The 70,869-nt window shown below is 44.4% G+C and overlaps 2 protein-coding genes across 3 annotated transcripts; one reads left to right on the plus strand and one right to left on the minus strand.

Annotated features, from left to right (window-relative positions):
• Positions 1-1,503: 1,503 nt before the first annotated feature.
• CMTR1 (cap methyltransferase 1) lies at positions 1,504-25,953 on the plus strand. Its single transcript, XM_066316017.1, is given in 27 exon segments — positions 1,504-1,661; positions 4,954-5,096; positions 5,836-5,926; positions 5,929-5,993; positions 6,412-6,504; positions 7,241-7,312; positions 8,545-8,636; positions 8,739-8,810; positions 8,994-9,141; positions 9,143-9,194; positions 11,564-11,682; positions 11,942-12,029; positions 13,258-13,390; positions 14,346-14,525; positions 14,941-14,997; positions 15,938-15,994; positions 16,632-16,701; positions 16,866-16,997; positions 17,494-17,616; positions 18,327-18,418; positions 19,037-19,105; positions 20,429-20,473; positions 21,040-21,119; positions 21,122-21,148; positions 21,681-21,764; positions 21,767-21,788; positions 23,488-25,953. Coding segments are annotated over 27 exon segments (2,469 nt in total). The 5' UTR covers positions 1,504-1,531; the 3' UTR covers positions 23,621-25,953.
• A 670-nt stretch (positions 25,954-26,623) lies between these two features.
• Positions 26,624-39,305, minus strand: CCDC167 (coiled-coil domain containing 167). 2 transcript variants are annotated; one of them, XR_010743271.1, is made up of 5 exons: positions 39,254-39,305; positions 31,822-31,916; positions 29,307-29,359; positions 27,040-27,225; positions 26,624-26,672 (listed from the first exon to the last, which is right to left on the minus strand). XR_010743271.1 is itself a non-coding variant. In XM_066316016.1 (4 exons), exons 1-4 carry the CDS (start codon positions 39,290-39,292, stop codon positions 27,122-27,124), a joined length of 291 nt encoding a protein of 96 aa, XP_066172113.1. In that variant the 5' UTR covers positions 39,293-39,305; the 3' UTR covers positions 26,624-27,121. The 2 variants fall into 2 exon arrangements, 1 of the variants encoding a protein (XP_066172113.1); XM_066316016.1 differs by having other exon boundaries at positions 26,624-27,225.
• Between the last annotated feature and the right edge of the window lie 31,564 nt (positions 39,306-70,869).

The raw sequence follows: 70,869 nt of genomic DNA on the forward strand, positions 1-70,869 counted from the left end.
TGTTAGATTGGACAGCTGGAGGGATTCCTCTACAGAAAGGATGATTAGACGTTGGGAATGGACAGCCAGGGATATGGTGGAGTCACCATCCCTGGAGGTGTTCAAGGAAAGACTGGACGTGGCGTTCAGTGCCACTGTCTAGTTCCCATTGGTGGTGGTGTTCAGCTGGACTCGGGTTGGACTCGATGACCTCAGAGGTCTTTCCAACCTTAGTGATTCTGTGAGAGGCCGGTAGTGCAGTGCGAGGAGGCTGTGGGGATGTGGAGAGGCTTTCCTCGCAGCTGCGGGGCTCCTTAGGGAGTGAGTGTCCCTAATTCTGTGTGGTTTGAAATTTGTCAGGAAGGCAGTGCACTGAGGGACCCTTAGTAGCGTTTGGAGGGTGGGGGGTCTTGGAAGGGAGGTGGCGGGGGGTGAGCTGAGAGAGCATTTGGCTCTCTCAGAAGAAATATAAAATGGCTGGTTTGTTAGACATAAACAAGGGAAAAAAACCAAACCCTCAATTGAGGCAAGAGCAGATAAAAGTGAGTTGTCTCTAATAGAACTTCTGGTGAAGGGAGAAGATTTCTCAGCCATAGCACAGTGACGTTGTGGGATCATTTTGTACTCAGAGTTCTGGGGATAAAGAAAGGATTTGGCCTTAAGCTGTCTTGTATGTGTTTGTGGAAATAAGTTTGGTAACTAAAGGTTTGAATTGTGACCTGGGGCATCTTTTGTAGTCCAATAATCCTATCTAGAATAATAAACACTAATCAAGTTCTGTTTAATTTTTTTTTTTTCAGTAGCAGGAGGTTGTAGCTGGTGTGCTAAGTTTTTTTACCTTCAAATTTTTACCTGCTTTCCCTTTACTTGGTTCTTGTCTTCTGCAAGCCTTCCGAGCTGTTTTCTGTTAACTCCATCTTAGGCCTTAGACCTTTCTCTGGGTTTATGCAAAATTTATCAGCCACATCCAGGATGCTGAGTATCTTGCTAGTGATTCCTGGTGAAAAACAAACCCACACACACAACTTGAGCACACATATTTATAACGTCTGATATAAAAGTCATGCAGGACAAGCTCCTTTATTAATAAGATTGTAGAGGTGAGGTCAGAGTTGTTTGGAGTCTTGTGAGAAATTGGTTGTCCACTTTGCATATTCTCCATTAGATTGATCTGACATTTTTTCAGTGTGTTTGGATAAAATTAGTCTTTGATTCAGCAGTAATAATGAACTGCCATATATTTAAGTTATCTAAGTGTCTGTGTCTGGGCTGACTTCATCTGCTTGCATTTTGGGATAAGTAGGTTGTAGAAGTGATTTGAAATTCATCAGTTATAGGGGAATTTCCATATCGGTTTCCTATTTGATTAGTTAGACTAGGTGTTTAAAAAGGCACAAAAGAAGCTAGGACTTTTACCTAAAGACATTTAAGTTCAGAAGCCTGATACTGAACAGCATAACACGATCTATACAACCATGCTGCTGTCCATTACAGAAAGTTAACGTGCTTAATGTTTGCCAAGTGTGATCTTCTTTTAGCATTTCAGGAAAACATGAAGAGAAGGACAGAACCCGAATTTAGCAGCCCCCAAAATAAGCAGAAGAAGAGGATTGAAGACTTGGGATTAACCCTCAGTTCTACTTCAGATGATGAAAATCAATTTAGCAATCATACTACTCAAGGTAATGTTGGAGATCTGGAATGTGCTGCTGCAGAGGATGTAAATAATAACCAGGAATTGAACCTACATCTAAGTCCTAATTGATAGCCTGAATTTCAAGGATGTACTCTCTCTTTAGGAAAAAAAGCTACATCATTTCTTTTCACAACCTTGGATTGGTGTAAATTCATTTTGGTGTAAATTCATTTAGGTTGTTTTAAAATTTTATGTTAACCTTTTCATCTGAGAATTGTATGAATTCAGATGTAGAAAACTCTGTTTGAGGTAGATGACATGTGCATGATCCAAAGCTCTAAACATTTTTGTCATGTTGATCTTTTCAGTCTCAGCAGTTATTTCTGGTTTGGAAACTCTCAGTACTGAGGCGTTGTGGGTGTTACACCACAAAAAAGCATCATAATCATAATTTTGTTTAAAAAGGAAGAAAGAAATCAGTAGTCTTATCACATTTCTGCAGATGGGAGAAATTGAGATGAATGCAAAGGGGGCCGGTTGGTTGGGGCTTCTACTTTGTAGGACCATCTCTTATGCCTGGCTCAGTGTGATTTTTCCAGGGGAGAGCAGTGTTGTGAGAGTTCACAGGTGTTTCTTTTCAGAAGGAAGATGTATTTCAGAGTTAACTAATTGTCTGTTTTTTCCTTGGAGCGTGCTTTCTCACCCGGAGTTGGGATATACCACAGATGAGCATGTGACCTACACAGTTGGTATCACTGTTGTGGGACACGTTAAACTCTCCCAGGGTGGTGCTTCAGGTTGCCTCACTGTCATACCTGCCATGTCAGAGTAGTCTTAGGATTTCTCATGGTCATGAAGTGTTCAAGTGTCTGAACGCATAAAGACTTCCCTTGTGAAAATGGGAGGGGGTGAGTGTGGAAGATGAGTGGGTTTGTTTGGGAGCAGCCGTAGTTGCAAGGTATAGTATGTGTACCTGTATGACAAGGCCCAAGGTGAGTGAAGAGGCCAGAGGTGCAGAATGTGAGAGCTGGGGTAGGGAATGCTCTGTGCACTCAGGGCTGAGCTAAAAAAAATTCAAACCAATGTTTTTTTCATTTCCCCCCTCCTTCTGATTATTGAGTTCATACATGAGTCAAAATAGGCTGTAGGCCTAAATGTTTAAGACCAAGTTTGATACTGTTCAAGAATTAATATTTGGATAGAGTTAATTGTTTAGTAGCCTATTACACTCATGTTTTCTAATGAAAGAAAGGAGGTTGAGGAAAGAAGTGATTTGAGAATTTAATCTCAGCTGAGCATGGCTTAGCAAATCTAAAACAAGAAGAGTTGTAAGGGGACTCCACTTAAACTTATGCAGTGGGTAATTGTGTTTAAGGCACTTTATGAGTCTCTAGAAAATAAGACACAGGCTCAAAAAGCAGGTACAAAGTTAGCTGAAGATGCGTATCAAAGAAGCAGAAAGCAGTAACTGATCCTAAAGCAAAAATCCTTGTGAATGTGTTCTCATCTAAAGCACTGTGAAAGAAACAGAATACATCTTGTGTGATAGTGATCTTGAAATCAAGATGGTTATAGAACGTTGAAACACAGGTTGATCATAGCCTTACTTGTCGGAGCTGGAAGCCTCAAATGTTGATATTGTAAAACTCTAGTGTATATTGTGGGGACACAAGTCCTGAATCTTAAAAACTGATTGCTCAGCAACAAGCACTGAGGACACATTGAAAGGATTTTAACTACAGTTGTGTATTTTACTGTGGTGTTTTTCATTTTTACTTCACTTTCTTGTAATGGCCTTTTTTTGCTGATTTTTCAGTTGTTTCCTGTTACTTCACTGATGCTCAGTTTTCCAGAACAGGAAAATACAGATATCTGTGAGTTGAGAGAGAAATAGTCTGTTTTTTCTTAAATTAGACAAATGTAAGAAAAGTTCAATTCTTCTTTTTAAATATTATAATATCTTTTGGGGCTTTTTAACACTTCTGTGGAGCTAAATTATTCTTTCTTAAGAGATTAACAGAATAGATCAACTCTGCTAACAATCTTCTGGTTTATGTCAGGGCAGCTTTTGTAGTTCCACTTCCCCTAGTTGTACAAAGCAGCACAAAATGATTTTTAGCACTTGGCAAACAAGGGAACTCAAGAGGCAGAGGGCCAACACAGCATGGCAGTGCTTGCTGTGGATTGCTGCTGCTGCTGTAGTCCCTATGAATTAGCTGTAGTAAGAAACTTGTGCCACTGCTTCATCCTCATGGTGATATTACCCCAGGAAAATCAGAAGGACTTGTTGGATTGTGGGGCCTCCTTTGGCACCCAGCTGGTACAGAGCAGGCTGAGACAAAGGAGACTACCATGATTCCTGCCCAGATCCCAGGTACATCCTGCAAGTAGGTTTGGGCATCTCTCAGCTGGGGAGCAGCAGTGAGGACTATACAGCTCATACAAGTTCTTACCAACTAGATCCCAAGGTGGAAGTGGGCACAGATAGAGCTTCATTATTTGGTGCCCGTGAAGGTTCTGGTGCATCAGTTTCTGGTAAGAAAGGTTTATTTTGAGCGCCTGCTGTGTGTGTTGATACTTACTACCTTGACTGAACCACTGACTTGATTAAATTCTTCCTCAAACCTCTCTCAAGGTACTTCAGAAAAGATCGGTGTCCTCTGACCTTATCTTTCACTTGAGTTTGTATGTATCAGTAAACTCTAGAGGTGAAAAACTCTCTCACTTGCTGTGGTGAACTTGGGGACCATTGCTATTTAACTGGACAGTGGGGGGTCAAACTGAAGTATAATAAATTTAACTTTCTCTTCTTCCTGCCATGTGGCCATTTGGTAGAGCCTTTGTACAGGCCCAAGCCTATATACTTCATGTGAGTTTTTGGCTAAGTTAGGAATGGATTTACATTTGTATATGGAGGAAAATTCAGTATGTTCATCAAGGTGTAATTGTGACTATTCTCGGGAGAGAATTCCTATGGACCTTCCAGTTCCTCAGGATCATCGCAAAGGTCGGGCACACCACAGTACTGTTGTGGTCATGCTGTGGCTGCTCTGCTGGTGTGATGGGGTTTGCCCAGCTCTTTGTGGGGCCTGGAATCCCTGGGGATCAGAGAGGCTGTGTGTGTCCCTGAGGCAACAGGGAAGATAACCAAGTGTTGGTTGCACAGGGTGTGTTATATTACACCTGCACGCTTCCCGTAACACATTTGAGATACTGAAGTGTCCTCTCTGTGTGTGTTCGGAGGATTTAATGAGTTTCGCTGTATTCTAATGTGACTACTGAGATGTCTTTCTTCCATTTTATTTTATTTTCATTCTCACTTTCTTGTTTGTTTTCAGAGTCTTCCAGTAGTACCAGTGGGTCTGACAGTGAGAGTGATGAAAAAAGACCAGTCTTCAGCAATGAGTTCAAACAAGACTCTCTTGTGGAGGGTACTTCATCTCGCTACTCCATGTATAACAGTGTCTCCCAAAAGCTTATGGTAGGTCAAAATAGGTTTGGACCCAACTATTAAGAACTGATGAGAGTGAAGTGAAAAGACCAGTTTGTTATAAAAAATACTTTGATTCTGATCCTGTTTGTAGCAGGGTTCTCTGTCTTTTATTTCTTTACTGTCTTGTACATACATGAAATTTTCTGCATTCCTGCTTTTTGTTATTGTTCTCTTATTGCTAAAATTTATTGATAGAAAAGCCTGAAAAACTAGCAGATATGAATATAGTTCTTTTAACCTAAGAGATGTGTATATGTTTAAGGAGCAGTGTCTCACATCCTCCTCTAAGTTTTATGTGAAGTTTTAACTGATACTTGAAATGCATGTTCACAGCAAAGAATATCATCACAACACAAATTTTTTCCTATACCAACATCTTTTTTTATGAATCATCCATGCTTACTGAAGCCTGTGATGAATGGCTCCAGGCTCCTCACCACTTTTCTCTCTGAGCAGGCTGTTCTTGCATTACTGAACCTTGTGTAATTTGCTGTCATCTCAAACATTCTTCAGATTTAGGTTTTTTGTGCCCTGCCTCAGTGAAGTGAACTCACTCGAAAGTCCTGCAATCTACAATTGAGATTAAAAATGCTCAGTGCCTTCAAGTCACTTCAGAGTGATGTGCCATTTTCCCACTGCTCTCTGTACTTCCCCACTACAGACCTTAGCAGTAGTACATAAACTCAAGTGCGCTTGCCTCAGAGTGCTCCCTTTGCTCCCTTTATAGGCCAAGATGGGCTTCCGGGAAGGAGAAGGTCTGGGAAAGTATGGCCAAGGCAGGAAGGATATTGTTGAGGCCTCCAATCAGAAGGGAAGGAGAGGTTTGGTCTGACCCTCAAAGGATTTGATGGGGAGCTCAATATTGATTGGCAGGATGAGCCAGAGGTAAGTACTTTCTGTTTTAAGTCCTTAAGTAAAACTTTCTGGTTTTCTCTTGCTGTATTCAGCAAAAACTGGGAGAAAGAATGTGTAAAGCAAGTGTGGTTTTTCTTGGCAGCTGCCTCTTTTCCAGTGTCTCTAAACTGTACTTTGAGTACTAGACTTCTGTTTTGCCTTGATTATCAGACTCTCATAAAGGGGGAATGTGGTGAGGTTTCTTTGTGATGGAGGTGTTTGGGGTTGTTTTTAATTTTAAAAATAAATAATTCATGTTTTTAGTCCAGGAGGAAAAACTCAACAGTTCGCCCTAAAGTCAGGATAACCCCTTATGCTAGCGTGGTGAGGCAAACTTTTGGGCAGCAACTAGTTTTTGTATTTTTCTAGTAAAAACATCTTTGGCTTTTTCCACGACTTGTGTTTGCAGCCTAGTGCCTATGAGAAGGTGGACTGGTGCCCTGAGTGTACCACGGAGATCCCAGATGCCCAGGAGCTCAAGGAGTGGATGACTGTGGGGAAGGTAATTTTTTATATCTTGGTACTTAACCAGCCTAAGACAAAGCAGGAGTACTCAGCCTGGGACAGTTGCCATGTCAAATAGCTGTAGAATAGCATAGACTGTGAACAACCTCTTGAGGTTGCTAGTTTAGCTTTTTGCTTAAAGCAGATCCAGCTAGATCTGATCAGGTTGCTCAAGGCCTTGTTTGATGGAGTTTTGAGTATTTTCAAGGATGGAAACTTTACAGCCTGTTTGGGCATCTGGTCAGTGTTTGACAACCCAGCTGACAAAAGAAAATTACATCTGGCTAATTGACATTCTTTTATGTGGCTTTGTCTGTTATTCTTGTCATGTCACTGTCCATCTCTAGGAGCCTAGGTCAGTCTTTTCTGTCTCCTGTTAGGGACTTCTCCCATTGTTAGGTACAGCAATAGGATCTCTCTCTCTCTGCATTCTGAACAAACTGTTCTCAGCTTTTTCTCATACACCAGGTGCTTTTTCACCCTCTCAATTTGGTGGCCCTTTTGCTGCTTTTGTTCCAGTATGTCTGTTTCTGTACTTGGGAGTGCTAAACTGGATACCGTATTTCATATGTGGTCTCAAGATGCCTAATGGGAGAAAATTCTTCAGACTAATTGCCGTGCTTTTGTTGATATAGCCTAGTGATTGCAGCCTTCATCCATTTTTGGTACATGCTGCATCTGAAATGACAATATCATGCTTGCTAATTGCTCTCTGTGCTCTTGTCCTGTTGCAGAGGAAGTTGGTGATTGAAGATGAAACAGAGTTCTGTAATGAAGAGCTCTTACGTAATGTCCTGCAGTGCAAGGTGAGCCCCCTTCCTAGAGAGGAACTGAAATTTTGGGGAAGCAAGTGAAATAAATAAAGAGGATTGAGTTGTTAGGTAATTGACAAGAGCTCAGAATGTCCTCTTGTCACCTCAATGTTGCTGGGATGACCTAGCATTCTGGTTTTTACTATCTGTTCAGCTGTCTGTCTTGAAGCTCAGCCTTCTAGGAGGTTTTATAGTTTAACTCCAGCTGGCAACTAAGTCTCCCTGCAGCTGCTCACCCACTCCCCATTCAGCAGGATTTGGGGGAGCACAGGAAGGGTAAAAGTGAAGAAGTTGTAGGTTGAGATAAAGGCAATTTAATAAGTAAAACAAAAATCACTCAATGGAAGGAAAGCAAAACAAAGAATTAATGCATTATTTGCCATGGGCAAGCAGGTGTTCAGCTATCTATCCCCTGGAGAGCAGGAGTCCATCACGTGCAAAGTTACTTGAGAAGACAAAAACCATAGCTCTGAATGCCCTTGGCTTCTCCCTTCTTCCCCCAGCATTTTATACTGAGCATGATGGAGTTATGGTATGGAATATCTGTTTGGACAGTTGGGGTCACCTGTCCCAGCTATGTCCCCTCCAAACCCCACCAGAGTGTGTTCCCAGCCTACTTGCTGGCAGGGTCATATGAGAAGCAGAAAAGGTCTTAATGCTGTTTCAACGCTGCTCAGAAGTAATAAAAACATCTCTATGTTATTAACACTGTTTCCATCACAAATCCAAAATGTATCTCAATACCAGCTACTATGAAACAAATTAACTCTACCCTAGGAAAACCGAATGGAGATGATGGAAAGCAGTCACACGCCCTTAGTCCGACTGAAAGCTGGAGGCTTGAATCAGCTAAGGAATTAAGCTCCCTTTTTCTTATCTGTTCAGTCTTCCCTGCTAGATTTTATCATGCCCTTGTAGACTGCAGTCGAGTGTGTGTGTGTATATATGTGGAAGAAATACTTTAGACTGGGACTGCTTTTGAGGTGGCTAACCAGATTACCAGGCTCTGGAGCTGTCAGTACAGAATTTGTCAGGTGTTTATTAAGAGCTGAGGTGGCCTAGAAGAAGAACAAATATCATTATGAGACAGAAAAACATTTTCTATTGTGAACCAAATCCTGCATGGAGTTTTGCTGTCTAGGAGAGAGAAGCAAGAAGACAGGAAATGCTGATGCCCTCCAGCTCTGTGCCAGGTCCAGCTGAGCTTTGTTTCTGTTTGTGCAGAGTGTATTGATGAGCTGGATGGAGAAGAAATGCGCCGAGCCCGAACAAGGTCTAACCCCTATGAGATGATCCGTGGAGCTTTCTTTCTGAACAGGTGTGTAGAATGTTTGATAGTGTTGTCCCTTTCCATGTATGTCCATTTCAGCTGTGGGAGCCAAGGATGAAACCTAACAAGGCCCTGTTTATGTGTTCACAGGGCTGCAATGAAGATGGCAAATATGGATCACGTCTTTGACTACATGTTTACAAACCTAAGGACTACCAAGGGTGAGTGCCTCTAACTTTCTAACAGCAGTGCTTTCTCAGAGAATTGGAAGTGGGAAGAAAGGAGAATCCTTAGGATACTAGCTGGGGAAACAGTCGTGTGAAAGATTCCTCTGAGCAGAGTGGTTTAGGGTGTATGTGGTTTGTCTGTTACAGGTCAGTAGAATCTCCTTAATTTCCTTTTGCCGGTGCCTTTGATAAAGGAGTAGGATGCAGAGCTGCTCTACTTTGCTGATGTGTGTGCTGGTCCTGGAGGCTTCTCTGAATATGTCTTGTGGAGGCGGAAGTGGCATGCAAAAGGATTTGGCTGACCTTGAAAAGGACCAAATGATTTTAAAACTGGAGGACTTCTATTCTGCTTCCAGTGAGCTCTTTGAACCTTATTATGGTATGTAGTACAGCCATCATGAGTTACCTGATGTTGTTGCTTATGCTGCAGCCTCTGTATTAGTGACAGGGCTGGTATGGATACCAGCGGGGGGATCTAGGAGAAGCCTAGGGAAACATTTTGCAAGGTAAAAGGGGGCTGTCATTGGAGAAGGGGGCTGAGATCAGTGAGCTTGCATACAGGTCATTTTTCTGACAAGTATTTTCATTTTTTTCAAGTCATTTGCATTTATTACCAGTCTGGCCTGGGAATATGTTTCATTGTAGCAGTTGATATTTGAGTACCTTGCTTAAGTGAACATTATAGAGTGCCTAAAGATTGCTTGGCAATGTTTTTCTTACATCACTGATCTCAGCCTGAACAAGGTGAATGAGATGATTTATCATAGAATTGTGTGGATTGGAAGGAACCTTAGAAATCATCTCGTGCCAAACCCCTGCTGTGAACAGGGACACCTCCATGAGACCAGATGCTCAAAGCCCCATCCAAGCTGGCCATGAACAGAGACTGGGCATCCACAACTTGTCTGGGCAATGTGTCCCAAGTGACTCATTACTCTGAGTAAAGAATTTCTTGTTAATGGTCTATTTTAAACATACCCTCTTTCAGTTTAAAGCTATTATGCATTAGTCTCGTCATTATACTCCCTTCCCATCTTTCCTGTAGCCCACTTTAGGTACTGAAGTGTGCCTAGACTCCCTAGAAATCTTTTCTTCTGTAGGCTAAACAGCCTCAGTATTCTCAGTCTATCCACATGGGAGAGGTGCTCCAGCCTCCGATGTGCCCAAAGATCTATTAGCAGAGCTAGAGATAGAACCTCATTTGCCTGACTGTCAGCAATGTTTTATATCAGACCTTCCTAGCTGTGCTCTGACAATTGATTGTGGGCTCTTAGTAAAGATAAATAAAACAGATTTGGGCTAGAGGCTGTGTCTGAATTGCTGTGACCAAATCAGCTGCTTAATCCAAGGAGGTTTGTTATGTTAACATGTTTACCTTGCTTTGAGACAGACTTAAAACATGTGTACACAGGCAATTGCTGCATCTCATCTCATGCACTGTAACATGTTAATCTTGATGATGTGGTTTGAGCCCTCTATCTGCCTTGCCTTTAGGACTAGGAGGGGAAATTCAAAGATTGCTAGTATTCAGGCTTCCTTATTTCAAACTATATAAAAGAAACTGGAAGGTGAATGTCTTGCAGAGCAGAAGATTGACTTGTTCCATTGTTGTGCCTAGTGTGGTTTGTTTTTTTTTTTCTTTCCACAACTGACTGGTTGGCTCCCCCTCTTGACACCTGATAGAGCTTTAAGAGAGTGGTTAGTAGCACGTAGGATTAGATCTTAGTTAAAATGAAGTTTCATGGCAAGGGCCAGATAAACACCTTGTTCTAAATGGTTGTAGTGTTTGGAGTCTTCACATTCGTGGCAAACTGGTATTACAGAGAGGAGGAGATACCTGAGAAATTAATAGCCCAATGATTTTGATTAATCTTCTTGTTCCCTTTCTGTTATGCTATTAAGGTCTAGTGAGGTGTGTACAGACTCTGTTCCATTGATGGGAAGGAAGTAGCCTGCCATGATATTTCTGTTGTGAAGAATGGTAACAAATCCCATTGTCACTTCACTTACTGACAGGATGGTTGTGAGGAGTTTAGTTATTGAAACTGTGTCATGCATCCTGGTCTCTTCTGCTTGCTAGTCCTCCAGTTGAGGTAATAGAATCCATAGTTGTAGAAGATCAACAGGGACTAATACCAATAGAAGTTCAGGCTTCCTTAAGGCACAGCTGGTGAGCTCTAGAATACACCTTAAGTCAGCTGTCTAAAACCCCATATGGGGGACAATGTAAGTGCTCTTTTAAAAGAGCCATAGGGGAAAACTGTATGAGTATTTGTGCACAAACCCTACTCTCTCTTTCCCTACTCCCTTTATAACCTGTTCACAGGCTTTTTGGGGTGTTGTTTTTTTTAAAGCTCAGATTACACTGTGTTTGAAAATAGACCTGTTATGATTTTTGGAATGATTTGACTTCATAGTAGAAGGTTACAAATGCACAATATAAAGAATTTTGCCTTGTCTGTAATACATGTTTTGAACAGGTGAGCTGGGCAGTGAGGTTGAATCTTAGTATTCAGTAGGTTCAGCTGTGTGCCATTCCTGCTTGGATGAGAATATTATGTTGTTATATAGTCTTCATTTATCTTTTGCTGAGGCTAATGTACAACTCCTCATTTGAGCATGTTCACCTGTCAAGGTTTTTGTAATTTCTGACTTAAATGTTGATTGAATACAATAGATCATCTGCACATACTGATCTTTTGTTTGTACTTGCAAATGTGTTATCGATTGTCTCCTTTTTTTCCATAGGAGAGGGTGGGATTGATGGAGACGGAGACATCACTCGATCAGAGAACATTACTGCTTTCCAGAATTTTGTTTTGGACAATACTGATCACAAGGGAGTGCATTTCTTAATGGCTGATGGGGTAGGTTGATTTATTTTTCTTCCTGCACTAAAAAAACCCTGATAAAACAAACACCTTGGTCTACATACAGTAGGGTGTTTGATATGTGTCTGTAGCTGTAATGTGAAATTCTACAAGCCTTGCCATTAGAATTCCTGGTGTTTATTCTTTTACCTTAAAGAAACAGAAATGATCATTATTCCATGATTTAATTCCTCAGAATCCTTTGCTTGAGTAACAGATTTGTGGAGATACTAATCAGATGCTATGCACTTTGCAGGGTTTCTCAGTGGAGGGTCAGGAGAATCTGCAAGAAATCCTAAGCAAACAGCTCATGCTTTGCCAGTTCCTTACAGCACTGTCCATTGGTCCGAACAGGTTTGTTTTGTCCATTAATATTCCTCCTCTCTCTAAGGTGTGGGTGGCACTGGGGAATGTTGCTGTACAAATTTATTAGTGCCTTGAAGTTTGCTCTGCTGTGAGTTGCACAGAATTGAATGTGTACACATAAGTACTGAGATGGTTGTCACAAAGGTAAGCAATTTGGTCAGAGAAATAAGCTGTTCTGTGCCTATGTTGCTTTTAATTAAAAGCATGAGCTAAAATGCATTAATTTAATTATTTAATTTGTTGGGTTATATAGTTGTCTTGGGGTATGGTCATGCAGTGTGATAACTGGACAGTCTGTCTGAGTTTTATAGCACTAGCTGGACCAACTTCCTCAATATCCCAGCTGATTGGAACAGACTGGCCTTTATCACTAGGTCTTCCTTTCCTCTAGCTTCTGAAGGCTTTTCTCCTTTAAATCTGCCATCGATATGATAAGAACAAATGATGCCTTACTCTGTCTTAGCTGCATCTCATTTTTGCTAAATGGTGGACCTTACAGTGTCTGATTCTGATGGCTCCTGTCTTCCACTGAGTTCAGTTAGCCTTTGGCACTGATACAGAAGACAATTGGTAAAAAAATTATAATTTTTATCTTGTGCCCCATGTTTAGAAGAACTTGAGGCAATGATCTACTAAGGAGTAGTCTCAAATGTGATATGATAAAAGGAGGCAGCCCTTCTTTATATCTTTACTACATGGGTAGATGGCAGTTTTATAAAAATGCCTACTTTTTGGTTGGGGAAACTGGGAATCTTGTTTGAAGGAGAGGGGCAACACAAATCTTTTCTCTCTAGATAGCAAGTTTTTCTGTTTAGGTAACATCTATCAGTCTTCTCCTAGTCTGAGGTTCCTTGTTGCATATACCAAGGCTCCTCTTCCCTGGAGGCTTTGGGGATAGCATGCTGCTGGGCTGTAGGGCACAGTCTGGGCCTGGAAGGGAAGGATGGGGGAGGTAAAAGATTTGCTTGTGAGACAGCCTACATACAGGTTAGATTCTTCCCAAGGAAATGCTTTTTTCTCCTTACTGCAGAGACATAGGGAAGATGTTTGATGAAGCCTTGCTGGCCCACTTCATAACTGTGTTCTGGATGCTATTTAATTGCACAAAACACTGTTACAAGTTCTGCAGAAGGATTGAGGTGCTCAGTATCTCCTTGTTTCCTTATAATGTGCTAGCATTGGCGTACTTCTTTTTTTCTTTTCCAGGAGGACATTTTGTCTGCAAAACCTTTGACCTGTTTACTCCATTCAGTGTGGGTCTTGTTTATCTGCTGTATTGCTGCTTTGAGAGAGTTTGCATCTTTAAACCTGTGACAAGTCGCCCTGCTAACTCGGAGAGGTGAGATGCTTGAAGATGAGGGTCTACAGACAACAATCCTCTAAATACAGTGATAGATGAATTTGGGTAAACCTAGTAAAAGCTTTGTAACCTGCCTCAATTAGCAGCTGTCTTGAAGGAGGGAAACATTTTAGATGCTTGGCAAATTATGGACAAGGTGAAGATGGTATTTGCCAAATTGCCCTTATGGGGAGGAAGCTGTGGAACTGAATATGTAACAAATCTTGTTTTGCATGGAACAACTATGGTTTCAGTGAAGCCAGAGGATATATGAGAGGTAGGACATGAGCTGGCACTGTGTGATCACAGCCCAGGAAGCCAGTTGTATCCTGGGCTGCATCCAAAGCAGTGTGGCCAGCAGGATGAGGGAGGGGACTGTGCCCTGCTACTGTGCTCTGGTGAGAGCCCACCTGCAGTACTACATCCAGCTCTGGGGTCCCCAGCACAGGAAGGACATGAACCTGTTAGATTAAGTCCAGGGGAGGAACACCAACATGATTTCAACGATGGAGCACATTTCCTGTGAGGAGAGGCTGAGAACTGGGATTGTTCAGCCTGGAAAAGAGAAGGCTTAGGGGTGACCTAATTTGGGCCTTCCAATACTTGAAGGTACTGGATGATCTTTAGGATCCCCTCCAACCCAATGATTCTATGGTTCTGTGATATTATCTATGTTTTCAGTGTACCTGTCAAGTTTAGCAGAATTGATTTACTACTTGAGGGAGACGGGGATGGGGGGGGTGGTGCGGGTTACATAGGGTTACATTTTCCTGTCTTTCCAGAGCTTAGAAAATGTACGATGACTTAGTGATAAGTGAGTTTGCATCTTCTTAAGGATATCCAGGAGGAAAGAGTTCCTGGGATTTGGGAAACTGTCCTTATAACGGGAATGTGGCAGAAAAGTTGGCTCTTTGAAAGAACTGAGTCCACCTGATCTGTCTGCCTCGCTGTGCAGGTACGTGGTGTGCAAAGGCCTGAAGTCGGGGATTGAGGATGTGCGGGCTTACCTCTTCACAGTGAACATCAGACTCAACCAGCTGCGCAACTCTGACGTGGATGTGAACCTTGTCGTCCCACTGAATGTGCTCAAAGACAACCAGGATTTCTACAATTACATTGTCCAGTCCAATGAGAAGTGAGTTGTTATAATTATGCTTGATGAGGGCTGCTGGCTGTAGGCAGATTAATTTAGCATGGCTTTCAGGTGTAAGTTTCCTGCTCTTGTGGAAGTACAGTGTTGATGCTGCCACACTGCTCTGCTTTTGTTCCCTTAGAGGCTGAGCAGAGCAGGGGGACTATGCAGACAGAAATGCTGTATTACTGTAAGTGACTGTTAGGCCTCTGAGTACTGTGTAGAAAAGAGAGTGCTACCTAATTTGTTCCAGTGGTCTTCCTGTCAGTTTGAATCATGTTGGCTAAGATGCCTCATTGCTCTGTGAATCAGACTGGCTTCCCCCTGTTGTCCCAGCACACTTTCTTGTTTTGAACAGTAGAACAATGTTGGTGGTGATTAATTTGCTCCCTGACTAAAACCTTTTCTTCTCTTTTAGCCACTGCAAAGTTCAGATAAAGGCACTAGCCAAAATTCGTGCCTTTGTTCAAGACACGTGAGTATATTCCTTTGGCTTTTGGTGAAGACTGAATTAACCTATTATTAGTGAATTGTTTTGCCCTTGTTTAATATGCCCTTGTCAAGTTGTTGATTTGGCCTTTGGAGCCAGGAAAGTGAAAGTGCTTTTAGGTAGCTCAGTTTGTGTCTACCTGAGTTGTTTGCAGAGATGTGTGGGTGGCTGGAGGAGTCCTGAAAATTGATAGTTTGTTATCACCCTTGTTGAGAAGGGTTTCATGCATTGCATGATTACCCGTTACCATAAGTTAGCTTGCTTCTTAGCAGGAATATAAGCAAAAAGTGACTTACAGCTGGTATATTCAATTCAGCAGTAACCATCCAAGTTGTGTGTGGTTCATAGTTGTTCATTTTTCCTGGGGCAATTCAAGACGTCTGTTTTACAGAGCTAGAATTACCTAAAGTTTGATGTTAATTTCTTGCATAAAACTAAAACCATTGCCATGTTTCCCTGCCATGGCTTCTCTGTTCAAGTGTTATTCAGACATAATATTTGGTAGAAAGTTGAGTGAACATGGTAGTTAGAAATTGTCTCAGAGCTGATTCTACCTTGACACTGTTTTTTGTATGACCTTCAGCAGGTCTTCACTGTTATTTTTAAGTAAGGCTGTGTACCAGCTCTTGGAGATTATCCTAAGTTTGTACAAGTACAAAACTGATTGAGAATATTTATACCAGTGGTACTTTCATGGAACAAAGTGATGGCTGATAGTAGTGCAGACCGTGAAACAAAGTTAAACAGGAACTGGAGGGTGGGGAGGGAAGGCAGCATCCTCTTTCACACAACCCTTTGTGGAGCAGTTCATGTTTGTTGTTCCCAAGCCAGATGCTAAAAGTTGCAAATTTTATAAGGCTGGCATATATAATGCCGTAAGATCAAGGAGGTTTCACCATCTTAACAGTCTGATGTCTTTCTTTAGAACTCTGGTTGAGCCACGGCAGGCTGAAATCCGAAAGGAGTGTCTCCAGCTGTGGGGGTAAGTAAAGGTGTCAAGCAGGCAGATTGTGAAGGTGTCTTTGCTGTAGTGAAACAAGAGTGGAGTTGCAGTAAAGGTAGGACTTTCTAGACAGAGGTTTAATATCTTGTCTGTAGGAAAGTCAGAAAGTGTTTCAAGCTGTTATATAATCCAACAGGATGTCCCTGATTTATTGTGTATGGCTTAACTGAGCAGGCTTCTTTGCAGTTGAGAATATTTCATTGTACACAGAGTGAACTCAGCACCTAGATCCCAAGTAGCAGAGCTCTCTGAAACATCTTATTTTATGAGTCTGCAGTTTCTGTGTCCTGAGCTTTTGACTAGTGAGGCCATAGATATGGCAGTTAGTTTCACAGACTGATGGTGTCTTTGGTGAAAGACATCAAAACATGCATCACACCAAAGGTTTAGACTAAATCTTTCTGGAGTTGCCAGTTGGTTTCTGTGAGACATGGTACGCCTACATTAAAATTGCAAAACATGTGAGACATTTTATTTGCCACATCTCTTTTTCATCTCGAATCCCAAGGGCAGGAGTTTCAGAGGCAGGATGTTCTGTCATATATTGACAGCAGAAACATTCCTTTAAATGTGTCAAAGAGTAACATTCAGTATCAATTGTTTGGATTTGTTTCCAGATTCCTGATCAGGCTCGTGTTGCTCCTTCATCTTCAGATCCCAAGTCCAAGTTCTTTGAGCTGATTCAGGTGAGACCTTGCCTAGAGTCCTTGCATACAAATATAATTTTTTTTCATATTGGAATTAAGAGATGAAGAAGCTAGTCCTGGATTATTATTTCATGTAGAAGTTGTGTTTACCTGCCTGTTGATGTACTGTGTCTGTCTTGCTTTTTCCATGCTTTGCTCTTTAGGGCACAGACATTGATACCTTCAGTTACAAACCCACTCCTCTGAATTCCAGCACACTGGAGAAAATTCGCCAGGTGTTAGATTACCGGTGTATGGTGTCTGGAAGTGAGCAGAAGTTCCTCTTGGCGTTAGGGGTAAGTGCTAAGAACAGTCTGGGAGTTTAGCTTATTCATTTTAATGCTACTATTCTGCCTTGCAGTTTCATCCCATTCTTTCCCGTCTCTAAAGGCCTAAAAGAATCCTCATCAGCAGTACCTGAGACTGCTAGTTATTTATGTTTCTTTCTCCTGATGTCACTGCTTTTCACACTAATTAACCTTGTTTCTGTAATCTCAGCCTACACAGAGACCTGCACTCCTGCTAGTGCCTGTAATTATCTTCAGTGTCCTTCTAAAAGAGTTCTATTTCTGGCTCGCTCTTCGGGTGTGAAAAGTCACTGGTAGATTAGAATTGGTGTTTTTGTTCCTTTGCTGTAGAGGTTAAGGTTCTTTCTTAAAACTTACAACAAAGAAACTGCCTGTGACAGCCTAGGACAAAAAGATTCTCTGAGGGTTGCTCTGCAGTTAGAGGTCTCTTCTCCACCCCTGCCCTCAGGAAGCCTTGGCTGAATCTGACTGTCTCTATATACAGAAATCACAGATCTACACCTGGGGTGGTCGCCAGTCAGACCGCTGGACAAAGCTGGATTTGAAAACTGAGCTGCCACGAGATACTCTTCTCTCTGTGGAGATTGTTCATGAGCTGAAAGGAGAGGTAGGAGCCTACTCTCTCTTACCTCATTCTGCAAACACAAAGAGCAGTTTCACCTAATCTCTGTAAGATACCACAGAATAAATGTTCCGTCTGTGCTGAGTCCAAGGGTTTTTTATTTTTTTGCATATGATCTTTAGAGTAACTATTTTGGATTAAGTTTCTTTCTGTCCAATGCTAGAAATATGAGCTTTCAACATTGTTTTGAGAACACTCTGGTCCTGATGTATTGCTGTTCTAAGTGGAGCTGCACATGACATTGCCACCATGACTTCATGTGCCTGTGGCTCTGTGGGTACATAACTGCTCAGTAGTGACTGCAGGCTATGGGAAGAAGACCCTTGTGGTATATTTGCAGTGTAAGGTGAAAAATCCCAGCTGCTTGGGAGTTTCCCTGTCCTCTGGCACCTCAGACAAGGGTACTGCAGTGTGCTGGGCTTTGTGATACCTGATAAGGCGCAGATAGCAGGTGATGGCAGCCATGGTCCTGCCCTCTCTCCTTCCCCTAGGACAGAACTGGGTATTTGAGATACATCAATTCTTGGAGGATGCCATGTTCTCTGTATAATGGGCAGCATGGTGCTGCCCTCTGTGTTTCTAATATCTGGAAAGGTGCTTTCTTGCTGGAAGACATGTCCTGTCAAAAAACAAGCTATAAAACAAAGCTAAATATCAACAGTCTGAATAATATATCTCTGTATTCTCCTCCTTAGGGGAAAGCCCAGCGAAAAATCAGTGCCATTCACATCCTTGATGTCTTGGTGCTGAATGGCAATGATGTTCGAACGCAGCATTTCAACCAGAGGTATGTAGGGTCTGGAGAAGCTTTTTCTTGTACATATGTAGGAGTGACTGGGAAACAGTGTCTAGACAAAAAGCAGAATGCTGAGCACAGGGAGACAAGTGCATTCAGCTGAAACACTACCATAAAGATGAACTGTGAATGAAGCTGCTCTGAACTGAAGTACATAAAGGCTTTTCCAACTGTATCTTCTCTATGTATGAGGGCAGCTCTATCTTCTTTCTTAGTGTAGGGTGAGCCAGGCACAGCTGGGGTAAACTGACCGTTCTGGGAATATAAATGAACTGAGAGAGAAGGAACAAGCCCCTCAGTTTCCTTCCTCAGGGACATAATGTCTCTACTAGTCCTGCTAGCCTGATAAATGTATCAGTGTTCAACAGCATGTGGACTTATACAGTAAGCTATAGACACTCATTCCTAATGGATAATAGGCAGTATCACTGGGCACTGAATTGGGAGAGTGAGGTGGAAAGAAGTCTTGCTAGACCCATTTGGCTAGCAGTGGAGGCAGTCTGCATGTCCTGAGTTGTCTAATCACTTTGTTGAAACTGCTGTCTACCTGCTGTGCCAACGGCCTTGTTAAATTGCTTTCTCTTGGGTTCTCTTTCTATGTTCATTCAGAATTCGGCTGGCAGAGAAGTTTGTCAAAGCTGTTTCCAAACCCAGCCGGCCAGATATGAACCCCATCCGGTGAGTGATGCCTCCTTCCCTCAGCCTCGCTTGCCTTGGTGTCAGTGTGTTGCAGGACCTGAAGGGAAGTTAAGTTTCAGGCTGATATTCATCATTCTGTTATGTTCTTTGGAAAGAAACTAAAAGCTTTTGATATATTTAAGGTAAATATTGTTAATGGAGTAGCTGTGCCCTCCTTTCACATGTCAAACGTGAAGAATTCTGTCCTTGTCTGCCGTGAAGGGTCAGCAGCAGTACAGTGATGCTGACTGTTAGTAAATGCAGGACTGACCAGCATCTATGAGGACAAGGCTTTAGTTACAACCCCCAGGAAAGTTCCTGACAAAGGGCTTCAGCTTTGGTTGTCTCCTGACCTTCCATTTCATTAATTCTACTGCAGTGTAGCATAAGAGCACCACTGTGAAGGTATCAGATACGAATTATGGACAAAACAGCTTCTCATTCTCAAGCTGAAGTGCAGCAATATCATGAAAAAAATCTGGAGGAAATGAAAGAGCTCTTTTCCTTGATGGCTTAATGCAAGGTAACAAGTGTCTAATGTCTGTCTAATGACAAACACAGTTGTAATAATTTGGAGGAGCCCAAAATGCTGATGAAGGCTGAAGGTAAAGTGAGAAGGAGAGCTGGGGGAATGGATTGTAGAGGGGTCATTTGCTGCTTTTGTGGAAAGGTGTTAAAGTGTTCCTGCTGTGCTCTTTAGAGCCTGATGCTTGTAGCTGTATGTGGGAAATGTTGGGATGTCCAATCAGAGGCAGTGCTTTTTTAATTTACTGATGGGTTTTCTGTGTCTCAAAACAACAGAACAAGTTTGATGTAATGACAGAATGAGGACTCAAAATAATCTTTGCTGATTTTAAAAAAAGCTCTTTTACCTCAGGGTAACTAACAAGTCTGTTGCATCTGAGGATAATAATGGTGAAAATCAGGTTGTTTAATTTTACTGTGAGGCCAGCATGCAGAGGCCAGAACCTGTCTGGGACTGACCTTGGTCAATTTATCTGATGGGTAAACAAAAGCACTTGACTTTCATTGTTTTTACTTTTCTGTATAGTCAACCTGAGATAAAATGCACAGCTTCCTTAGCAGCAAGGATATTTACCTGCTGCTTACAGCAATCCAGCCATGAGCATGCAGGTGTCAGGTTTTCTCAAGCCAGGAAAAACTAGGCACTGAAACATAAGATAGAGGAGAAGGGTGAACCTCGTTGTGCCTGACTACTTCATGCTGTGTAAAATCAACCATTTGGCTGCTCCCTGTAGCTGGCCAGGGGAAAAAAGCACACTTTAAACTTTTTTAAAATATTTTTTTGTCTTTTCTTCCCAGAGTGAAGGAAGTATACAGATTGGAAATGGACAAGATTTTTGTGAGGTAAGTGATTGGTGCAAATAAAACATTGAGGCCCACTAAGGTTATCACTGGTGCACAGGAATGGGAGAGATGATCTCATCTGTGCTAGTGGAGTCATGGAGAAATCTGTTAGAGCTCATGGTGGCTGTTGTTCCTGAGATGCTGCTCACTCAGAGCATCCTTCTGCTGCATTCTAATGCTGTAGATGTGGCCAATGCACTTCATAACAGTTGGAGTAGCAACAGTGCTTGAGTTTGGGCAGAACTATCACTGGCTTCTCAGTGGCTTGAAAGGTCAAGAATTCACACTTGGAATAGGAACCCCATTTGGGTTAATTATGGTAACTCATCACAGATTTTTCACCACAGCACTCAATTTGCAGCCTGATCTAGACAGATCTGACTGGTTTCTCTTGTCCTGTATGGGAAGACAAAAAAAACCAACCCAATTCTTCAGGATTTGATCCTGTCCCGTGCAGTGCTGTCAGTTCTCACTGTGACACTGTGGAGAAGAGGTGCAGGGTATGGTATATGTACAAGCACAGTAAAGGAAGAAACACTCTATCGCTGTCTTCTCTCAACATTTAGGTTAGAGATGAAAGTCATCAAGAGTTCAGGGGGAATGCCCCTGTCCTACACCGGCCGAGATGACCGGCATTTTGTGCCCACAGACTCTACATCGTACGGACTATGAACGGTAGGAAGGAGAGTCCCCACTCCCTCTCAACTCTTCTTTGTCTCTCCAAGTAAAAAGTATTGACCAGGCTTGCTCATCTTGTAACTTGGTAAAAAAATCAATGGCAATATTCCAATGGCTAGAGATGTAATGAGGGTAGCTTGGATTCAGGTGAGGTTTGGGTATTTATATAGGTCTTTGTGTTGTGGGTTGATTAGCCATTGTGTGGGTAATTCCATTTATTACATAACTGATTACCTTCTTTTTAATGAGATAATAATTTTTCATCAAGATGTTTTCCAGAGTAATAGGACATGGAAATACCCTGTTTCAAATGTCAACTTCTAAATACAGGGAGAAGGGATTTTTCTCAGTGAATAGCGAACAGCTTGCAGGGGAAGCAGGTTGTTGTGGGGGAAGGAAGAAAAAAAGTAATAGAAGGATCACAATTATTCTTATAGATTCCTCCTCACTACTTGCACTGTATGTGCATTTCTTCTGATATTCCCCGCCCCCCTTTTATTTCTACCTGATCCCTGTAAACCTTTGCTAGATCCCTGGACAATGGCATACAGCAAAAACTTCAAGAAGAAATTCTTCTTCAACAAAATGACCAATGTAGCGACATACAACCCCCTTCTGAAGCCATTGCACCCTTTCAGTGAGTATGAGCCAGAGCTGAGGCTATGGATGGGGTATCTTTGTGGTGGTGTGCCTGGGTGTTTAGAAGGGAGCTCAGCAGTGCTGTGTCCTTGCAGTCGTTTGAAGTGCAAGCGCAGCTGTTCACCAGCAGGGTGTGCTGCAGGAGCCGGCCCTTCTCAGGCTTTCAGGAAACTGCTGATGTGAAATCATGGATTTGCAATAATGGCTATGAATTACAAACCTCTCACAACTTTGTTCCGCTGTCTGCAGCAGACTACAAGTTACTGAACCTCCTGCACACGGGGAAGTAGAAACTGAGCCCAGCAACTCTAGTTTGTCGTGTCTCTGCATTTAACTTGTTTGGTTAGAAGTTGCTTATTTAAAAGCAAATCCCAGTTCATTTAGCCCAGGCTCTGGAATAACCTGTGGGAAGCTTGGAACTTTTCTTAAAGAGTGAGAGAGAAAAACAGTGGCTCCTTGGGAAAGGATGGAGGGGTTTGTCATTGGACAGTCATTAACATTGTGGCTGCTGAAAACCATCTCTATCTACTGAGTACTAGGCTGAGGGAATTACCCAAGTAGAGCAAATCCTGAGTCTGATGCCTCAGGGCTCCTGAGTAGAGATGTCCTGCACTACCACTGTTACCCAGGACTGTGCCTCTGAGTGAGAACTTCATATGAAATAGCACTCCTGATTTCTCACTTTTAACCTTGTTACCTGTCTTAGAGCAGTGTTTTCAGGAATCCTTAAGCCTTTCTTCGTGTGGTAAATGGCAGAACAGACTTAAAGGAGAGGCACATGATGCTTTTTACCTCAGTTTGTCAGGATGGGGTTAGTTCTGCCTATGTACTCCGAAATAGGCCAGCATGAACCTACAGGAATGGCTGAGGTGGTAGAGGAAGTGCTTGTGTGGGACTCCAGAAGGGATGTGTTGTGGTTAGTGAGCACTAATATGTCTATAATTAGCCACTGACATTTGCTCTTGCTGCTGTGCTAGTACTGCTTTGTTAGAACAGAAGCACTAAATAAGCTATGAATATTAAGTGTCAGTAATTGTACAAACTAAAGGCTGCTGTGTTGGCAGTAATTAGCAGCTCTGATTTCATTATGGCTGAGACTTGGTTGATGCAGTGAGGAGGGCTGTGCTTGATGGATGGAGTGGAAGATGGCATTGTAGGACCAGAACTCTCAGCAGCGACAGTGCTCAATAATTTCACATGAGGGGAAAGAGGGAATGATCCTAGCTGCTTTTGTGCAGTGGGAGGTGCTGTTTGTTTGCAAAGCTCCATAGGACAGCTGTTACTGATTATAGTAGGTGTGTAGTGAGGGATTAGGTTACTGCTCCTGGCAGACTTTCTAAATTCTTCATTAAGGTCTTTCCATTCCCTGCAATGACAGTTTCATCCTCTGAGAAACCTGGGAGGAGGTAGGGTTTTTCTCTAGTGACCTGACTTCTTCCAGCAAATACTGAAATGAATTTGAGTGAAGCTAGAATTAACAAGTTTGTTTCCATGGAAATCTCTTAGGCTTGGCTGTTGCTGCACTTTGAGGGCTGTAGAGTTTGTAAGGTGAATGAATGCACTGGTGTTTTCTAAGGCACCTGTTCTGAGTATTTCTGTGTGGCTCCCATAGCAAGGGCAGCAGTCTTTTGCTGGGATGGAAGTGTTTTCCTTTCCCTTTCCTGCCAAACTAATCTTGCTCTCCTCTCTGCCCACAGTGTCTGCCATTACAGCCGCCTCTTCTGGGAATGGGGGGAAGGTGTCAAAGTGCATGACTCTCAGAAAAGACAAGATCCAGAGAAGCTATCAAAGGAGACTGTCCTCTCTTTCATCCAAGCACACTACCCCTAACCCTGCTCTCTTGAGGGTGCAGGGAGGGGCCGAGCCCAGCTTGGATTCTTCAGGGACTGATGGGACTGGGAAGGCTCCACAACTTCTATCCCGGTATTCTCCAGAGCTGATTTCCTGGAGATGATTGAACCAGAGGCTGGTATGCAGAAGGCACAGGATGAGGCTTTACCCTGGTATATATATAGTACAGCCCAGGTAACACCTAGTGCCAGAGTACCCAAGGTGGCTCCTGGAGCTGAGGCCTAATGTCCTTGTGTCCTGACATGCATGAGGCCAAGGGGCTGGCAGCTTTCTTTGCTCCTATTCAAACATTCAGCAAGGTTTGTGGAGCTCTGTGTGTGCCACATCTCCCCAGGCTTCTGCTTCTCCTGCAGCATGGGAAGGAGCAGAGATGTTTTGATGGCAGAGCTGGGCAACAGCACATTGAAGCAGCCCTGCATTGCTCCTGGTAGCTGTCTCCTTGGCATTGTCAAAGGCTACACTATCCAGTGGAGGGTATTAAGTCCTTGGCAAGCTGTGGGCAAAAGTTAAATATTCTTGTCAGTGTCTCCAACATTTCTCTTGTCAAGGCACTCAGCTAGCCACTGGCAGTTCTCATGTTATGGCTCCCTGTTGGACAAAGGCCAATGCAGGTGATGAGTACAGTTCCTGGCACAGATCTGATGGGCTCACACCCCTGCAAGTTGCTGTGACAAGGATTTCCCCTCTCCAGGTTAGTGACTGATGCGAAGCCAGCAGCCTGGGGCTAATTTGTGAAAAAGTACCACGGTTGGTGTACATGCTTCATGGTACTTCTGAGACCAAGGTGCTTTGATTCTTGGTACTCTACATTATTACCTAAACCTTCAGGGAGGAAAGTGGATGTGGGAGGGAAGACACAGAAAGCTAGGATGCTGAAGTCTTTGGAAGAAATGATGGGAATGTCTAACTTAGTTAAAAAGACCTAGGGCTTCAGTAGAAAGGTATCTTGACTTTAACTATGTAGGTTAATCAGAAGCAATCCTATCCCCTGACTGTGCCCACTGGAATGTTTACCAGATTTTCCATTTTAAATATCAGAATGGCTTTGAAATCCTCTGTATCTCATCTGGCTCTGGAACTGCATCTGAGGTAAAGGCACAGAGCTGGGAAACTCTCAGTATGGCATTTGTGTCAAGACTTCTCCATGCTTTTCTGTGCCAGGCTCAATGTTGGCTTCTGTTGCATGTTTTACCTTCACTTCTGGCTTCCATGGCACTTTGCCAAGTCTTCCACCTAAATCAGAAGATAACACATAGTTGAATGCTTTTGTACAAGCAGCAAAGATAGTCCCTTTTGATTTTTTTTTTTGTTTGTTTTGTTTGATTTTTGTTTTGTTTTGTTCGTTCTTGGCTTGTTTTTAAACAAAGATTGACAGTAGGGAGAAAAGTGATTTAGGGGTTTGTCTGAATTGTGCCTTAAGGAAAGCTATAGTTCTAGAATCTATAGCAGTTGTTTAGACTGTCTTTTTCTCCACATCCATATGAATGATTTGAACAAGTCTGTACAGCAAAACATAAACATTCTGACTGAGACACAGGTCTGTTGAATCAGTTAAAGGACTGCAGGCTGTTAATGCATCCTCTTGGCTGATCTGTAGACCCTCTCTGCTCTCAAACATTGGTAAAACACATATGAAAGAAATGGTGGCTCTTCCCCCTAACCAAGAGGTGTGTCACTGGTAGCTTTGTCTTGACAAAGGCACTTCATGAGAGATGGGGAGCAATCTCTCCCAGTGGGCAATAAAGTACCTCAACAGTCCAGCTGTGTACAGTTGGCTTTTTAAACCAATCGGCAGTTTGAGTTCTGAGGACCTCTGTGGACTGCCTTGAGGCTGTTCCAGTGCCAGCAACACATGCTGCTCCCTCTGCCAGGCTCCTTTGCGGAGTGTTGTGTCCTCAGCTCAGCTTTGACTCCTGTGGGCTGGCAGACAGAAGAGTGACTAAGAAGTAAACTAGGATCAGCGTAGGCCTTGGAGGGTACAGAGAAACATGGTCAGTCTACAGGCTAGCTTTTATGAATAGATACTTTGTTTACTCAGTTGTCTCTAGTTTCTCATTTTAATTTGCTTTTATTTTGTTTTGATGCACTGAACCTTGATTCCAAATCTCCCTTCAAGAAGGCAAGCATGAGCCACCAAGCTATTTGCTTCCCTGCTGAGGGATTATGTTGAGAATGGCGGGTGAGGAAGGTCTTGCTGAAGGGAGGGCTTATGTATGTTAATTGCACAATGTATTGTTACTAGGATTTGTATCATTTTGCGTTGACTTCTATGCGTTCATGTTCTATTTACAATACAGCCCCTTTAGTTCACAGCTGTGCTTCTTTCCTTTGCTTCCCATGAAATTTGGGCCAGCAGTGTCTGTCAGTGTGGCAACAGAGAAATGCTAGTGGAGTTAAATTTTAAGGCAGTCCCTTTTAAAGGTTTCTGTGGCAAGTTTAGAGCATTGGAATGGGAGGGCATTAGAGGGGAAAGTCTCTGGCACACCTGCAGCATGGGTAGGCTCCTGTTCTACTCAAAGGAAGTACATTCCAGGCCACAGCAGACCACTAACATACTTTGAGAGCCCAGAGACCAGGGAGTTTAAGTGCCTAACATAGTCTAGGCTTACCATGGTGCAATGTGTGCCAGGAGGGAGATGGCAGGATGAGAATAAAGCAGTGGCTGAGAAATGGGACAGAACAGGCAAAAAAAAAAAAAAAAAAAAAAAAAAAAAAAACCCCAGAAAAACCCCACAAAACACCCAACAACCAAATAAACAAAACAGGAAATTAAAATGTCCAATTATTTTTTAAAGCTCTACAGAAGCATGTCCATCTTGGGGAGTTGAGAGTAAATTGTCTTTTGCAAGCACTGATTCTCAAAGGCACAAAATGGCTACCAGGTAGGCATCATCTCACAGACCAAGCATCCAGATCTCAATGTGAGTGGTACCTGCTTGCAGAAATACCTACATCCCATCTGTTTTTGTGGAGGTAGGAGTCTTTTGGTCCTGGAAGTCAGGGTGGATGAAGAAGCATCTTTAGGTCTGCTCTGGGAACATATAAAATCACAAAATCTATAGATTACGCCTTGAATCAAGAGCTTGGTCCTTTCAGTTTATGACTGTGTCACAGGACCCAAGGTGTGTGTATTCTGGCTGGGCAGAAAACACCTGTCTGTAATCACAGAAGTCCTCTTCAAAAGGGAAAATGCATTGCCTTCCTGGATCAGGCTGGATGGTCCTGACTGTGTTTTGGCTAAAATGACACCACCTTGAGCTCTGCTTGACCTGATTTCCAAGCACAAGTGTGCTGTGATTTCTGGTTTATCTCCTGTCCTCAATTTGCTGAGAAAAATCTCCCCTAAAACAAGGCTTGGAGACAATAAACAAGAACAGTAATTTAATGCTGATCCTCACCCTTGGGGAAGGCACAAGGGTAAGAAGAGGAAGAGCTCCTTGCAGGAGTCATTTGTTCAGCAGGGAGAAATCTTGAGTGCAATCACATCGTCCAGCAGGCGTAAATAAGAGCAATCAGCAATGCCATGGCCACAGCAAGGGCAGCATTCTTGCGATTTTCCTTACGAAGCACACTCAGTTCTTTCTCTGGGAAACAAACAAAAGACTTGCCTGTGAAGGTTCTTCATGTTGCAGCTACACATCCTTTCAAAACTCTCTTAGAAGCACAAAGCTACCTTGGCCACAGGCAAAAATTTTGGGAGCAGTATGCAAAGCTGCCAGTTACAGGATGTGCTGAATGGGAAGTAACCACCCAAGCTAGCAGGAACCCTTTCATTTGCTCTCATCCTGACACTTGTGGTAGCTGTGCTTGGGAATACTTCAGTGCCAGGCCAGTTCCTGTTGGCAAATGACATTGCTGTAGGCCTCTACTAAGGACAGACTGTGTCATTAGAATAATTGCTTGTTCCCTGGGAGAATAAAGGAGACAGGAGGGCAGAGAGCTATTTCTATTGTCTTATGGATGTAACAGCCTGGTAGCTCTTTCTAGTGCTAAAATTTAAATACAACTGTGGCCACCTTTGAATGTTGCAGAATCTGTGTTTCCTTACACCTCAGAAGGATCAGTGTGGAAAAGGTCAGAACCTGGACACTTTTATTCTGTTGGGGTCTGAAGCTTTTTAGAGATAGGTGAAGTAAAGAAACCTAAGAACCACAGATGCAGAGAGGGAAGACAGCGGCTACTTCAAGTATGGAGTCTTGCCGATCTCCATCTCTGTTTGGTTCCCTTTACCAAAGATGAGAACCCCACTCTTGCTAGTTCTGTTCCACTAAACTTTGCTGGCTGGTACAGGCAAGCAGTGAGGCCTCCAGCCTTACACACTGCATGGCCAAACAGCGCTTACTGTTTGGCAGGCAAGGCTGGGTGTGGACAGTCTCCAGAGACAGACTGCTTTTGTTGCTGAGTTCAGCTGCAGAGACTGCACAGGTTACTCCCGCTACAGTTTGCACAAGCAGCCTCCAGCAGTTCCCCAAGTGGTGTTGGTAATCAAGAGATTTTTAGCTGTTCTTTCTGCCCCATTCTTCACCTAACACAAGCATTCTCATGCAACCACAGAGCAATCTGCTTGAATCTGCAAGGCCACAAAGGTGATGGGTCACATAACCTTATGCACAGCAGTGCCAGCTTGAACTGATGCCGACAATGCTATTGTCAGCAGCTGCAGTTCATGGCCTCAAGTGCATCAGCTGGAATAACGAAATATTTAATCAGAGGCCATAGCAGTGATGTCACCATTAGGTGAGGCTGTTGCTGCTGTCTGATGCCAGCAGGGATGGCTGACTGCTGGCTGGTAAAAGGGTGGCAGCAATTTTCAGTCTTCTGCTCTCTCTAGTGGTAGACCCTTAGGGACAGCATTCAGTCTGTTTAAAGTAACTGTTAGTCTTCTGGAAACAGTCCTCTAACATGACTTATAATAACAAATTTGCTGGCTATACCCCAGCTTTCAATCCTCTAGACATAAAACAATACTTGTGCCTCTTTCTCTTGCGTGAGCTCTGCTGCTTGCACAGCTGCAGAGTACTGGCAAGCTGGTAACACACTGACCAATACCAGGAGCCTGAAGATGTACAAAGCAGCACCTCTAATGGAATAGAAGTGCTGTCAGCTGTGGTATCTCTGAGAGACTTTGGTTCTAGCTGTCTACAGCAGGACTTGTACCAAGGAAAAGACCTTGGCTCTCCAGAAGTGCAGGCAGCACATCAGCATGAATTGCTGTGCTCTTGTGCTGAGTGGCCTCATAAATTGATGCAGTAAGAATCTTCCCCAAGGAAGGTATACTTTGCTACACTCTTGATAGCACTTGCTTTCTTGCCTAGCAAGCCTCTACTAGGGAAAAAAAAAAAGGTTGGGGGAGGGATGTTAAAAGCTACTTTAGCCAATCTGATAGCTATGATTATCCAAAGACTGGTAATTTGGGATATGTGGAGGGGACATTTTCTCCCCTTCCTTAGCTGATGCTTATTTTTTTCCCTATGGAAGTACAGCTCAAGTAGGAGGATGCAGATTCCTATTATAATATGCTGACTACATTTCCATTAGTCTAGCTCCTTTGGTTGAATCTAAATTCAAAGGCAGAAGTCAGAGGTGGCAGGAGCTTGAAGACAAAGCTAAGCTGCAGTACTGATCCCATCCTGCCCAGAGGGACCATTTTTAATGAAGCTCTTACCATAGTTGTCAGCTTTGGTCATTAGTAAGTTTCGCTCTCTCTCCAGTGACTTTCTGTAATGAGAAGAGGAGTTCATTACCTGCAAGGCACAACACAGCCTATTTCTTTGCTTACATGATGGAAGAGAGACTGTCCCCACTGCTGGGGATATCTGCTCAGAGAATGAGCCCCTCACCCCTCCCTGCTGGAAGGGTGACAGTTTAGAAATACCCAGTGGTGCAAGAGAAAAGATGCAGCATTTTACATTATTTTTTCCTTCCCCCAAATTGCTTCCTATCTCTCCTTTCAGGAGAGCAGTGTAGGCAAACAGCTAGAAAGGGCTCTTGGGCCAGTCCCCTACTCCAGTTCCCCCTAGGTGAGGCAGAAGTTCTCACACAGCTATGGGATGGGGCAGGGTCGTTATGCTCTCTGGAGCCCCCCACCACATCTGGCTTAGTGCTGGAACAGTAATTCTTCTCACCATTTGAAGCTAGGATCCCTTTGTCAGAGATACCCAATTTACAGAAATTGGTGAACTCAAGGAAACAAGCTGAATTCAAGCCCAGTACTAATGAGTTAAGAGTGAAGACTCATAATAATGAGTCTCATAATAATGAGTTAAGAGTCTCATAATAATGAGTTAAGAGTGAAGACTCACCCATCACAGAGTGAAGACTCATAACAGTAAAGGCTAAGTCAGGCCAACACAGCCCTTGTCTTAAACTGCACAAAATGATTAATATACAGCTTAAAATATAAACCCAAAATAGAATTCTTGAAAGCAGTAGTGTTTCCATTATGGCAGCGAGGACACGGTCAGTCCTTCCAGACTGTGTATAAATAAACATGCACGAACAAATTATCTCCTGGTTCAGACAAGGCAGCAAGTGTAACAGAGTTTGTTGTTCCCCTGGGGCACAGCAAGAACAACCTGTAGGAGGAAAAAGATCCAAATCTATGTGTACAGCTAGTTAAATGTAAGGGAATGCAAGAAAGCAAGCTACATCAGGAGCAGCAGGAGAGGAAAGGGCTCTTAAAGAAAACTGGGGAAAGGCAAAGTGGAGAGCAGCCAGGAGGAAGTGAGAAGACAGATTTACCAACATAACTGAGCTGCTACTTAGAAATTTGCCTTGTGAAGAGAGTCAAGAGAAGAAGCTTTGAGAATGAGACATGAAGAAACCATGACAACTGAACTTCAAAGTGGAAAAGCAGAGCTCTTCTTAGTGTGCTATGCAGTGAATTGATAATTTTGATCACGGTACCTTCCTTCCAGGATTGTTCAAAGGGTCTGGAATAGGACAATGGAAGTTCTGTTTCTATTTCCATAAAAGATGTAAAATTCATAGAAGGCCCCAAGAGCCCTAGTTCATAATTATTTGCTCTAGGCCCTATATTTCAGACAGAAACCATCATATATCCCATCCTGTCACGTTATCACAACTGTAGGTTTGATTGTTGACCACCTAAGTACCAGATAAAGAATACAGACAATAAACAAGGAGAGTTTAGTCCAGAAAAGGATTGTTGAGATGAGGACCTAAAGAGATGAGAGATAGGAAGAGACAGGACCCTGCCTAAATATGGATGGGGATATAAAACTCCACTAAAGGAGGAGGGGGGAGTGCAAAGGACAGTTTAACAAAGAAGTTAAACTGAGCCTGATAAGTATCAGGGGATGGAGACATCACTATTGCTGTGATCATTTCTAATGGGGTTCTACAGGACAGTAGTGTAGAGCAAACATCAGGACCACTCCCTGGGCCTATGAGTGAGTTTCCCAGACTTCTTTTGCTGGAACAGAGCAGAGAATGCTAGTGAGTGGAAAATGTCCACAAGCAGAGAGATTTGAGAATCAGCTGAGAGATCTAAAATCTCTCGCTTCACACTCAAGAGAAACAGCAGGTTCTGCCTGTGTCTGCTACAAACTCCAGGCCAAAATTCTTGCTTGAGTCCCAGCTCTAGAAGGCAACAGTTGCTGCCTCTACAGCAGCCACAGGTTTCAGGGGAACTGTCACTCTTAGCTTTCCCAAAAAATCCAGTGCATCAATGCACCTCTACATCCAAACACATTAGCAACACAGACGCAGATATTTTCCCTCAGCTACTTTTGCAGCTGGATCCCAGCCTGGTTTGGCCCTCAGTGGCAGTTGCTGCACATCTCCCTGATTGAACCCAGGTGGCTTCAGCAAGGCTTGAGCAGCAGTGTGCAGAAAACCTTTGCCAGACTCACACAGCAGGTTCATAACAGGCCAGGAGCCAGACCTGCAAAGGAACTGGCAAGTTTCAGGCACTACTTGTCTGGTTGTGGCACAGGATGGAGTCAGGCTGTTAGTAAGAGACAGCTCTCTCTATGTATACACTGCACTTCTTAGAGAGGCGAGTTCCCCAATAAAACTCCAAGCTGTGGGAAGAGAGTCTTGTCATGGGGAAATCACACCTTCCCACCCTTTCAAGAGCCCTTGCTGGGTCCTACAGCAGGATGGCAGCTAAGCTGAAGTGCACATCCACAGCTGTGTAAGGAGATGGTCAGCAATACCTTCCTTCAGGGCTGAGCTTCTCCCTGCGCAGCTTCAGGTCCACTTCTTCCATGCTCTGTCTGCAGCGTGCCAGCTTCTCCTCCAATCCATCAATCTGAAAAACACACCAGTCACCATCATTTCTTTCTTCTCCCAGCTTACAAGGACTCATTCCCATTCAAACAGTGGCAGCTCAGCCACTCTTCCTCCTCAAGACAAGGGAAGAACCACAGATCTGTGTAGAGATCACAGCACAGAGACCTCATCATCTCCCAGATCAGTCTGTATTCTAGCCCAAACAACTGTAACATCACCATCCCAGACACAGCCAAACAGGCCCTGAGACTGCCTACTGTGTGACTGGTCAGCACCCCTTTGTTAAGATCCGATCCTGTTCCAGCCTATTCTAGTTTCTTTGCGTGTGGGTCCACAAGCAAAGGTGTGACCTAAGGTATGCAGTTAGAGGATAAAAGAGAGACACTGGCCTAAACCAAAACCTGAGGGACAGGGTCTTGATCTAGCATTGTGAATGAATGCAGAAACCTACAAAGCACCCTCAGGTTGGGTGAAGAGGCAACAAAGGGATACCTCTGGGCTCTTTTACCCAACTAAATCTACAACAGCAACAGAAGTCTGCACAGTATGCTCAAAACAGCATTCACCACTGCCTCCTTCAACCTGTACCAAGTGTTGGCAGCAACATGTTTCTGTGCAGAAAAACATTGGTTATCTCCTTGTGTCTCTTCATCAAGTACCCCAACAGCCTACCCTCTGTCTTGATGTGGAGGGGCGTAACCACAGCAAAGCACAGGAGGGTCGATTTCCTTGTGTGCAAACAGACTGCCCAGGAGGGAGTCCTACCATGGGCAACAGTTCTGGGAATTATTCCTTCCTTCTGCCTGGCAACCAGAGCATAGACATCTCAAGGAAAACTCTGTCTTTCAAGCTTGTTTCCAGCAGGGAAACGGTGGGACTAATCAGACAATATGAAACAACAACTTAGCCTGAAAGAAAACGGCCTCGGTGCACTAAGGTAGCAATGACCTCTCTTTTGAGCTACTTACTGCAACACTCCTGCTGCACATGGTTCTCCAGGGAAGCCAAGGCTGGCAGCACGGCCTCCCTGTGGTGGGAGCTTTCACGCACCAGACACTAAGAGGCAGCACAGACCCAGGAAAAGGTGGAAGGAGCTGCCTGGACACCAGCCTCAAAGGCAGTCCAGAGCACAAACACCGTCATAAACCGTAATAAAAACAAAATCAAAGGTAGTGATCCCTAATTATTGCTGCTTTGGGATCAGCTCTGTTCTGATCAGCTCCTGTTAATGAGCTCATTAACAATCTCACACCTTCTGCTCAGGAAAAGCAGGCAAGAATTATAACTAAGCAGGATGGAGAGAAGAGGCTTGACATAAAGCAGACCATGAAAAGAAGTTTAACCAGTCAGTTAAACAGTCTGGAAGGAGCACAGCAGAGCTGCAGAGGGGAACACATATAACAAGGCTCAAATAAATCTTTGATTTATCAGACAGCAATTTCAAAGTTCTGGGTCATTAGGAAACTTTGCCAGTGCTCAAGATGCCAAACTCCCCAGAGGCACATGCACAGCTTCCTGAGCCCAAGTGGATCACCAAAGCATATCACCCGATCCCAAAGCTCAGGGAATACCACTTCTGTGTTTGGCAATGCTTAGGTTTGCCTGGATGAGGATAATTGTCCTCCTTCATTTCCAGCTAAGTTAAGAATGTTAACTTCATTTCCAGTGTCAGTTAAGAATGTTAACTCCAGCTGCTCATCACTGTGTCACCCACTACAATTCAGTCAGCATGATGCATTGCCCCAGTCTGCCTCAGGGCCAAGAAAGGACTTCACCCAGGCCAGCTCTGACCATACTTATCAGCAAGTTAATTTAATTGCAGAGTGTGGTACAGCAGAGGTAGAATTTACAGCAGAATTTAAGAATTACCATCTCCCTCAGCAGTTCCTACCAATTGCAAATGGCTGTTTCTGCTCTCTTAGCTCTTGGAAACCCTTATGTGCCCACACAGGAAAAGATGCTTCAGCCTGTGTTACCTGGCTCCTCCTTAGCCTTTTAAACTATTGGAGTGCACCATGGCATCTCTGGAAATACATTTTAAAATAATGCTAAATAATACCTTAATGAATTAACGAGAGCTTTACTTAGTCAGCTGCCAACCCCAACACTAAATTGTCCATGCTACTGCACTCCAATCCTCTCCTCCATGCCTGCTCCTCCTGCTCAGCTGGCAGTTGCTCTCATGAGTACATTCTCTGCCCATACTGCTCTCATTTCATGAGACTTAACAAGAGTATATTCTTCCCAACTTTATCAGTGCTTTTACTTTTTGCTGACTAAAAATCTCCAGATTCCACATAATACTTTAAAGTTTCAACTGGTTTTACTGCTCTTAAATCAAAACCCAAGTTTGGGTCCCCTGCTGGAGAGCAATAATTTGCTAATAAACCACATGCCCCAGAACTGCACCATCAGCTGTGCTGAGCTGGGGGCACGAGGGATAAAAAATAACCAGGAAAAAAAAAAAAAAAAAAAACAAAAAAAAAACAAGGAAGGAGTAAAGGAGGAACAGATTGCTGAATGAACAAAATACTTTTCTTTCAGAATCTCACTACTTCTGCTGGCTAGCCTGAGTTAGTAGGCATTGTAAGGAAGGACAAGAGTGAGGATTTACTGATGTTATCTATTCATTCAGTTTTCCCGGTATAAATTAAGACAATATAATCTGCCTCCTGAAGGCAGCTCATTTGAGTAAGAAGCCTCAGACACTGACCCAAACTATGGGCAGAGCACTATCTTGATATGTCAATGCCATTGCCTTGCTTGGCATTTAGTATCTGCTCCTGCAAGCCAGCAGTCTCTCAGCAACTCAGCCATCCAAGTAACTCTTCACTGCAGGACAAAAGAAAGACAGAAACAGAAAATAAGCACAGGGAAAAATCAGAGTTATGCCTGGGAATTACTGATTACTCTCTGGGCTGCTGAGGAAACCCCTGGGGGGTGCACAGTCTGTAAAACTGTAGCACAAGACAATATGTAGGGCTTTGCTATAATTCCCTGCTGCAGCTAGCTCTCCAGGAGAGCAATCCTAGAAGCAGATGCTCACCTGAGCTTGTTGTGGATGGAAAGCTTTCCCTCCCACTAAATAATACATGAGGTTACTTGGGGTACATACCTGGACACACTGGAAGCCCACAGGAAAACAAAGAGCCAAGCTCACTTAGCTGAACCACCCTTGCACTTCACACTACCTTATCTCTTTAGTGACAATCTCAGCACAGTGCCTCCTAAGTTGCAAAGATGAACGCTTTTTCCTTTCAGCTCTCCTTTCATTTAAGGGGACCCTCTGGGACAGAGCTGAAATACAGCAAGCAGAAAGCTCACATGACAGCCCCTCAGGTTCACACAGATGGTACCAGAGATGCAGGACTTCACCCACAGCAACATCTTTAAGTAGTTCCAGTTAAAAAGGGGGAGTGAAACATGTTCACATCCAGGCAGCAGATCTGGGCACACAGAGCTGCCCTTCTAAAGCTCCGCAGGTGACACTCCAGAAAGATAAGTCCCAGCAGCTTTGGATGCACACAGGGATTAAAGACCAGATGCCTCCTTTGCTCCACAGGTATGACAATGCATTCAGCTATTTTTGCAGAATTCTGGCAACACTTGCTCATGATCTGGAAACTTTTTTAAACCAGAGAGACCTGGAATGGATTTCAATCCAAACTGACTTACATGCTTATTACAAATTCCATTTGTTGGGATCATCTTGGGCAGGGTGCCCAAATGGCTCACATAAAGGCAGAGACAAAGAGAGAAGTGAAGAAGAAGCAGCTTTGCTTATAGAATTGAGCTGGATCCCATTTAATACATTTTGTAGCGAATTAATGAAAGCTTTCTTTCCAGCAGAAAGGCTAAAAGCGCTTTTCAAGAACTGGCATCCACCCTCTGCTTTTATGAATTCCCTAATTAAGATACTGGCAAAGAGCCATATCACACACACGTCGACATCCAACAGCATTAGGTAATGAGGTTTTCATCTTCTGACCCTCATAAAAGAGATCAAAGCCAACTGAAGAGGTAGGGGCAAAGAAAAATCCCTTCCCTGAGCAGTCTTTACGTGCCTTGTCACCTGCCAGCACACTTGAGCTGTTCTTTCACAAAAGAATTAATGGTTCCTGCATACACAAATTTGGCTGGATTATTAAAATCAGTCCAGCAGAGACAAATTTGGTTTAAATTCGAGTGCTAACATGCTCTTCATGGACACACTTCCATTTTCTTCATGTTCTTGCAATCATTTTGCACGCTGCAAAATCATTTCACAGACATTCTGCCCACAGCATGTTTGGAAATATTTACCAGACAAGCTATTCACAGCAGAGGATGATTGACCAGCAAAGTTGAGGATGACTCCTGCAGAACAACCCTGTCTGCTGCAAAAGGAGGAAAGGCTGGATCCTACCTGCACCTGCTCCTTCAGCCTTGCAGTGACCATCTCACTAGTCAGTGCATCCTGCCTCAGTCCAGACCAGTGGCTTTGCAAGACCGCCCATGTGACCACAGAGCATGTGAGCCAGATTTTGGAAAACTTCTGCAAGAACAGCTTTACTGAGTACAAACTGTGTTGGCTTTTCCCCTATTCTTTATGATCTTTCATGGACACTGATCAGGCATTGCTCTGTCAGAAGCAGCAATAGATACAATACTACTTTCTAGAAAAAACACCTAACATTTTGCTGCTCAGGCACTGTCTTTAGTTTAATGCACTCTTCTGCTTCTCTGATTTTTTTTTTCAGTTGTTACCTAAGCCACAAGTATATTTTAATGGTTACATATCCTTTGGCAAAAAGTTTCACAGCAGGTTATGGGAAGAACCAACCCCTCCAGTTTGTTATGAGCTTGTCAGCTGCTGGTTTCATTTGATAGCCCTAACTTTGTATTGACAGTGTATGCTTATTCTTGTTTAAAGCTAAAAATAGCATGCAGAGGATATAGGACCTATATTGGGTCTATTGCAGTCATGTTTCCCAGCTTAAAAGACCTGGAATGCTTGGCAGTTTCTTGCATAGAAGTTCTCCACACCTTTGGTCATCCATGTCAGTCTCTTCATTTTAATTCAATTTTCACTATTTTGGTACAAAATGGACCAGTCTTGGCCAGTTTCATTTTCCTGATGAGTTTCCTCAAGCAAGGTCTGTGCAGCTCAGCATTGTCAATGGGGCTGCCTGTCAAAAGACTAGAGCTATTGAAATAAGTGGCATGAATTTAAACCCACCACAACATTTTGGAGACCCATTTATATCTATTTAAACCAGATCATATCAATTACATCTGCATTTGTAAGTGTGCAAACTAATCTGATAAGTGTCCATATAGAAAATTGCATTCATTTAGCATCATGACTTCAGTTAAACAAGCATGACTGCCTAGATGAGGCCTTTCAAAGCTAGTCATGCATCATGTCATATTAAGACTCATTTGAAAAGTTTTCTTTACAATCATAACAGCTCAAAAGGTAATACTGAACAGAATAATTTAAATTATCAATCAAGTATCCTGGTTGTCATGCAAACTGAAACACAGCCTTTCTTCCTCTGGCTTAAAGGGATTTTTTTCTTCCTCCCTAACCTCTCTTCAGTGGTGTTCTCATCACTGCAAATGGAAAAAATTTTATCTTGTAGTAGTGTCTTTGCACAGAGTTTCTCACCTGTAATGTATAAAAGAGTAGTTCTACAATCCTTTCAAAACTAGCGTGTTCCATCATGAAACTTCGTAAAAAAAACCCCAAATCTAATCTAAGCTACTACAAGTCCTCAAACACTTTGCAAGAATTTCTGTGGCAGCTAAATCAGTCTCTTTTCATTCTTGTGAACAGCAGGTCCCTAACAGGCTGAGCCTTTTTGCAAGGTAGACCTACCATCTCAGCTCTTTTTGTCTGCCACCTATCAAACCACAATCACAACAAACCAACCAACCAACCAAACAACCACAAACAAACAACAAAACCCCAAAATCAACCAAACAAAAAACGGCCCCAAAATATCACTCTTCAGTTCTCTCTGGTAGGCTCACCAAAGGAAGCTTGGACAGTCACCACACCCCTCTAGACTCCCTTTGGTTATATTTGGGTTGGAGTGGCCAGAACTGTGTTTCTCTAATGAAAGCCTAACCAGTGAACACCATCAGAAACCATAAACTGAACTCCGTTCCACACAGCAGGCTGAGAGGTATCTCATCAATGCATAAAAATATCTTAAAGGTGGGTGTGAATAAGTTGGTGCCAAACTCTTTTCAGTGTGCCCAGTGACAAAATAAGGAGCAATGCCATAAATTTAAAACACAGGAAGTTGCACCTCAGTGTGAGGAAAAACATTTTTACACTGAAGGTGGCAGAACTGGAACAGTCTGCTCAGGCAGGCTGTGGGATTTCCCTCTCTGGAGACATTCATAATCTACGGGGTCATGTTCCTGAGTGATCTGCTCTAGGTGACCCTGCCTTGGCAAGGGGTTGGATGAGATGATATCAGAGGTCCCCTCCAGCCCCAAGGGTTCTGTGACATTCACCTTTATATTACTAGCTCATGACACACATATGACACTCCCTGCCATTTCCCTGGCCTTTCCATTCTGGTTACCTTGGTCTGTTGTGCATGCGCTCACCTGCAGAGACTTCAGGGCAGAGGGTTTGACCAGAGAGATTCACTGAATGAATTCTGCCCCATTTCAGTCATTTGTGAGTAACATTCAGGATTGCTGTACCCACAGTATTTAAACTCACAAACTTGAACTTGAACAGACCTGAGTTCCCAGACAGCAGTGTTCAATGCAGGAGCCAGAAAGATGTTATGCTTCAGAGAGACCTTAGCTACCACAGCTCAGTTTGTTAACAAAAATACAAGGCTTCAACAGAGCTTTCTAGCAGCCCTCCTGCCATCTAGGAGATCAAAGAATCACAGAATGGGTGATGTCTGAAGGGACCACAGTGGGTCATCTGCTCCAACCTCCCTGCTCAAGAAGAGTCATCCTCAAGCACATGGCACAGATACAATCTCCAGTGAAAGAGAGAAAACACCCAAGCACAATAAAAACTCAGGCATACTCTTAAAATCGAGCCCTTCCTCTTTGTCCTCGCTGTAATTTACAGGCCCCTCACATGCTGGTTTACCACTGGGCTCCTCTCAAGGAGCAGCAGCCCACGGCTGACTTCCAGCGCCGCACGCCCACAACGGGCCGGTGGTCACGGCCCGCCGCAGCTCCCCCACGGGGCACGCACACCCACCGCCCCTCACCGGCACGGGCCCACGGGCTCGGCAGGAGCGAGGACACCACACGCCGCCGCTCAGTGCCGGCAGCAGGGAAGGGGCTCCAGCCCCCCAGCCAGCCCGGCCGCAGCAGCCGCCGCGCCCCCCTCACCTCTCGGGCCACGCTCGGCCCCGCTCGCCGCCGGCCCATGGTCCGGCCCCGCCCGGCCCGCGCATGCGCGGGCCCGCTCCCGCCTCGGCGCGGAGCCGGGGCGCTGGGCTGGGCGGCTGCCATGTCGGGGAGGGCGGCGCGGCCGGGCTTGTGCCCGTGGGGCCGCTGGCCCCGGCCCTGGGTCTGGCCCTGCGAGCCCTCTCGGCGTGGTTCCGACACAGCCGAGGGCGAGCGGCAGACAGAGCGGTGCTTCCCTCGTTGTGCCGGTGCTGCCTGCATCCTGCTCTACCCTGTCTAGTGGTAGCAGATGAGGGATGGCTGGGGGAAGACCGGCAGGGTGGGAAGCTGAGGTGGGACTTCTTGGTCATGCCTGGGCCTTCCTCTCCACCTCAGAGACCCGGGCTACCTCGGATGCTGTCTGGGCGAATCCGAAGTGCTCAGTTGGTTTTCCCACAAGTGGAGCCAGTGCATTCCTGGGCACTCCAGACCAGGTCTTGTAGTGCTGGAGGTCGGGGATCACTCAGGAAGAAGGCAACTTCGGAAACACAAGGCAAACCTGCATCGGCTGCTTGTGGCATGTTGGGATAAATGAGAATTTTTTTTGGACATCAGGAGAAATTCTTCACTGAAAGGGTTGTCAAACATTGGAACAAGCTGCCCAGGGAGGTAGCAAACCTCCAGATCCCTGGAGGTGTTAGGGAAAAGATGATGTGGAACACAGTGTCATGGTCTAGTTGACATGGTATGTCATCACAGGTTGGACTCAGAGGTCTTTTTCCAACCTGATTGATTCTGTGATTGTCTCATTCAGACTGTCTTGGGGCTTCCTGTATAAATGCTAGTGTTGTGCTAAAGCAACTGAGGAAAGCTGGCTGTGTGATCTACCTGGAGATAGCACTTTGTGCATGCCAGCCAGTTCAGTGCAAGATGCTAATCATGATGTTACACATGCATGACAACACTTGTTCTGACCAAGAAAGCTTTTTATGAAACACTGCTAGCTGGTATTAAAAAAAAAAAAAAAAAGAAAAAAAGAAGAAAAAAAAGCAACATCACTGAAATGCATCTTTCTTCAGGGTAGGACATGGCTGCTACATGCCAGAGAACAGCAGCGCTATTTGCTGGCAAAAAAGGGAGGCTGGGCAGCGGCAACATTATTACACATAGAGATTGAATTTTATTTTGACTAAATACCCTCTGCTGACTGAAATTTTGCTAGAATGGCAGGAGTGCAGATGTGTGTCACACAAGCAGTGATAATACCGATACCTAATTAGTGTGTTTCCTTTTTCTTTCAAAACTCTCCCTTCCTTTATTTTTACTATGTGAGACGGCATGTGTTGGTAACAGCATCACTCTCATTTTATGTCTGGAGAAAAATGAGGGACAGCTATACTCTTTTCTGCTTCCCAATGTGGTACTTGACTCTGTGTAACAGAGTCTATAACTTCTGAACCCAAAGGAGCCAGAACTCCCACCTCCAAGCTGAGACACTGTGAGATAACTGCTTTCCAAGCAGAAGCACCTAGTCTGAAGGCAGTAAAGAAGCTGAATAGAACCCAGCCAGCAGCCCTGGGGAAACGCAGCGTCAGGGGGAGGGAGAAAATGAAAAGTGGGAGAATGTTACTTTTTTCCCGTCTTGGACCGAAGACTTGATTAGTGAGTGTAAATACAATCTAAAAATGCATAGAGGTTTGAAAGAAACCCATCTGTTATGATTTACAATGGCTGAAAATAACCATTAGTTCAACAGAAAGCATTTTCTCCTTCACAAAGGTGAGTATTGATTCAGGGGAGGACTGTCAATTCTCACATTCACTTCTCCACAGAGAGACAAACATACCATTTTGCCAGCGGATGACTGTGACCTTTGTTGTTACATCTTTTGGGAAGAGAGAAAAGGGGAACTGGTTCCTCCCTCACAAACAAGCCACCATTCCCACCATTGCAAGCAGGAGTTTTCAATTTGTGTATTACTCCTCCTGGCATTCCTGAATCCATCAAACTGATACCTCATTTTGCCTGTTACCTGTGTCTCCTGGTTCTCCCTCAGCTGACACCTTTTCTTCATCCATTCCTGTTATGTCTTCATTTCCTACATAATGTCATTCATGTCACCTGCATGCTAATGCAAGAAAGAAAAACTTCCTCTGCAAATTTATAGTATTTTCTCCTTGAAACCTGAGGGAACAGATCTGGAGGTTTTTCATGTGCAATGGCACCAGCTTCCGTGTTTTAGAATATTCACGGGCATGAATCTGAACTTGAACTACTCCATAGCAAGCAGCTGCTACTGTCAACGTGCATCTCTAAGCTAGAAATCAAAAGCTTTTTAGCTTTGAGAGCAATGGTATTATGAAACACACCTCCTGCCAGAAAGGTGGGAGGAAAAGAACGAAATAGTTTTTAGTAGGCTCTGGAATGGGATGGCCTAACAGAAAGCTGTAAGAGGAAGGTGCAGGATGTGATGACATACAGGTGGACGCCAAATAACATATCCAGTAATGAGACTGGATATGGTCCTGGTGAGTCCCTGCCCATTGTCTCTGATAATGCTGTTCCTACTGCATCCTTGCAGCCAAAATGAGTGACAAAGTGATGTTAGAAACTAAAAATACACAACTGTCAGCCTTAAAGGAACGTTCAAGAGGCACTGCACCTATGTGCCCAGAGGCAGGATCACATACACTGATGCCACCCAAGCAGGTGTTTGCTGCACTTGTGCTTAACACAGCAGGAATGCTGCCACTTCCTCAGCACCTGTTACACAGCTCATTGACTGGTAGCAGGGAAGGTTTGCCTCCTCTCTGTAACATAATTGAGCTTGTTGCTTTTGACCTATCCTCAGCACACACAGGGAGCAATTGATCGGCATCTTCTAACAACCTTATGTATTTGAGGTTCATTATCATATGCCCTCCTTCTGTTGTCTTCCTCTTAGACTCAGTCCTCTTCTTTCAATCCTATGTATTTTGCACCTCTTACACTGTTTGTTACCTTCCTCCAGTCCAAACCTAGACTAATCCTATCTAACTTGGATGTATTGAGAAAGGAAAAAATTATCCCCTTTGTCTTACAGGCAATGTGCCCTAGTAATTCAGACTAGAAGGAAATTTGTCTTTTAATACAATACTTTCACAATGACAATTCATATTTGGTTCACAGACCTGTAATTCCTCAATGTTTCCTCAGTGCTGAAGTCTAGGTAGGTGTTACCCATTTCTTTACTGGTGCTTTGAATTTCTTACCCTTCTCAGTTCATTATTTAGCTGCCTGAATGTGAGTTATTTCTCCAATTTGCCAAATCTTTTTTCCCCCCTATTGTGCCTTCTGTCTTGCATGATCTTCCAGACTTGAGGCCGACTATGCATTTTACAAGTATACTTTATTGATTATCCAAGTCACTGGGGAAACCAGTTGATAGATCTGTCTTTGTAAGTCCTCTTTAAGATCTGATGAGAAACTACTGATAACTAGTTTCAGAGTTCATACCTGTGACAAAAATTGTTTCAAAAACTCTTAGTACACATCAGGATACCCTGCATTTCTGGGCTTGCTCTCTCTATTATTTCAGTTACTGTGACTGAAAGCTAAAACAGTTTACATGATTTGTTTTGGCTTTATCTCTGTTGGCTTTTTCATATTACCTGATTATCTTTAAGTGGTAACAAATTGATTATTTAATAATTTTTCCACATTTATTGAGGAGATGGGAAGGTAATGACTGAGGAATCAAAGTTTTCAGGAAGGTTTAGGGACACTTGCTGATTTTTATCAGCAGTGCTGACTTTGAGGATAATTTAATAGAACAGACATTAAGTATTCACTAGTAATTAAGTCTTTACTAGTACTTTAAGCAGTGTCAGGAAATGTTCCTAGAATACAAACTCAATCATCAGATTTAAGCTGTGTCAGCATACCCCAGGCATGATTTTATTTGGTCCCTAGGACTGTCCCAGAAAATTTCCAGGCATGGTTTGGGAGTTACAGGCAGAGGACCATTCCCAGTGGGCTGTTCAATGGTGTCATGCTTTCAGAGGTGAGGAGAGTTTAATATACGGATGTGAGCCATTTGGTGCTAGTTTACAGGATGCATCCAGGACAATGTTCCTGGGCACTCCTGATTTACTACCTTCCTACCTCTTTTTGCATTCTCTATCTGCAAGATTCACTGTGCTTTATAAGGACAAATGAATCAGTCCTCTGACAAGTCTGAGAGGAAGCTGAAGCCAGATGTCTCATTTTTATTGATGTGAGGCAGTATCTGACCCAATCTTCACAGCAATGAAATAGCTGGGCTAGCATTGAATCAGAGGCCTGACCCCCTTATGCTTGGCTATACCATGGGGAGCAGCCCTTTGTGTCCCAAGCACATCCTTCCCCAGCTTGTTAGACAATGTCTCAATGGGCCAGAGACAGAAGGTGACCTTCCAGGCACCTTTTGAGAGCAGGTCTCCTCCAGCATAGTGAGTGTCCAGCTCTAGCCCAATGCTGTGTCTCCTCTCCTTTCCACGCCCTGCTGTACCCACATGCAGCTGGGCACTGGGAGCACAGAAGGAAGGAAATCACTGTGCTGTGTCAATAGAGAAGCCTCTCTGCAGGGAAAAGCAGATGTGAGAGCAGGCAGGGTTAGCTGGCCTCTATCTGTATACTTGCACCTGTGAAGAAATGGAGGGAAGCATCTTGATGCTGAAGGCAGCCAGGAATGGGAATCCCTGGGACATGATAACTCCTAACACATTGGAATAAGTAGAAGATTTCTCTGGGACACAGGTTGTGTGTTGACCTCCTGGGGGGAAACAAAAACTAAGTGCAAACGAGACAGACAAGCTGAGAGGTGCCATGAGCTAGAACTGGGCTATGGAGCTTAATGATTCACCCACTTCCTTCTTGTAGGACCAGTGTATAAATCCTCTGCCTTTTCCCAAAGCTCTGTAAGCAGGGATAAAATTGCCTCTTTGCAATGATTACCAGGGGGACAAGAATTCCAGTGCAGACATGTCTGCTCCTACCAGCAAAGATAGTAGAATTAAATGCCACCAGGGAGCAGAAGAGGAACAAAAAGCACTGTCAGACTTCAGATGTCTGAATGATGCTTCTGTAGTGTGGGGTGTTTTTTTCCTCTGGGAAGATAAATATTAAGAATCCAATGGACTGCATCTTCAGTTTGTGTGCATCATGTTCTCTGCTTCCACCTTGATGGGCTTCACACAGATTCTGGGAACAGCTTGAGATGATAGAATTAATTAAATGAAATTAATCAAAACAACCTACTGGAGACAAAACTGGCATCAGTGAAATGCAGAGATGGACCACGAAGGAATTCTGCAGTTCAGGCTAATGCCTGCCCTCATCAATAGATTCTGTTTGGATAAAAGCCTGTGTCATATACAACTCGGTCAAACATGAGGGGTTCTGAGGAGTTGTGTGCTCATGCATGATCACGTCTGTCCATGCAGTGCAGTAATTGTGGTAGGAACAGATGGAGTCCTGCTTTTCACAGAGCCAGGCACAGCGTAATCACAGATCTTGCTTTGAGGCTGAATGAAGCTGAGCTCCAAATCATGCTGTGTTAATGTGGAGTAAGCAGGAGACCTGGAGCAATGGGTTTCAGAGATGTGATGTAAGAGGGTTCCATGCATCCAGTGGATGGCTCCTACTCTGCAGACCCAGAAGCAGAGGTACAAATTTGCCCAAATGGATTACTGAAATTGGAGATTCCCTTCTGCTTTAGTCTCTGCCCATTCCCTCGAGCACATGTCAGCTCAAGTGTTCTTATGCCAGGTACCAACTTGGAGGCATTCTTTTGGGCCTGTCCCAGTAATTTGTGTTCTATGCTTTATGAAAGTACTGCTGTCCTCCCCAAACTACACTGGATCACCTTGAGGATCTAAGAAATTTTGTGGGCATGGTTTCTGTCTATTGAGCAAGAATAAGGGTGCAGTTACAAGAAAAAATAGCTGTTTGAGTGTGAAGTGGTCAGATGTATTGTGGGGATGGGTCCCTTATAAATATCTGAGAACAGAGAGAGAGACCCAAGCAGCTTTATGAAGTGCTGTGCTATTGGGGCCACAACCCTGTGCTTGAGTTTATTCTGCAGCCAGCAGAGGTGCATCCATCACAGAGACAGGCAGCGTGATGCAGAGGCAGTCCAGGGTCCTGCTGGTTGCTGGGAAGTCATGGGGAGCTGTGTATTTCTGAATCAGGGCATGGCTGAGTAGAACAGCGTGCCCTGCTTTTAGCATTTGCCAAGTATCAGGGGAGGAAAAACGTGGCCATCACAGTTTCCCAGACAAGTCTGCTTCTGATGTGCTCGAGGGGTCTTGAAGAGTCTCTTGCCGAGAACCCCCTGGGCTCCCCTGCCAATTCAAAATTGGGTGACTTGGCTTCATGGCAATGTTTTTAACTTGGGGTCCCGCAGTTATGTTCAGAACCTGAGCCCTTTCTTGGAGATTTATACCCTTGAATAGGCTCCAGGGAACCAGAAAATACTTAGCAAGTAGGCTGCAGAGATTTAGGGTGGCAAGATTGGCCTGGTAATGCAGAGCTCACACACTGCGTTTGTGGTCCTGTGCTGGGTGTCCGGTTTCTAGCTCAGTCATCTTGTGCACAGTGTCTCCATTCCTGCCCTTGTCACCCCGTTCTCACCTGCTCTGCTTCCTTCCTGTTTGTTAGGAGATAATGGGCAGGTGGCAAATTCTCTTCTGTTCCCATCATGATTTTCTACTCAATTTATGTGTGGCATTCCACCATCTCCTTGTCCCAGGGGCATTTAGATCTCTGGTTTCAGATGATAGTGCTGTAAAAGGCATGAGGAAGCTGAATCACATCTGCTGCTTGTCAAAAGCACCATATTCTCTATCCAGATCCCATGGGGAACTCGTCCTACAAGGTTCCAGGTGCTGTTAGAGTAGTGAAGTGTTCAAGGATTCTCTAGTCTTGCTGACAGAGGCAGGAGAAACCAAATCTTCACACATCATCTCTTCTGCAGGCCTGTCATGTGGCAGAGGCTGCTGAGTGCCGTGGCCGGTCCTAACAGAGCTGTCAGTTGTTATGAGACAGGACAGCCATGTAAATGTATTCCCTGGCTCATGCACCTTGCTGTGCAGTCAGACTGAGTCCATCCTTGTCTGCAGAGACAGTGAGGGACTTGTCTTCTAATGTGTCCTGTGGTTTTCTGGACAGCGAGATGTTTTTTGAAAAGAAAGTGCCTAATATTTATGCTAAGCACTGTCCTTCCCAGTCACCCTCCTGCTTCAAAGCCCCTCTTGTTCATCCTGGTGGTCATCAGGCCTCTGTACTCATGAGGAACATGGAGTGACCCTTTGTTTCTCTTTTTCCCTGGGGTAATGGGAGAGGGGCTTGTAAGGACAGGGGGTGCTTCAGGCTCCCTGAGCAGGGAGAAGAAAGGAGTTTGCTCCCACATGAAGATGTCTGCAAATGGGAGGTGACAGCCCTGTGCATCCCTGTATGCTCTTGTCTTGTTTAGGTAGAAAGAGAGTGATTAGATCCTTCCAGGTCTTTGCTGAGCTCCAAGGGAACGTGCGGCTCACTGCCTCTGATCAAGAGGCTAGTAGGGAGTCTGAAAACAGCATTATTTCTCATGCTATCCTTTCTACTTTCTCAAATGACTTACTGGGTGATTGGTGAAGACAAATGCTCCAGAAATGGGAACCTGGCAAGAAATCTGAATGCCCCCAAGTCTCAGATGACCAAAGAGCTGAATCAGACAGACAGACACATGCACACATCATTAGCTGCTAGCCTGCATGTGAAATCAATTGAGATTTCCTGAGCTGGGATCCAGCTGGTGCCCTAATGAAGGCTTCCTCTTGTTCTTGCAAGCAGACAATAAAAAACAATCCTGATACACCCCCAGCTTCCCCAGCCATTTCTGTTATATAAGTAGTCTGGGTCTTGATCAGTGTTTCTTTAATTATGTCTGTGCACCCACATAAATATACTGTGTGTGTGTTCACACAAAATCTATCTATTTATCCACCCCACAAAGCATTTTGCTGGGAGACAGCATGGTCTCCTGAATTTTTTATGGCTCCACTTAGGTTGGAAACAATCCAAAGGTCAAACACTGTGCTGTATCTCCAGTCACCTTGTCAGTCAGCACTGAGCTCGGGTCTCTGATACTTTCTGAATCTCCGTATCACCCACAGGGCACTAAATTACAGCTATTACACTGCAATTCGCTGTACAATTTTATTCTTTGATACACTACCTGCCTTTGTCTGTCTGCATAGCAGTGAGAGCAGTATGCATTATTTACCAGGCTAAGTACACTGCTGCTGCTACTGAGGGGAAAAAAAAATAAGAGAACAGGGACAGGCTTGAAATATAAAAGATGGCACAAATAAAACTTCCTGGGAAATGGTTTCACAGTTATGTAAAACTTTCTGAAATTTTGCAGTACCTTTTGCTCCCTTCACAGAAGTGTCTGTGGCCTACTGAAGTCCTTTAGGAAAAACAGAGGTTCTACAGCAGATGGGAAGTCCAGTCTGGCCAGTGCCTTGGCTTTAGGAGGATCCCATGGCAAGTGCTGTGCCTGATAGGGAAGAATAATGAAAAGCACGTAGTGAGAAGAGCAGGATGCTGCTCCTCTCCTCATGAGATACTCCAGGCCCTTAAGTTGCCCTGTGTTTCTTTTATTTTGGTCAGAAATCCTTCTGGGCATTAAGAGGCTATTCCTATGTTACTTCAGTTGATATGTTCCAGCCTTTCTTCAACCTAGCCATGGTTTGTATTCCCTCCATGTTGTCCCTTTGAACCTTGAACCTATTGGGGTAGAGATCTGGGGAATAAAATCAGTTTCAGAAGATTTCCATTTAGTGCAGAGATCATCAAAAAAGTGCTTCCTCTACTTTGACAGCCTGAGAAAATCAGGTTTTGCTGCCCTGCATTGTCTGTTGTGTCCTTTGGGCTTCATTCCAGGGCAAGAGTCTGTCTGCCAGGCAGCTTCTGGAACGTGCCTGGGTGGAGCTGGCTGCGTGATGCTGCCCCTGGCTGACCTGCTGAGAGGCAGCTACAGGCTTCCCTGTAGTGTAAACAGCTGGTGGAGGTGACAAGTCAGAGCCAGCCAAATCCTGGCAGGAAGGCAGGAGTGAGTGGCAGAGCCAAGGCCAGCCCAGAAAGGGCGAGTCTGGGGATTCGAAGGTTTACTGTTTCCACCTGGTGAGAAGAGGTGGGATGTGGATGGTGACCCCTTATTTCTCTTCTTCCCTGCAGATGTTCCCTTCATTTCCCCCTCATCAGCTGGCAACAACAGCCTGACCAGCTTACCTTGTCTCTGGCTGAGGCACTACACAGAGCAATGGTCAGACATCACCTTATCCATCAGGCTGTAAGTAACACTGGGTGCTAATCCTGCAGGGGGAATGAAAGCAGCTCTGCACAAGCCACCTGAAGGAAGAACTGAGTGGAGTCATGCACTCAGATCAGCTCCTGGTCTTTTATTTGTTGAGATAAGCTGCAGACAGGGTGGTTTTAAATCTAGTCTGTGGTCAGGAATTTGCTTACTGTTTGAATGCCTCGGGGCAGATTTGGAGGGGGGAGAGAGCTGGGGCTCTTATTAGTACGGAGCTGGTTGAAACAGCATCATCCTGTATTGTGGCAGTCACTGTTCTGATTGTTTCCACTCTCCCTAGTGACTGGAGTCTTATTCACTTTCTTTCTATCTGCTTTCCATCTCACCTGGTCCCATTATTGCTCAGCAATACAAAGTAGATTACAGGTTGCTTTCTCTGTTTGGCCCCCAAAGCAGTCCTTACAGGAGATGTATTTCTGATTGAAATTCTCCCTGTCAACTGCTGCAGGGATGGTTCCTACACAGCATGAAGACACTTCTTGTGAAATTGCTAGCAAGAGACGGCTGTGTTTCCATGAGGCTCAGGCTCCCACTTCCTTCCTTTTCCTGGCAATGCAATACTGTCCCCATTTTAGAGATGCTTTGCATCCCCTTCAGCTTTTGGAGGCTCCTGAAGTAGGAGAATCAAAGCAACCCATGGAGGAATATCCCCAACCTGCTCCCTTCAACAAGCTAGACTGCAGGCTGGGGCACCCTAGATAGGCATCTTTCTGAAATCAGTGCCAAGAACTGAGTGTTTTCCATTTCCCTGCTGAGATAAACAAGTGCTGAGTGAACCCCAAAGACTGTGTTTCTGAAACACAAAGCTTCAATTGTCTTCCTGTACCTTGTGGGGAGCTGGGCTCAGGCCACCAGCTGTGGGCTGTGCTGGGCCATGTAGCCCTCCCTTGGGCCTGGACAATTCTGACTATGGGAACAGGAATTGATCCCACACTTGGATGAGATACTTACAGCTCCCTTGCTGAGAGCCCATTCCAGCCAGCCTCTCAGCGTTTGCTCCAGATTGACCAGTATATTTTTTAGCCCAGTCAAAGTGTGTTCAGTTATGGAAATTCCTAGGAGACTATGTGAACCTGTGCACACAGGTTATACACAGTCTGAATTTTGGATGGGGTCCTGTCTACAAACTGTGCTGGAGGTATGCAAGAGCATAGTTTTTGCTGCTGGTTCTGGAGGCTGCTCTGGCAGAGCAATGTGGATATAGTCTAACAGACTTTAGCTCAGCTGGGAGGTGGTTCAAGAACAGTTTTATGTGTTCCTGCCTTGTTTCAAAGGTGACACTTCAACCATCAGGATGCTGCTGTGAAAAGGGGCTTCCCTTTGCTGTGATGTTTTCCTTCTGGGCACAGCAGAGGCTGAGGCTGTGTGAAGCCAACTAATAACCTTATTACCTTCTCCTCTCAGACTGTCTGCCTGGTGAATGTAAAGAAGTGGAACATCAGCACCATTTTCTCCATCCCATCCTTCATCTGACATTATCTGCTTGTGTCTCAGACCTGAGAAAAGCTTTAGGTGTCCAAAAGCTCATCTGTCTTTTCTAGAGTAGAGTTAGAGTAGCTGGAAAATTGATTCTCCAGTCTCACTTATTAGGGATAAAGCAGCTCTCCTGGTTGGGCTGGTTCCTCTCCCAGGAAAACTATGGCACTTTCATGCTCTTCTGATGATTCTGAACCTGGACAGCTTGCACGTCAAGATGAGGCCAGATGCAACTGTTTGTGCTGCTCCAGGTTGTGTCTCACAGCCATTGCTTTGGCTGTGAATGTGGCATTGGCAGGCAGGAGGGAGACCAGGGCATGGAGGAAAGAGGCCACAGCATAAGGTCTGCATTTTCCTTTCTAATGTGGAATTTGAACTGTGTGTGGTACAAGCAGGTGGGATTTGAATGCTTTTTGATAACTTCACAACATGACTCCACTGTTCCTAGATTTCATAACCAGGAAAGAGAAGGAAATTAGCCAAACTACTTAGCTACAACCTCCAATGTCCAGTCTTTAAAATGACATCCAGCATGTTGCTTCAGAGGTGGTGTCCGGGTTTGGAAGAGGATGAAGAAGTGTCATGAAACAAAGTGAGACATCTACAGGGGAAACAAGTAGATGGACAAAGCTGTTTTGTGTTCCAGCTGCTGCTAAGACTGACAAAAATGGCTTAGCCGCATTTAGCTCCCAGGTAGAGAGGACTGGGGTGTTTTCCACACGTGTTCATCCCCACAGTTTAACTCGAGAAGGGAGTCCTTTCTCTTGGCTGACATGCCAAGCCCAGCAAACACCATGCCTTACTGATCTCACTTGCACTGGCAGATGCTCTTTCAAAGGCTTTATGGATAAACTGACCTGTATCTTACTGGAACATGTTGGGATCTTGGCCTGAAACACCAGTTTCTGATGTATTGAGATTGATGTAAATTCCTTTAAAGAAGGACCCATGCTGGGACTGAAGATGTTGAAGTACCATGAAGATATGAGGTCCCAGAGCACTCCTGCCACTTTGCTTCTGTGACGTGAGTTCCTTCCCATGGAGGGAAATTTGAAAATGGAGGTCATATGGTTTCCTCACTGAAAAAATATGCTGTTCCCCTGCTTCACATTTTGGACTCTGAAGGTCTCTGACAGCAGTAGAGCTTTTAGAGGACTAGAGACATGGAGCCTGGGAAGAGTTCTAGCATTTCTCCTGGAATTTCCCATGTGCATTTCAGACTTCACATGGGAGTGTGCTAAAAGCAGCACTTTCCTGTGCAAGCTGTCCTGACTTTGGGCAGCCATGGCAGCTGACAGCTTTGTTCAAGAGTTCTGTGTCCACTGGTTACCCAATGTGTGGGCAAGAAAGAGACAGTGTGATAGAAAATCCACTTTTGGCAGCCCTAACTCTGTGCTGAGCCTGGCTGCTTTTACCTAATTGTCCTGAGGGACTGTGGGGAGTAGTGGAGTATGTGGGTGACCTGATGTCAGAGTGCAAGAGAGGGATAGGGTCAGCGGTGTCTGTGAGCCCTTTGGCTCTGTGCTTCCGCACCACAGGGGCAGAGAACCCCTGCGGAACAGAGGGTGCTGCAGAGCCTAGCTGCAGGATTCCCTAACACCCAGTGCCAGGTGCCTGTAGGAGTCTAGGTTTGGTTGGGATCTTCTATGTCCTTGTCTTTGCTGAGGGAAATGCTTTTTCCCCAGTAGAGATATGTTTTGCATATGAAGGCAGCAGGTACACCAGCTAAGACCCATTCCATGAACTGCATTGGGGCAATACTCCTTCCAACTTCACAAATGCTCAGCAGGAGACCTGACTTAAATTAGCAAGAGCAGTGTTTTTATGACTTCTCTCACAGTCCCTGAGTGGCTGCCTGCCCTGAAAGCAGCAGGGACCCCAGGCTATCGTTTGAAAGCCTCGACAATGGCAAGTGGTAAGAGCAACAATCTGAATGAGCTTGTTGGAGAAACCCTCAGAGCAATTCAGTTCAGAGACTAGTATTAGCTAATTTCTGCTTTCCTGTGCCCTTTATTAGGAGCCTGGAAGCAGAAGATACCTCACCCCTTTGAAATGTCTCCTGACTCTGCCCTCTTGTCTCCATCTCCTGTCACCAGTGTTAAAAACGGGCCAGGAGACCTGCTCCTTTGAAAAGCCTTTATTAGTCAGCTCTTTAAAGGGGGAACTCGAGGGGTCGCCTGCGCCGCCGCTGTTCCTGTCGCCGCCCTCGCTCCTGTCGCCGCTGAGGATCAGGTGTCAGTCGGACCTTCTGCTCTCGCCGCAGCAGAGTCGGGAGGCTCCGATCTCGCGGGAATTCCCGGCAACCCAACTGGGCTCGTGTGGTCTAGGGGGGTCACTTCTTCCCAGTCTCTTTGTGGTCGTGGCGAGGCGGCAGAAGCAGAATTCAGTCCTTAGGTAGCTGAGGGTCTTCTCGTTGTTGTAGTGTTTCCCTTTTTATCTGGATTTTGTGCTGGGTCCCGGCTTTTGGGTCCGCTTGCCGGCAACTGCACTTCGGTTTGGAGCGATGCACCATGGAAGTCCTTGGATTTTCCTATTAGGCGGGGCCGGCAGTTCGAGGAGCCGGCGGGGAACGGTGACAGCCTAGCCCGACGGAAGGGGAAGGGAACCCGGGGTTTTAGAGGGGGTATACAACTTGGAATAAGGTTTTGAGGGTACAAATTTTGGTACAAACAGCATAACTTCTTTAACAGACAGGTTACAACTGGCATAACATTTTAAACAGCATAACTTTTTTAACAAATGACAGACTGTGTAAAAAAAAGGGAATTTCTTACATTTCATTCATTTCAGTCCCCCCTCTATTTCTTTGATCGGGCCTTTGCCCGCATCAATTGGCAGTTTTTGATTCATGGGAATATCTTTTATTTAGTTCTTCAGTTTGAGGTTCTAACTAAAGTAAAACTATTCTCTTATAGGGCACTTTCCAGTTAGGCGCTGCTTAAATTTGCAGCATTTCATGCAATCTAATACTGCTTTATATCAAAACACGTGGGATTTACATGAGTGTCAACTCTTATAAGGGACTGCAGGTTCTCCCCGTCATAGATGGGATGGTGTGTAGTTCTCCCAAGAGTCCAGTATGAACCATTGTCTCGATCTCACCTGGTCTTGCCTCTTGGGTTGGGGAAGTGGGACAATAGCTCTTAGAGCATGCTCTTTCGATGTGTTTGCTCAATAGGACTATGTTTTAGTCCTCTCAAGAGTCCAGTATGAACCATTGTCTCGATCTTACCTGGTCTTGCCTCTTGGGTTGGGGAAGGTATTTAGCTGGCCTTAAGGAGTTCTTTTCAGTGTATTCCCACTTCTTTTTCAGTTTTTGATTAGCCCTTCTGTGGTGTGCCCTATGAGAGATCTGTAATGATATTATCACAACTTTTTTTTTTTTTTTTTTTAAAACAGCTTAACACTTCATGGTATTTTAGAACAACTTACAGAGAACATTTTTAAATGACAGCTTTTGATAACAACTTGGAAAGATTTTGAACAACGGGGTTTTTTTTTGTTTTTTTTTTTTTGTTTGTTTGTTTTTTTTTGTTTCTAATTGGGCTTTGGTTGTCTTTTGAAGGTTATTTTAAGTGTGTCTGGGTCTTTAATGGTGGTCTATTTGGAGGGAGTCTTTGCTGGGGTATCAGAGTCACTGGGAAGTGGCAATGGTCTTTTTATTCGGGATAGTTGTGTATGGTGAAGCCCCTATGTCTGACCTTGGTCGAACTCAGATTTTTAAGAGTGCTAGGGGCAAACATTTTAGCCAATTCATTCCAGTTTTTGTTATTAATTTAGTTAATACATTTTTGAAGGTTTTATTTATTCTTTCAATTCTTTTTGAGCTTTGAGGATGCCAGGGTGTATGTAACTGCCATTTCATTTCTAAGGCTTTAACAATATCATGCAGGACTTGTGCTACAAAGTGGGGGCCTCTGTCTGAAACGATGTTATTTATCAGTCTATATCGGGGAATGATGTGTTCTAGTAGTATCTTTATTACTACTTGTGCTGTTTCCCTTTTTGTAGGGAAGGCTTTTACCCAATGCGTTAAGTGATCAACTATAACCAAAAGATGCTTATGTCTTTGTACTGGAGGCATTTCTGTGAAGTTTGTTACTTTTTGACAAATTAGGCATCCTTCAGTAACTGCTCTAGTCAGGTTATAGATTCCAACACATAGGTGTTCTCTCAGAAAATCATTACACAACTCTTGGGTGCCCCAGTGAGTTAAGTTGTGGATTTTTGCCAGCATTTTTCGAGCTATTGCTTTATTTAGGAATGTTCTTCCATCTGGGGTCAGCCATTCCCCCTGCTTCTCTTGGTGTAAACCTAACTTTTTTATTTCTTTTAATTCATTTTCATCATATATGGGTTCACTAACTTTGTTAGCTGGTACATCATTTAAAGTAAGAATTTTTATTGGTTCTCCCAGCCTTTGAGCTGCTAGTTTGGCTGCTTGATCAGCTACTTGGTTGCCCTTTCCTTCAAATGTGTCCTTTTTTTGATGTCCTTTGACATGTACAATTGCTATTTCTTGGGGCTTTACAAGAGATTCTAACACCAATTTAATTAATTCTTTATGTATCAGATTTTTTTCCTTTGAATTTAGGTTGCCTTTTTCTTCCCAGATTTTTTCAAATGTGTGTACTATTCCAAATGCATATCTCGAGTCTGTGTAGATTGTACTTTGATCTTGTTCTAATAAACCTAATCCCCTCTTGAGGGCATAGATTTCACAACACTGGGCAGACCAATGGGGGGACAGTTTTTCTTTTTCTATAACTTTTAAATTGTCCCTTTCTGTACCTTCGACTATTGCATAGCCTGATATTCTCTTTCCCTCTGTCACCCTAGATGATCCATCAATAAATAGCACCCTCCCACATGGTAGAGGTGTATTTTCAAGATCTTCCCTTACTTTTGTTTGTAAATCTATGATTTCTAGGCAATTGTGCTCTAAGTTTGGTGTGGGTTCCCCTGAGAGGAACTGGGCAGGATTTAGACTTTTTGATGTGATTAGCTCTAAATCACTGGTGCCGGTTAAAATCACTTCATATTTTAAAATTCTAGAGTCAGTCAGCCATTGTTGAGCCCTTTGGCTCAACACTGTTCTGAGATCATGGGGTGTGTGTGCAATGATTTTTTTCTGCAGTGTTAGCTTTTGTGCTTCCTTTACAAGAACAGCTGTGGCTGCTACAGCCTGGAGGCAAGCCGGCCACCCTCTTGCAACTGGATCCAAAGGTTTGGAAAGATATGCGACAGGCTTTTTGTGTCCTCCCCATTCTTGGGTTAATACTCTATAAGCTAATCCCCCTTCAGAGTTAATGAATAGGTCAAACTTTTTCTTAAGGTCTGGGAGACTCAGGACAGGGGCTGAAGACAATTTTGTCTTTAGGTCTTTCAATTGTTCTTCATCCTTATCTGTCCATTTTACAGGTTCAGGTTGGACTAACTTCTCATAGAGAAATTTAACACTTTGGGAATATTTTTCTATCCATAGCTTGCAATAACCAAGTAGTCTTAATAATTTTCTTGTATTTTTTTTTGTGGTTGTAGCTGGGACTGAGAGCATACCTGAGATTCTCTCAGGGCTTAATTTCTTACACCCTTCCCCAATGAGGTGTCTGAAGCAGGTGACCCACGATTGTATAAACTGCAGTCTGTTCTTTGACACTTTGAGGCCTTTTTCCCCCAGAAAATTCAGTAGATTAATACTGGTTCCCTTCACTTTATCCTGCTTTTTCCCCGACATTAGGAGGTCATCTACATACTGCAGGATCTGCACACCGTTTTTAGGGATAAACTGTCTCAGTAACTCTTCTAGGGCTTGCCCGAAGAGGTTTGGGCCTTCAGTGGACCCCCGAGGAAGACGAGTCCATCTCAGGTGCTGCCCTCTCTTACTTTCAGGGCACTCCCACTCAAAAGCAAACCAATCTCGGCCCCCCCCTGCCAAAGGACAGGTCCAAAAAGCATCCCTTAGATCTATTACAGTAAACCAGGACTGGTCTCCAGGAATCCTGCTCAGGAGCGGGTAGGGGTTTTGTACCACCGGGTGCCTGGTAATTGTCTTTTTGTTCACTTCTTTTAGGTTTTGCACTGCCTTTTTTACAGCCAGAATAGGAGTGTTGTGGGGTGACATACAAGGTTTTAATATTTCTTCTGTGAGTAGATGGGTTATAATTTGGGTTAGTCCTTTTTTCCCTTCTAGAGAAATAGGATATTGCCTGACCCTTATAGGAGGTGTCTTTTTTTGTATTTTTATTTCTATAGGTGGGATATCTAAATATTCATATTTTCTCTCTTCAGCCCAGACCTCTGGCCTGACTTCCCCTAAGTCTCTAACAGTCAGCCTCATGATTTGTGGCACCATTCTTCCTTCTCTAGGAAGAATCCTTACTCCTAACTGAACTTGCAGGTCCTTTTCCAGCAGGTTACTGTCTACTTTGGGTAGATATATCGAATTAGTGACACATTTTTTGGAATTTTCTTTAATTTCTACATTTTTTATAACTGAAGCCTTGAAAGGCTCCCCTTCTGCTCCTAGGACTTCACATGTCTTTCTTCTAATCGCAATTTCAACTGGAAGTCGGTTAATACATGATTTATCTGCACCAGTATTCACTAAAAACTTAAACTCTTCATGTTGGGGACCTACTTCAATTTCAAAATTTACTATGGGCCCTTCTTGATGTTTCATGGGGTCCCCTAATGCATAGAGCCCATGACACCCCCAATCCTCCTTGACCTCCTTCCTCAATAATTTTTCTAATGCCTCTTGTTCTCTTATGACAGTCTTATCAAATGACATTTTTTTGCAATGTTTCTTAAAGTGTCCTATTTCTCCACAATAAAAACAGGCTCGGGTCTCTCCTGGTCTCTGAAGAGTATCCCAAGGTGGTGGGCTCCTTTTTCTTACCTTTCCTGGTAAACATTTTGTGTTTCTTTCACTCTTAGTATCCTTTCTGAGATCCTTTACACTTTCCCTGGCCACGGCTACCATAATCCTGGTTTTTGCCTTTGTTTTTTCTTCTTCTCTCCTAAGGTATACTCTTAGGGCTTCCCTTAATAATTCATTTATTTCTCGGTCTTGCCAGTCTTTCATCTTTTCAAGTTTTCTTTTGATATCTGGCCAGGATTTTGTGACAAACTGTAACTTTAATAATATCTGTCCCTCTGGGCTATCTGGATCCAAATTAGAATATTGCTGGAAATTCCATCTGAGCCTGCTCAGCCAGGCTGCTGGGGTTTCATCTTTCTCTTGGGCCCTGTCAAAAGCTAATTTGGTGTTGCTACTCCGAGAAACTGATTCTTTAATACCTCTTATCATTAGGTTTCTATAATCTTCCATATTTCTCCTCCCTTCTCCTCTGTTTGGGTCCCACCCTGGGTCAGCTATTGGCAACTTCTGGTCACCGGGAGGGCCCATTCGGTTTTCTCTCTCCCAGATGCGCATCCCTGCTGCCCTAACCAGCCGAACCTCGTCTGGATTGAAGAGTATATTTAAGATGGAGTTTAGTTCTCCCCATGTATAAATATTTGGGCCCAAAAACTGGTCAATCTGGTTGGCAATTCTCACTGGGTTTTCAACTAGATTCCCCAGCTCTTTCTTAAAACTTCTGACTTCTGACGCTGTTAAAGGTGTATTGACAAACCCTATTCCTCCAACTGCCCCACCCAATGGGACCTCCTTTAGGGGAAAGAGTTTGGTTTTTGACCTGGTGTTACTATAAGGTCCTTCTGGGGTTTTTATTGCCTGGCAGGACGCATTGTTAGTTGCCAGACCTAGCTCCCAGCTGTGAGGGGGTGCAGGGATTGTGGATGGTGAAGGAGAGGAGGTTAGACCAGTGTTAGGAAACGGCAGAGGGTAAGAGGGGTTATAAGCTGGAGAGGGGCAAGTTGGGGAAAGAACAGGGATTACAGTTTGAGAAGGTGGGATATGATTTTCAAATGAGGTTGGAGGATTAGTAGGGATAGTTTGTAGCACTTCGGGATAAACTGGAGGAGGAGGCAAATGTTCTAAGGGGTCCCAATTATGGCTAGCTTCTTCTTGGTTCTCTTGCTTTTCATTCTTTTGTTTCCCTTGCTGTAACTTACATATTTTTGCTGTTTCATTTTTGACTACTTGTTTCTGCCAACAGATAGCATAGAGTATTTGTTCAGTACTTGAATCTCCTCGAGATTTCAAGTATTGAGTTAATTGTGAACACATCCAGGGGTCTCTAGTTCCACACCATGGCCATCTTTCAGGTAAATCTAGCTTAGGCCAAGCCTCTATGCAATAATGGATCATCTTGATCCTGTCCAAGCTTTTAGTGGCTTCATCAAACTCCCATAGCTCTAACATTTGTCCTAGTGGACTGTCCGATGGAATTTGTTTTATCTTTTTCTCTCTCTCTTCAACTGGCTCCACTCTACTTATGTATGCCCCCATTTTCAGTGGGTCTCAAATAAAAACTACGCTGTTCTTATTCTGACAGAAACTTTACTTCAGGGCAACCCAAAGCAAAATTACTTGTCTTTGTTTTAATTAAACTTCTTTAAGGTGCCCCTATACCTACACAAGTTTAAAGGCGTGCAGCCCAAATTTTAACTCTCACTCACTCTTTGAGCACTCGTAAGTAGCCCCAGGGACCCTCTCAGGGTTTGGGCACTACCCCTGCCAGTGCTCGGAATGCCCCACAGGTAGCCTGGTGACCCGCCCTTAGGGCCTCAGCCACTACCCCTTAGCCAGCACTCCTTTACTCCCCTGCACCCGGACAGCGTACCTCTTCCCTGGGCACCCCCGACCAGTTCTACCTCTCGAACCCGGAAAGCGTACCCAAGATACCCCCGACCAATGCAGACTTTTATCTCAGCACCCCGACAGCTACCCCAGCCAGTCTCCAAAGCACCCCGAAAGCAGCCTATATTTGCTACCCCAGCCGGTGCTCAGACGCTCTGGGCCGTAGCCTCAGCCAGTACTCTTTTTTCCAGCACCCCGACAGCTACCCCAGCCAGTCTCCAAAGCACCCCGAAAGCAGCCTATCTTTGCTACCCCAGCCGGTACTCAGACGCTCTGGGCCGTAGCCTCAGCCAGTACTCTTTATCCCAGCACCCCGACAGCTACCCCAGCCAGTCTCCAAAGCACCCCAAAAGCAGCCTATCTTTGCTACCCCAGCCGGTGCTCAGACGCTCTGGGCCGTAGCCTCAGCCAGTACTCTTTATTCCAGCACCCCGACAGCTACCCCAGCCAGTCTCCAAAGCACCCCGAAAGCAGCCTATCTTTGCTACCCCAGCCGGTACTCAGACGCTCTGGGCCGTAGCCTCAGCCAGTACTCTTTATCCCAGCACCCCGACAGCTACCCCAGCCAGTCTCCAAAGCACCCCAAAAGCAGCCTATCTTTGCTACCCCAGCCGGTGCTCAGACGCTCTGGGCCGTAGCCTCAGCCAGTACTCTTTATTCCAGCACCCCGACAGCTACCCCAGCCAGTGCCAACTCACAAGCCTCGAAAGTAGCCTGGGCAACCCGCCCTTAGGGTTCCAGCCGCTACCCCAGCCAGCGCTAGTCTCCTGTGACACCCCGGGCTATAGCCTCAGCCAGTGTGGTGCGTGCCTCACTTACTTCTTTGACGTGCCACTTACTCTCTAAATTCCTCCGCACGTCCAGAGGGGGGCGCCTATGCCCATGGAGACGCCTCAGTCACTCTTAGTTCACTCGCTTCCTGCTTTTCCCGGCCGGCCCCCTCGCGGGGGTACTCAGCAGTCTAAACTGGCTTGGGGGGTCCGAGCTGCCGGCCCCCACTCATTCACTCCACATCCGCTCGTCTCCACTCCCGCCACCGGTTATTCTTACCGATGCTCCCTCAGTGGCGTCCCGCGAGGCTGGCGAGCGACGTCCTCTGGTCCGGGATGTCCAGCTGTCCAGGAGGTCCGAGGTCGGGCTGCGCCTTCCCGTCCTGGTCCTCTTCTGGGCGTGGCTTAGATCCCGGACGAGCCCCCAAATTGTTAAAAACGGGCCAGGAGACCTGCTCCTTTGAAAAGCCTTTATTAGTCAGCTCTTTAAAGGGGGAACTCGAGGGGTCGCCTGCGCCGCCGCTGTTCCTGTCGCCGCCCTCGCTCTTGTCGCTGCTGAGGATCAGGTGTCAGTCGGACCTTCTGCTCTCGCCGCAGCAGAGTCGGGAGGCTCCGATCTCGCGGGAATTCCCGGCAACCCAACTGGGCTCGTGTGGTCTAGGGGGGTCACTTCTTCCCAGTCTCTTTGTGGTCGTGGCGAGGCGGCAGAAGCAGAATTCAGTCCTTAGGTAGCTGAGGGTCTTCTCGTTGTTGTAGTGTTTCCCTTTTTATCTGGATTTTGTGCTGGGTCCCGGCTTTTGGGTCCGCTTGCCGGCAACTGCACTTCGGTTTGGAGCGATGCACCATGGAAGTCCTTGGATTTTCCTATTAGGCGGGGCCGGCAGTTCGAGGAGCCGGCGGGGAACGGTGACAGCCTAGCCCGACGGAAGGGGAAGGGAACCCGGGGTTTTAGAGGGGGTATACAACTTGGAATAAGGTTTTGAGGGTACAAATTTTGGTACAAACAGCATAACTTCTTTAACAGACAGGTTACAACTGGCATAACATTTTAAACAGCATAACTTTTTTAACAAATGACAGACTGTGTAAAAAAAAGGGAATTTCTTACATTTCATTCATTTCAACCAGTAGCCCGGGCACCTCCAGGGATGTGAACAGAAAAGTTGTGCATGGCTCTGATCAACAGGAGCTGGTAGCAGTTTGGTTCAGAGGTTAATATTGCATACGGGAGTGCTCCAGGAACACAATGTGCACAATATCTGCTATGAAAGAAAAATTTACTCAGCAGGATGGTAGCTGCAGTTCACAAGGAGCCAACCCCTCATTAATTTTGTGCTGTGTGTAAAATAAAGCTGTTAATGATATTTAGTCCTTCTTTTGCACCTTCCCTTTGAGGAGCTTGAAAGCATTTTGCAGGCACTAATTAGTAATGGGTTGCAACTCCTTGGGAAAGCACAGCAAAAACTTAATCTTTTATATCTGGGGAAACTGAGGAAGAAGACAAGGCATTTCCTACACGATCGAGCCCAGGAGAGCACAAAGCAGCAGGTAACTAACTACCTTGGAGACACAGTGGCGAGGGGGGGCTGTGTGTCTGTATCTGTGTGTGTGTAAAACAATCGCCCCTGTTTGCTCAGAGCAGGCCAATGTGGGGACACAGGACAGACAGCGCAGGGCAATCTGCAGCCATTGCCTGAGACAGCTGTCCCAGGGTTTGCAGGAACAGCTTGCAGGACCGTAGGAAATCCTGACCCGTGCTGTCTGCCTCTCAGCTTGAACTGCAGTAGCTCTGTCCTGCTCTGGCAGAAAGATGGAAGCAGAAATGAGTAAAACTGTCTTGTCTGTTGAAATACAGGCTGAACTGAATACCTACAAGAATGTTTTGGAAGCTTCTCTGCTGAGGGTCAAAGAAGAAAAGAGGAGTGAAAAAGAGATGATACCGTCCCTGTCACCGGGTGACTGATGCCTCTCCAGAGTTTGTGCAAGCTTTTCACATCAGAAGATCATGACTTGCCAATATGGCCAAAACCCAGCACATTCAGCAGCAGACAAGTAGCAGTCAAATTTCCCTTGTTCTACCCAGGAAAGACACCAAAAGGAGTGCTTTTAATTGGAAGAGTTCTGGGAAAAGGCCTTTACTCTCCAAGTGACTAGGCACTAGGTGGGGTTGGGTGTGCTTGAGTTTGAGTCAGTCTGTGCTTCAGCCTGAGTATGAGAGGGATGTGTGGATGGGTCATAAGCAATGACTCTTGTGTGGCCACACTGGAGATGGGTCTTTCAGAGCTTTACAGGCACAGCCAGTAATTTTTCGCTTATCTAGTAGCAAGCCAGTAGCTCATCGCACTGCATAAAACAGCCTATAGAATTTCATGCCGGTCCCTTGTACTGTATCCAGCTGTGGAAACAGTCACACGCATTAGGCATTGAAGTCCACTTTCCTGCTCCTCTCCACGAAGCTCTGTGCCTCACTGCCAGCTAGGATGATTTTTGTCTCCTGCAGAAATATTTCCAGCATTTTATTCTTGGTTTTCTTGCCTCTGCAGTGGCAGGCTTGGTGTTTCCCTCCTGCCCTTTTAATGAGCACTGCTTCTGCAGGACCTGTTCTCCAGGGATTCTTCTCGGGTGTGCTCAAGATGAAGCACAAACCCTGCTATGAAGGGCAGTGAGATTTTGAACACAGGAGGAAGATGGGAAGTTATTTATTTTACTTTTTTGCAATCTTATATAAGTTCAGTAAAGGTGACTTTTCATCTGGGGAAAAGGCTAGCTGTCCTCCACTTTATTAAAGTGAGAAGAGATTCTCTTGGAAGAGTGTATTTTCTACTTAGAAAAATATTTATCAATTATTGTTATTAAGGCCTGGTGAATGCATGGCAGCTACTCTGTGAAATGAGTTTGGCAAGCTTATTTCACATCATAGACTGTAAAGTATAGGTATCAGAAACCAGGAGCTGTCTCTTGCCTGGCTGTGGCCACTGAAGAATCCAACAGCCTTTGGGATCTGGTACCTTAAGAACTGCCAAATCAATTGTAAGGCAAGGCAGAGCGAGAGAAGCAAGCAGTGTTCTTTCTCATCATCTCTACAGACAAGTCACAGGCTTTCTGGAGGTTTCAGCTGGCTGCCTTTGTCTGGGGCTAGGAAGAAAGCGGAGAAGAGGCATTTCAAGGTCTGACAGGCACAATCTGTAAGCAGTTCACTGACACCATGCCTTTGCTGCGTTTTAGAAAGGTTGACTGACTATGGGTTAATTGCTGCTGAAAAGCCTCCCCCAGGCAGCTCTTACCCTAATGCAGCAACAGTATGGCTGCAGTATCCTCTGATCCATTAGAGCCTTATCTGGAGTTCTTTATTCATCTTCTAAAATCCCTTTAATTCATGTCTTCCCAGAAGACGATCAACCATCTTCTGACTTCATCCTACTTAGCCATGTATATAATCACCCGAAGTAATTCACAAAAACAGTCCTGATACCTTGTTTCATGGGTAATAAAAATCCACTTTATCCTCCATAGGAAGAACTTTTTTATCTGTTTCCTCCTTTTTCTTTAGACAGATTAATAGTTTCCTGGGTTTATCACAACCCCCACAGGTGCCAGACTATTCCTCATGCCCGATATAGACTGTACTGTTCTTTGATGCTAAGTTCAGCATTGCTTCCAGTATTTTAGCAGCACTCCATCACAAACAGTTGTTGACTATTTGCTGTGCATTCTGCTCTCAGTTCTTGCCTATTTTTCCCTCTAGTATCACATAGATTTGATTTATTCCCTGGGGGTGGCTGTGGGTTGTGACTTGGTGTATCTCTCAAAAATACCTGGGAGCAAGGGCTACTGAGTGCGGTTGTGCATGGTGCATGAGAATGAGCAAGCACCTGCCACTCACTTGGACCTACAAGGACAAGCTGACTGGTATCTCACCTGGACCCACAGAGCCCTAGATTAGGCACCTTGGCTTTCTGATAGGGGGAGAGAAGGTCACAGCTAACCTACCCTTCTTTTAGGACTCATACATCCACTTCAGCCTCTGCAATTCTCCCTTGAGGGCAGGAAACACTGCATGAAACACAGCCTCTCCTCTCACCAGCTTTTTATCACTTGCCCAATGAAAGTTGCAGGAGCTCATCATGCTGTGCTGACAACTAGGAGGTTCAAAAGAGGAACCATGTGTTCTTCACGCATCATGTAGCTAAGCAGTGGAAGTCCTTGCCACAGGGTGTTGTGTATGCTTAAACTATACTTACATTCAGTAGAAAATTGGATAGGTTCCTGGTGGCTAGATGTGCTTTGGTGGGGCTGAGCCAGTTTCAGGATGTCTCTTAGAGTCTCTGACCCAAAAGGGAAATGAGTTCTTCTCCTAGTGGTGTGATTGGGATGATCAAGCCCAAATTCCAATAGGAGCTGCCTGGCTGAACACCAAGGCTGGTGGCAATAGGTCATTCCTCATGCCTTCTCTGGGGAGAGAAGCAGCCAGATGTGGGCTTGCCTTGGCTGTGCCTGTATCTGCTGAGCTGACTAAGGCATTGCAGGCACAGCAGAGCAGAGTTTCCCCAGCTGTGTTCTGCACAGTGGCTGGCTCTGGCAGCATGCTCTGAACAGGCCTAGCAAGGGGAAGCAGGCAGCTGGAGAGTTGCCTGGTTGATGTATTGCAATGCTCTCACGGAGCAGTAATTGTTCCTTATAGGCCCTGCAGGGGTGTTTTAAGCATTTTCGTTTTGTGCTCACATAGGCTGCTTAATTCACATGTTAATTTTTCAGGTCCAAAAGGAGAACGGTTTTCACCCACCTGCTTCTTTGGTGTGTTGGGCTGCTGAGGCAATCTTAATGAAATCTTTTGCATTCTTGGGATGAAAATGGTCCACAGAGAAAAGAGTTAACATTATCATCCCTAGGCAGGGGAAGGTGGCTACAGAATGAAGGCCTAAAAGATTATTTAAAGTTTTCTCCTGGGACAGATGGCAAACCACATTCCTCTGCCACACTTGCTTCTTGTAGAAAGAAGGGATAATGCAATATGCCTCATGGGGAGCCATCAATGCTGACCTCAGTGGCCAGCAGTAGGTGAAGCTGAGCTCTTCTGAGTGAGGGTAAATAGTGAATGCAAAATGGCACTGAGACAAGGCTAGTCTCCTCTGTAAATTCCTTAAAGAATCACTAGCACCTAAGTATTTACCCTCCAGCTTCAGGTAGGCATAATTATTTTATAACTTTGGCTTTTCTATGAAAATATTGAAGTTATGGGTGATGTCAAGATAATTAGGTGAAAACCAGCCAACTCTTCTGCCAAGGAGGGATATTTTGGTCAGATTTGCAAGAGCTAAAGCAATAGCCTCATCTGGCAGAATGCAGAAAGCAGGCTGAATTCTTTCTTACAGAGAGATATTAAGCTGCTTCTTTGGCCTTGGGAACAGGCAGATGGCTGAACAATGCAGAGATGTAAATGAAAAGCAATTAAAATCCCTTCTACCAGACTGCTGGAATTATCATACGGGAGCATCTCTGGTGTCCCTCTGACTGGTTTCTGTCCTCTCTCTCTTCCCAGCACTGAGAGTTGTAGAGAAGGTGGTAGCCACTGTGGTGGACATCCACAATTTAGAACAAAGAACATGCCCAGGAGATGTCTCCCCTGTCCCCTCCTAGTCAAGCAGCAGAGGTTCTCACTGGGCCTGGAAGAGTTAAAATCCTTTCCAGAGAGACTTTATTCTGTCAAGTGTAACAGTGAATATTTTCATTATTCACATCAATGGGTTTTTCTCTTCTGAATGCTGCTAAGCCTCTGTCCTCAGTAAAATCACATGGCAGTGAACTTTACAGGTTAAGTATTCATTGTCTAAAAATAGTTTTTCCTTTTATCAGTTCAAAATTCATTGCCTTTCATTCTAATTGCATGTCCTCTGTTCTGGTATTATTGGGCAGTCTATACGAGGGAACAATTTACTTCTGCCTGTCCAGGGGTTATTTTCTACTTATTTTTCCCTTCCCTTGCATTCATCTTCTTTCTATATTACACCACCTCAATCTCCCTATCTCTCCCCATCAGAGGGCTCTATTGTCTTCTAATCGGTTTTGCTACGCTCTCTGTTTCCTACTGTGTCGTTTTGCAGAGCCGTCATAGACAAAGCCACAAGATGGGACTCACCCTTGTGTATCCCATGCTTCAATCCCAGAGTCAAATAAGGCTGTGCTTGGGTGAGGCAGTGGCAGAGCAGGCACAGGCCATTATCACAGACTCTTCTGAGTTGGAACTAATCCCAAATTCCAGGAGGATCATTAAGTTCAACTCTTAAGTGAATAGCCCATCTGGGGATTGAACCAACAACCTTGCTGGTTTTGGTACCAGGCTCCACCAACGCTGCTAGTCTAAGTCCATCAGTGTTCTTTTAAGTCCATCTTTTTGTTCTTTATATCTCATTCTTTATGCACCCAAATGCTGTGTTGACCTTGACAACACACAGCCCAGAGGGTCTTTGCCTTGTGGACACCCTTTGGGGTGTCACATCTGTCAGGGAAAGGTGGTTCCTGACAGCATTGCTTGCTGGGCTCCACTTGTGTCTGTCATTAAGGGTCCTGCATCATCCCAGCTGGGGTCCCCCTAAAACATCACAAAGGCAAGAGGCAGCTCCAAAATGAGTTGGCTTCAAAGTCATGTTGCTGTACTTTGTTGTTGTTGTGTTTCCTTTTATCTGGGCTTTGAAAATGCTTAGCAAATGCAACTTCCAACTTCTGTTTCTGTAATTGCGTGGTTTGAAAATCTGTAGAGGGATGAGACAAGCTGAGATGCTCAGGAAATGGTATGCCACCAGGAAGTGAGGATTTGAGACTCCCCCTTTTCCTGTCCCTTGAGTAGTATAAGATTTATGGAAAAAAAGGTAGAGTTATAAATGCAGGCTCAACTGGCTTTCCATGGTTTCCTCCAGGACAGGTGAACACAGCCACTTTTGTATGATCTTGAAGAGGTGGCAGAGGTGCTGTTGTAATAGAGCTACACAAAGGGAGGAGGAGAATGCTAAAGGCTCCTTGAGCTGTGATCATTTGTTAATTCTATTGCCCATACAGCTGCTGCTACCTGTGAAATCACTCACCAGATTGACCACTGATTGTGTTTTAGCAGTTCTTTGAACCTGTTTTTGATCTTCAATAGCTGCTTACATCTTGCTTTTGACTGCTTTGCTTTCAAATAGTGCCAGTCAGCTTGAGGAGTGTAGATGGAGGTTTTTTGACAGTCCAAATAAACCACCTCACTTTTCCTTTATCTGCTGTTTTGCTGACATGCACAAAGCATTCTAGAAGTTGTGTGAGGCATGAATACTTTTGCTGAAGCAGTGTTGGTTTGTTCCTGTTATATCATCACTGTCATCTAGATGTTTTATTCTTTGAGCTTTAATTATCTTTTCAGCTAATTTGCCTAGTTCAGAGTAAGGCTCATTGGTCTGTAATTCCCAGGATCATCACAATTGCCAATTTTAAAGATAGGTATGCTTTTACTGCCCTCTAATCCTCCTTCAATACAGTAGCTTATTTTAATGAAACATCGTAAGCATTAAAAGAGCTGGAGAAAGCATTGAGGCTCTGTGCCTTCCTGATCTCTGGATGCATTGGGTTGTTCTGACACCTACTCTCCGAGTCTCTCAGTCCTTTGCAATCCCTTTTCCATTTTGCTCAAAAAGAGTGATCCTGGACTACCCTCATCCTCTTAGTCCCCTCTCGTTACAATGTGTGTTGTTAGTGATGCTGAGGAGAGATCATCTTCTTTCCTTGCAGTGTCTTTCCTTGCTTTAGTAATCTCTCAGTCTTTTGCAGCTGACTCCTGGTAATGCTTCCTGCTCCTGGCAGTGCCTTGAACAGAGATTTCCCAGCCATTTTGATCCATGGACTGACATTTGTGGTCCCTCAGTGGTGGAACAGTACCTAGCAGATGTAAGGCCTCAGGTGGCCAGTGTGCACTCCTTACTCCTCTTTACATCCTCAGAGGGTACAAAGGCTGTGGGGGCAAACTGCCTTTGTTGCAAATCTTGTTTCTTCAAGGCTAAATTTCTTCTATCACTTCAGTTGTTCTCTGCAACACTTTGGGGCTAGCATTTCCTCATGTTAGCTCCCCACAGCAGCAGAACTGCTGTGGGCTGGTGCGAAGGCAGAGCCTACATTTCAGACAAGGGAAGCAAAGAGAGGATAATCTGCTTTTATCACTTTCTGAGTCTTCAGGCTACTGCTGTCTTGTTTATTGCTTCCTTCGGTAGTGCCGGGTTCTCAAGAGTTGAGGTGAAGAGCCCAACAGAAGAAAAGGTCTTCATGATTTGAAGACTTCAGCGTTTGTGCCTGACTCATGTGAAGGGCTGAAGGGCTTGCTGGGGTTCTAAGTCAGGGCAAAGGCTGTGCTGTGAATGCCTGTAGGGTAAGACAGAAGTCTTGCCTCCTGGGGGCTCGAGGTGGTCCATGGTACCTCCAAGGTGCAGGAGGCAAAAGAAGCTTTGCATGGGCCACGTCAAAGTTTAGCAGAGTCTGTTGTTGTCCAGCTTCCCTCAGCACCACAAAGAGATGACACACATGCTGCAGCCTTATGAATAACCTCACAGGTGAATAAAGCCTGGAGCAGATCTCTTAGTAAAGCTGAATCCTTTATGAGGCATCAGGGGAGGCAGGTACACTGCTTTTTCTTTCACTTCCTCCCATGCTGAACTGTTCTTTTCAACTAGCATAGATTTATTTACATAAGAATGACATTTAAGGGCAATCTGTTCACATTTGGTACATAGCAATTTATAACTCATATCTGTACCTTGTTTAATCCTGCTGCTCTAAAGCAAGTCTCTTTATCATCAGCTGGAAGGCTCAGTAAGTGAAATGATACATCTTTGCTCATTAAAAACACAACTCCCTTTCTCTGTGATGAGTATGTAGCATAAAATATTTTAGCATCCCATTTGCTTTTCATTTTCTCATGCTCACTATCTGTCAAATGGCTCTTTTGCCTTTTAATATACTGATTTTGTGTATGTATGCATCCGCCTTTCAACAGCCTTCTCCATTTCTGTAAAGTGCTATGTCAGAAATCTCAGATCCAATGGTGGTTCATAGACCAGGACTCAGGTGACCTCTGGCTGAATTTTCTCCTAGCCTTCCTGCTAATGTCACACCTAGGGGCTCCAGTATATGTGTCTGAGAGCTGTGTGTGTGTCTGAGGATGACATCTAAGCATAAACTCTGTCTTGCTGGTACAAGATAAGCTGTGGTGACTAACAGCACATCTAAATCACGCCATGATCATCAGGAATGTCAAACCTCTGTGTCCAGTGCTGTCTGGTGATGGGGCAAACATGGTTTAATGGTATCATCTGCTGAGTTCCACAGGAGGCAACTTACTGATCCACCTTGGACTGTCTAATGATTATCAGTGGGATGGAGAAGACACCAATTGTTCAGTGCCAAGCAGGGGCTCAGCAATCCCATTTCAGCCAGAATAAATGGAGTAAAGGCAGCCAGCACAGTCTGGAGGAAAGTGCCACACAGAGCCATGTATTTCTGTTGGCTGCATAGGCAAAGGTAAGATTTGGTTGCTGAAATATGGATGAATACTTGAGCTGTTTGAGACACCTTGGGGCATCCAGGGTGTTCTCACTGGACACAGAGCTCCCTGAAGAGTAGCTGAGGGAGGCTGGAAGTCCACAGAGTCATTATGCTAGAGTAGTGAATGGCTCAGCTCTGTGGGAAACATGTTAACTTGAACTCTTATGCTGGGTTCAGACTGATTTTGAGATGGGAAAATGAGTGGTCATAAGGCATTCAGATATCTCAGAGTATCAACTCAGACAATGGTATCTGAACATCTTCACCCTGCTGCATTATGTCAAATTGGTTTGGATGTGGAGAGGAAAAGATTTGTAAAAAATGCACATTAGGGAGCTCTGAAACTTAAAAAAGAGAGTCCTTATCAATGCCTATAGAAACACACATTTTTTCAGGCACTGAACAAGCATTAGAATCTGCTTCTTTTCTCAACAGGATTTCTAGTTCAGAGCTGGGGAGGGGAAGCCGTAAAATAAAGTCATGTTCTGATATCCTCAGCAAAGTGCCAGATACCTCTTTTATACCCATCCACCTAATCCCTACACAGAGTCAGTGTCCTGAGGACATCTACTGATGACATAGCTTCTGGAGAGATGGATTATTGCACAGATACTTTATGGACTTGCTTTCTGTGTGTGCATAGAAAATAATCTGGCAGCAACATGTAAGAAATTTGCCTGGGTAGCTAAGGGACAAATGAGGACAGTGTGTTTAATTTTAACCATCGATGCTACATGCTGTCCTCATTTGTTCCTCAGCCAAGCTACTAGCATGTTTTTATCTTAATTTGATCTACTACTCCTAACCTACTTTATTTCTAGCACAACCTTTCACCACAGCAGTTACCCATCTGCCAGCTGCACAACCATTCTTAATGCAGGGAATAAAACAAAACATCTCTTTCTGTGATGGAGTTCCTGAAAGCCCTAGACCAAACCTGTGGGCGATGCCTGTAGGGAAAGCAGCCCTGGTGCCACCTGGAAGAGGCTCTGAGCATCTTGCACCCTCTGGGCATAAGCCACTGGGGGCTGCTGCCATCTCATTTCCACTCTAGGTCTTCTCAGTTTGCTTTTACAAATACAGCTTGAAGCAGCTGTATCACACCATCAGCTTGTTCTCCCTCTTTAGATGAGAGAGAGCATTAGGTACCAGGCAGTCAGTGATCACATCAGGGTGAAAGCAGACTTCAAATGCTGGATGTGGTCACTTTGGGTAATTTGCATTTTGAAACGCTGAGAGACTTGCATGCAAATGACAAGCATCTAGCATGGCGCTTTGATACATCCTTCAAGCTGTGAATAACACCTGATTAGAGATTAGCAAAGGTAGTATCCCTAGTTAATAAGGGTGATAAGTGTTCTCTGAGCATGTACTTGGCCACTTGTGACCTCAGCAATATTTAAAGCTTTTGAACCACTTGTGAAGCATGGGCAAATTAGCAGAGGTAAATGGAAAAGGTCATACAATGAAACATGAGTTTTGCTCTTGGCAGATCATGACAGGGCAGTCTGATACCTTTCTTTGAGAAGACTGCTGTTTCTCTAGGCAAAAGAGATGTAGAAGATCCATTTATGCTTCAAATACAATTTTGGTAGGATGCCATTGAGAAACCAGTGGAACTGAAGTTTTTGGAAATCAATAGACCTGACAATTCAGGTAAAAATTA

This window comes from Sylvia atricapilla, chromosome 3 (genome assembly GCF_009819655.1).
Source record: "Sylvia atricapilla isolate bSylAtr1 chromosome 3, bSylAtr1.pri, whole genome shotgun sequence".
Taxonomy (NCBI): domain Eukaryota; kingdom Metazoa; phylum Chordata; class Aves; order Passeriformes; family Sylviidae; genus Sylvia; species Sylvia atricapilla.

Coding starts and splice junctions, on each gene's coding strand:
- CCDC167 (XM_066316016.1), bottom strand. CDS start 39,292: ATGGGCCGGCGGCGAGCGGGGCCGAGCGTGGCCCGAGAG. Junction 31,917..39,253: donor GGCCGAGCGTGGCCCGAGAG/GTGAGGGGGGCG, acceptor TGTGTTTTTCAG/ATTGATGGATTGGAGGAGAA. Junction 29,360..31,821: donor AAGCTCAGCCCTGAAGGAAG/GTATTGCTGACC, acceptor TTCTCATTACAG/AAAGTCACTGGAGAGAGAGC.